The 72089-nt window shown below is 41.5% G+C and overlaps 3 protein-coding genes and 1 long non-coding RNA gene across 7 annotated transcripts in view; 3 read left to right on the top strand and 1 right to left on the bottom strand.

Annotated features, from left to right (window-relative positions):
• Window positions 1–3891: 3891 nt before the first annotated feature.
• On the top strand, window positions 3892–17706 carry LOC133570469 (uncharacterized). The gene is made up of 2 exons (XM_061923160.2): window positions 3892–4182; window positions 15164–17706. The coding sequence occupies exon 2, from the start codon at window positions 15214–15216 to the stop codon at window positions 16255–16257; it is 1044 nt and encodes a 347-aa protein (XP_061779144.2). The 5' UTR covers window positions 3892–4182; window positions 15164–15213; the 3' UTR covers window positions 16258–17706.
• Window positions 17707–36889: 19183 nt separating this feature from the next.
• Window positions 36890–58748, top strand: LOC133570227 (uncharacterized). Of its 2 annotated transcripts, none has more exons than XM_061923029.2 (3): window positions 36890–37319; window positions 43131–43340; window positions 57002–58748. In XM_061923029.2, exons 1-3 carry the CDS (start codon window positions 37196–37198, stop codon window positions 58204–58206), a joined length of 1539 nt encoding a protein of 512 aa, XP_061779013.2. In that variant the 5' UTR covers window positions 36890–37195; the 3' UTR covers window positions 58207–58748. The 2 variants fall into 2 exon arrangements, with proteins under 2 accessions (XP_061779013.2, XP_061779020.2); XM_061923036.2 differs by lacking the exon at window positions 36890–37319 and adding an exon at window positions 54396–54547 and having other exon boundaries at window positions 43211–43340.
• A 3087-nt stretch (window positions 58749–61835) lies between these two features.
• On the bottom strand, window positions 61836–71457 carry LOC133570534 (uncharacterized). Its single transcript, XR_009810220.2, has 2 exons — window positions 71291–71457; window positions 61836–62777 (listed from the first exon to the last, which is right to left on the bottom strand). It is a non-coding gene; the product is annotated as an uncharacterized lncRNA (long non-coding RNA).
• A 130-nt stretch (window positions 71458–71587) lies between these two features.
• The window catches only part of LOC133570251 (uncharacterized), a 9382-nt gene continuing 8880 nt past the window's right edge, over window positions 71588–72089 (top strand). The window contains exons 1-2 of one of the 3 annotated variants that reach the window (XM_061923069.2): window positions 71588–71732; window positions 71898–71969. The gene's annotated coding sequence lies outside the window, so the exon portion shown is untranslated. Of the gene's footprint in view, window positions 71733–71841; window positions 71970–72089 lie in introns of those variants that run through there. The other 2 variants (XM_072914185.1, XM_072914186.1) reach the window with 2 other exon arrangements.

The following is a 72089-nucleotide window of genomic DNA, read 5'->3' as shown; positions in this document are numbered from 1 at the left end:
CTGGCATCTTTTCCTGGTTTGTACAGGAACTATAACTATAACTAACTTCTTCTCAGCTCCTGGGAAAAGATCCTCTATCCCATACCTTATTAATTAGATACAAAAGCTTTTTGAGGCACCCATTGCTCAAATGTTTCATCATGCTATATGTTACTTCATCAATTCCTGGGGCAGTTTGTTTTGTCTTGTTCAATGAATATTTAAATGTCTCTTGTGTAAAAGAAGCATTCATGGGCCCATCAAAAGCAGATTTTATAACAAAATGCTCGGCTATTTTCCAATTTAGTTTTCCTTAGGCTTTGTCTTTCTGGCTCAGTCAAATTCTCAGAACTGTGAACCTTAGCAAAAGTCTCAGTCAATAATTCAGCCTTCTCTGTATCATTCACTGCGCAGTCACTCTTCCATCACTGAGAACAGGAAGGGCCAGATTTCTTCTATCCCCACCCATCTTCCTAACCACACCCCATACTTGTGTAATACTAATTTTGCTCCCAATAGAATCACAATATCCTTTCCAATATTCCCTTTTAGATAATCTTATCGTTCTCCTGACCACATCTTGAGCTTGCTTACTGAATCAAATGCTGAAAATAATGTGTCCTTTTAACCAATTTAAATGCATTGTTCCTACTTTTAATAGCTACCTTGTAGGCCTTATTCCACCATGGTACAATATTCTTGATTTTACTTCCCTTACTCATCGGGATAGTTTCTGCAACTCACTAGATCAGGGGTGTCAAACTCAAATACAGAGTGGGCCAAAATTTAAAACTGAACAAAGCCGCGGGCCAAGGTTGAACAAATTAACCTTTTAATAGGGACCCAAACAAGTTTTGCATTGAATATTGAACAAACAAGGCTTATATAACTTTATATTGACATGCAAAATCGAGTTTCAAATAATAATAATAATTAAAAAATATCAATGGCATACCAAATACAATTTAAATAAAAATGTAATGCCTCTTTTCTATTTGCAGCCTTCTGAGGTAAATATCAACATTAACTTTTTCCACAGGCTAATAAATTTGATAATAAAATAACAATGAATAAACCAACCATTCAGGACCACCCCAGATACCTGGCATCTTTTCTTGGATGCTAGTTCATTAATGTCGGGGCTCAGGCTTTGAACTGAGGCAACCTTCATTATCGAACAAAGGTGTTCATCAGTCATTATACAGTCTTGGGGGCGTGCCTTAAAGGCACTGCCTTTAACGTCCTCTACGAGCTGTCGTCACGTCCGCTTTTCATCCATTGTAACAATGTGCCGGCCCAGTCACAAGATATGTGCGGCTTCTGTACGCACACACACGTGAATGCAACGCACACATGATCAACAGCGATACACGTTACACTGAGGGTGGCCGTATAAACAACTTTAACACTGTTAGAAATATAAGCCACACTGTGAATCCACACCAAACAAGAATGACAAACACATTTTGGGAGAACATCCGCACCGTAACACAACATAAACACAACAGAACAAATACCCAGAACCCTTTGCAGTACTAACTCTTCCGGGACGCTACAAAATACACCCCCGCTACCACCAAACTCCGCCCTCCCACCCCCACACACACACACACACACACACACACCTTGTAGCGTCCCGGAAGAGTTAGTGCTGCAAAGGATTCTGGGTATTTGTTCTGTTGTGTTCATGTTGTGTTACGGTGCGGATGTTCTCCCGAAATGTGTTTCTCATTCTTGTTTGGTGTGGGTTCACCTATCCCTTCCTTACAGGCGTATATTTCTAACAGTGTTAAAGTTGTTTATACGGCCACCCTCAGTGCAACCTGTATTGCTGTTGATCAAGTATGCATTGCATTCACTTGTGTGTGCGTGCAGAAGCCGCACGTATTATGTGACTGGGCCAGCACTCGGACTGGATGAAAAGCGGACGTGACGATTTTCGGGAGGGGCACTGAAATTTGGGAGATTCCCGGGAGGGTTGGCAAGTATGAGAATTAGCGGTGAATGCGGTGTTACTGTGGCACCGCCACTGTATGTAATCGGCGGGCCAGCTCTAGTGTTAATTTGATATCGCCTCAAGGGCCAAGTGAAATTACATGGCGGGCCAAATTTGGCCCGCGGGCCAGAGTTTGACACCCATGCACTAGATAATCACTATTGTGACTTCATTGTCAACATCAATTCCTTCAAATTACTTTTTACTAACTTCTGCAAACTTTCCTCAGTTTGCTTTTCCAAATACCCATCTTCCTCTCCCACTTTCCTCAATTTCAGGCACAATGATATTTAACTTACACAAAACTGGATAATGGTCACTTCCAATGGTCTTCTCTTTTTCCACTGACCAATCGCAGCTTGCTGCAATACTACTGGACACCAAAGTAAGATCAAGCACTGACTCTTTACCTGAATTAACATTAATCCTTGTAGGACTACCATCATTTAAACAAACAAGACACTTTTCATTCATCAACTCCTCAATCATAATTCTATAGCATCTATTCGATCACTCCCCCATACCCCACTATGACTATTAAAGTCCCCACACCATAATACAGCTCCATCTCGCCCCACTGTTTCCTCTAGTTTGTTTATCGCCAACATTTTACAAGGATTATAGTAATTTATAATGACAAACGCTCTCTTACCTACCCATATTTTAGCTACAATATACTCCTGCTCCTTCCCCACACCTTTACACAGTACAAAGTATCTTGTTTTATAAACGTCACACATCCTCCACCAGTTCCCTGTACCCTATCACATCTAACACATACATATCCTTTAATAACAAAGTCAAGAGACGGCTTCAATCATGATTCCCGAATACATATAATGTCAGCTTTTTCCACTCTACTATCAATAAACTGTTTGAATTCTTGACCATTTGCAATCAGACTCCTAGCATTCCAATGAAGAACGACTATTATTAATATTTAGTAGCTCGCAACACATCATTGATCTCCTCCCATCTTAAGCCTATCATATACAAGTGGTGCTCTGCTGCCCCTACCACAACTTGGATTATTTCAGTTTCGGACTTCATCTCATGTGTTGCATTCATGACACCAGCAATAACACTTCTGGGGGGGATTTCCTTTGTCTCAAACTCAACCATTACAGTTTCTGTTTCCAATTTCTCAGCTCCTCTCATCACTCTACGTGCAGTTTTAACCGTTTTATTCTAATCTGTTCCAGAAGTTCCTTCATGTTGACCTTTACAGGGATCCCAGGTACTATGCCTCTGCATACATTTTGCCTTCTCTCACCAACTTTCACCACTTTGTCCACCTTAACTTTTTACACGTGTCAACACTTTAGCCTTTTCCACTTGCTGCACAGAATCACAACCCAAAGGCAAATTTCCATCAGTCAGAACTTTCACAAATTGAACCTCCCCAATGTTATCCCTTATAGTCCAAGCCAGTCTCAGGGGATCTACCTTTTTCACCCCTAATTCTCCATCATCCTCACCTCACTATGAATTGATTAACGTGGACAAGTTGAAAAACGTATTCGGGTGTTACCATTTAGTGGTCAATTGTACGGAATATGTCCTGTACTGTGCAATCTATTAATAAAAGTTCCAACCAATCAATCAATCAATCAGTTGTACCATTGCAACTGCTACCACCACTATTTTCCTTCTTGCGCTTACTCGTTTTCTTAATTATTTACCATTTCATTGTCTCCTCCGTTGCCATAAATAGTAGACACTGACCCCACCATTGAAAGTATTGTTCGGAAAATCCATCTTTATACTGTAGCAGGTTTGAGAAGCAGACTTTTTCCAAGTGGTTTGTGTCGTGATATGCAGCTCAACTGACTGTAATACATCATGTGACCAGCAGATGGTGATGGATAATGATTGTCAGCTCTGGTAATGTCCACAGCAATGGAAGGGAAGTGTTATTTGCGCATGCGCGGATGATTGTGTCGTCCAGTACCAATCGTATCGTAAAACGCAACATAGCAGTGTGGTCTCTAAGTCTGCATTAATTATTTTGTACTTATTCGTCAGTCGTATGAAAACCCAAACTTTATTAGTTCTTCGTGTCAGGATTAACTCGTCTCAGTGAACTTTGAAGCGTCTCTTCTCAGTCTGAGCTTGCTGGCTAGCTTAGCTTACTAGTTAGCTTAGCTTGTTAGCTGCTAACAAAGAGACGCGGAAGTGATCAAGACATCGCCAAGAAGAGATCAAGTGTGAGTATAAAGTGTTCGGATTGTGTGAACATGTGTAAAATAGCAATGCTGAGATTGTTGCTGAATCAGAGACAAACTGGTTGTTGAAGAAATATTTTAGTGTTAAAAAGAAAGATAGCAGAGTACGAGAAGGAACTTTCTCCAGCAAAACGTTATAATCGATTATTAACATGAAAGAACACTTGGAATAAGTTAAGTGAGTGGAGATGTTAAATAACGCACATTGCAACATGGCTCGGGTGAGTTTACATGGAAGCCATCTTTATTGTTGTACGCGTGCACTTGCGATACTGCGCAACATTTTTGCGCATGCTACGGAAACACTGCAGAGACAGAATAGACGGTCACCGCTCTATGCATGCAGTCAGAACATTACATTACAGAGGAGCATTGTAAAGAAGTGAAAGGTTCAATTTTAGGACTAGATGGAACAATCCCATGATACAAAATAACCTGAGTAGAGTGGTAACAGTAGGCTACCTCCTTCGGAGCTGCTTCAAAGTGGTTATGGTGTTGGACCTAGTTGGGTGGGATTGCACGATGGTGGACAGAGGAGGAGGGGGGATGGTTGACAGCTTCATCGGGGTCATCAGGTGGGCACCCTCCTTCACCAGGTGAGCCCCCCTCTGCTTTTAACCATTATGTGATGTAGGTTGCTAGGACATCAATCAATGTCAATGTTTATTTATATAGTCCCAAATCACAAGTGTCTCAAAGGGCTGCACAAGCCACAACGACATCCTCGGTACAGAGCCCACATAAGGGCAAGGAAAAACTCACCCCAGTGGGACGTCGATGTGAATGACTATGAGAAACCTTGGAGAGGACCGCATATGTGGGTAACCCTCCCCCCCCTCCCCTCTAGGGGAGACCGAATGCAATGGATGTCGAGTGGGTCTGACATACTATTGTGAGAGTCCAGTCCATAGTGGATCCAACATAATAGTAAGAGTCCAGTCCATAGTGGGGCCAGCAGGACACCATCCCGAGCGGAGACGAGTCAGCAGCGCAGAGATGTTCCCAACCGATGCACAGGCGAGCGGTCCACCCCGGGTCCCGACTCTGGACAGCCAGCACTTCATCCATGGCCACCGGACCTGTGTCCCCCCCCTCCACAAGGGAGAGGGGAACAGAGGAGAAAAGAAAAGAAACGGCAGATCAACTTGTCTAAAAGGGGGGTCTATTTAAAGGCTAGAGTATACAAATGAGTTTTAAGATGGGACTTAAATGCTTCTACTGAGGTAGCATCTCTAATTGTTACCGGGAGGGCATTCCAGAGTACTGGAGCCCGAATAGAAAACGCTCTATAGCCCGCAGACTTTTTTTGGGCTCTGGGAATCACTAATAAGCCGGAGTTCTTTGAACGCAGATTTCTTGCCGGGACATATGGTACAATACAATCGGCAAGATAGGCTGGAGCTAGACCGTGTAGTATTTTATACGTAAGTAGTAAAACCTTAAAGTCACATCTTAAGTGCACAGAAAGCCAGTGCAGGTGAGCCAGTATAGGCGTAATATGATCAAACTTTCTTGTTCTTGTCAAAAGTCTAGCAGCCGCATTTTGTACCAATTGTAATCTTTTAATGCTAGACAGAGGGAGACCCGAAAATAATATGTTACAGTAGTCGAGACGAGACATAACGAACGCATGAATAATGTTCTCAGCGTCGCTAGTGGATAAAATAGAACACATTTTAGCGATATTACGGAGATGAAAGAAGGCCGTTTTAGTAACACTCTTAATGTGTGACTCAAACGAGAGAGTTGGGTCGAAGATAATACACAGATTCTTTACCGAGTCGCCTTGCGTAATCATAAGTGGAGCGTAAGATGAAGCTGATGTGAACTGCCTCCATGCCCAGTAGCTCCCTCCATGAGACCTTTCTCCTCTCAACTCCTTCCCAGCTCATCCACTGTCCTTGCTTGACTTGTGAGACAGCCTTTGCACATCTAGTTGCCTGCTTGTGCCGACGTACCTCCTCTACAACCAGCCGACGTCGCTGAGCTGGAGCAGCCGTATGTCACAACGGTCTGCTCTCTCCAAGGCCAAGGCCTCCTCTCCCCCACTGCACAAGGCCAATGATGTCTCTGTGCCTAAGATCTTCCTTTGTTTGCAGAGTAGCTGCCGCTGCAGTCCCTTTCCTTCCGGTCAACAAGGTGAAAGCTGTTTGGGCAACACATGGGTCACGAGACTGTTAGCGCCATTTCCAGCCTTACCTTTGCACACTTAAACTCCCCTACTAGGCTTGAAACAGGAAGCTCCAGAACACCTCTTCCATACAGTAAAATAGTTGGGTATGGAAATATATTTTTGTATTTATTGGCAAACAACAAATAACTTTAATAAGAACAACTGCATTATTTCCCACATGGCTGCAGGGCTTTACGTCATCAAATTTGCAAAATTATTATGGGACGTTTTCTTAATATCAATATATCCTTTCCTTGTAACATGATGTCTTTTTGGCGTCTCTGGGATTGATTGAAAACCAGGAAAGCCAACATTTCATTCGGTCTGTGTGAAAGTGTTTTATAAAGTTTAACAAATACGAACATTTATTTATTCATTACTCTTAAAGTAGCAGTAGAGTGGGAAAAACAAGTTGCCTTTATATTGAAGCTATTATCATATATATCTGATTTATGACACCCAAAGACTTTCAAAGTTTGCAAATAAATACATATTATCAAAAATAGTATCAATCTCACGGCGATTCCTTAGACTTAGACTTAAACTTCCTTTTTATTGTCATTAAAATTTGAACTTTACAGTACAGATAAGAACAACATTTCGTTGCATTAGCTCATGGTAGTGCAGGATAAAAAAAAGCAATAAGGTGCATATATAAATAAATAAATAAATAGGTTATTGTACAGATAAATAAATTGCACTTTTTCATATGCATCCACGTTTATAGATGTATGTTATATTGTCTTTTTTATTCCAGCAAGTTAATCCATTTTGGGGGGAGTTGAGGGGATAATTATGATGTGTTCAAGAGTCTTACGGCCTGAGGGAAGAAGCTGTTACAGAACCTGAAGGTTCTGCTTCGGAGGCTGCGGAACCTCTTTCTAGAGTCCAGCAGTGAATACAATCCTTGGTGGGGGTGGGAGGAGTCTTTGCAGATTTTCTGAGCCCTGGTCAGGCAGCGGCTTTTTGCGATCTCCTGGATAGGAGGAAGAGGAGTCCTGATGATCTTTTCCGCCGTCCTCACCACTCTCTGGAGAGACTTCCAGTCTGAGGCATTGCAGGCTCCAGTCCAGACAGAGATGCTGTTGGTCAGTAGGCTCTCTATAGTGCCTCTGTAGAATGTGGTGAGGGAGCTGTGCTCTTTTTATCCGACGCAAAAAGTGCATGCGCTGCTCAGCTCTTTTTACAAGAGCTCTGGTGTGTAGGGACCAGGTTATATTGTCAGTTATCTGCACCCCCAGGAACTTGGTGCTGCTTACCATCTCCACCGCTGTGCCGTTGAACAAGAGTGGAGCGTGGCTGGACTGGTGCTTCCTGAAGTCAACAATGATCTCCTTGGTCTTGTCGACATTCAGGACCAGGTTGTTGGTTCTGCACCAGTCAACCAGATGTTTCACCTCTTCCCTGTAGTCCATGTCGTTGTTGTCACGGATGAGGCCCACTACTGTCGTGTCGTCCGCATACTTCACGATGTGGATAGTAGTGGACCTGGCGCAGCAGTCATGGGTCGTCAACGTGAACAGCAGCGGACTCAGGACGCAGCCCTGGGGGGAGCCGGTGCTCAGGGAGATGGCACTGGAGGTGTTGTTGCCCACTCTCACAGACTGGAGTCTGTCTGTGAGGAAGTCAAGCAACCAGTTGCATAGGGGGATACTGAATCCAAGGAGGGCCAGTTTGCTCACCAAATGCTGCGAGATGATGGTGTTGAATGCTGAGCTGAAGTTCAGAAACAACATCCGCACGTGTGTGTCCTTTCCTTCCAGATGTTCTAAGCTCAGGTGGAGTGCAGAGGAGATGGCGTCCTCTGTGGAGCGGTTAGGGCGATAAGCAAACTGGTATGGGTCGAATGTGGGGGGAAGTCTGGAGACAATATATTCCTTTACCAGCCTCTCGAAGCACTTCATTATGATGGGGGTGAGTGCAACGGGGCGATAATCATTGAGGGAGGAGATTGTGGGTTTTTTAGGCACTGGAATGATTCTGGCCGTCTTAAAACATGATGGTACCACAGCCTGGGTCAGCGAGATGTTGAAGAAGTCTGTGAGAACCCCAGCCAGCTGGTCTGCACATCCCTTAAGCACCTTGCCAGGAATGTCATCAGGTCCCGCTGCTTTCTGGGGGTTCACTCTCAGGGTTTTCCGGACATCCGCTGTGTCCAAGTTGAGCGGCTGCTCATCAGGGCGAGGGATGGATTTTCTCGCCGGAGTGGTGTTAAGTGCCTCAAACCTTGCAAAGTAGTTGTTTAGGTCATTTAGGAAGCTGATACTGTTGTCACAGGGACGGGTGGCAGCTTTATAGTCTGTGATGACCTGTATGCCCTGCCACATTCGTCTAGTGTTTGTGGGGTTCTCGAAGAAGTCCTGCACGTTCTGACTGTGAGCACGCCTTGCAACCTTAATGGCACGGTTCAGGTTAGCTTTGGCTGTTTTTAATGCTACCATGTCGCCAGACTTAAAAGCCTTGTTCCGAGCCTTCAGCATTGCACGTACCTCACTGTTCATCCAGGGTTTCTCGTTGGCCCGTGTGGGGATGTTCTTGATCACACTGACATCCTCCATGCACTTCTGAATGTATGCGGACACAGACTCGGCATACGCCTCCACACATGTGTTGTGATTATCGGTGGCGGCTGCCTTGAACATGTCCCAGTCTGTGGTTTCGAAGCAGTCTTGTAATTCGGGATGATGTTTGATAAGAAATTATCGAGTTTGAGCCTATTATCGAATCCTCTTATCGAACCGATTCTCTTATCGAGTCCAGATAGGTTGTATATGGAAAAAAACACACAATATTTGGTTTAACAAATCACTTCACATTCTCTACTGCTCGCTACTATAGTAATACCATATCTGAGTTATTGTGCAGAAATGTGGGGAAACAACTACAAATGTGCGCTACATTCGTTAACCGTGTTACAAAAAAAATTCATTAGACTGATACGTAATGTTGGATATAGAGAACATACAAACACTTTATTTATTGAGTCACAAATATTAAAGTTCGATGATTTGGTAAAATTGCAAACAGCTAAAATTAAATGATGGAATGGATTAAGTAAAGAAGTTAAACATTGTACTGATATGATCCACTTTAAGAGGTTGTTCAAATGAATAGTGCTTACAAAGTACAAAGAAGAAGAATTATGAGAAATACTTTCAACCTTATTGAAAATAAGATATTCTTCATCTCAGTATATTAATAATGACAGAATTAATTAATTACATATTACAAAACTGTTGTATATACTAATTCACAGATATTTTATTATAAAAAGGTCAGTAAACGATGTATATATTTGTAAACGCTATAAAGTGGGAAAGAAGTAGGATTAAATAAGCTTTACTTCTTCCTACTCCTGCAAAGTGAAATTTTATGAAACTGTGATGTATTATACTGTAAGTGTGTTCATGTTCCATCCATCCATCCATCTTATTTCGCTTATTCAAGGTCGGGTCGCGGGGGCAGCAGCCTAAGCAGGGAAGCCCAGACTTCCCTCTCCCCAGCCACTTCGTCCAGCTTCTCCCGGGGTTCCCGAGGCGTTCCCAGGCCAGCCGGGAGAGATAGTCTTCCCAACGTGTCCTGGGTCTTCCCCGTGGCCTCCTACCGGTCGGACGTGCCCGAAACATCTCCCTCGGGAGGCGTTCGGGTGGCATCCTGACCAGATGCCCGAACCACCTCATCTGGCTCCTCTCGATGTGAAGGAGCAGCGGTTAAAGAAATAAACAAAGCACTAGTTTATTAGACAGACTTGCAAACTCTGTCGTGGTGTAGGCTACAAGATAACGTTAACGTTATCAGACATACAAAAAGGCTCACGTTAACGTTACCGTTAGCCACTGACTATGCTTAAGTAACGTTAGTCGAGCTAACATTACTGCAGTCCTGGTTCACATAAGAGGTAACGTTACTACAAGTGAGCAGATACGGAAATTAACTGGCAACAGTTAACGTTAGTTACTCACCGTCGTCACCGCCACTGTAGCTGGGACTTGGGCAGCTGGCAGAAGAAGAGGGGCGTTCTTCATCGTCTCTGCCGCTGCTTCAACACGTGTCGAAGACACAACACGCTTGTTGTGCTTCCCCCCCTTACACGAGAGAGAAGCCTGGCAATAATTGCATATTGCCGCTTTCTCATTGTTTTTGGTGAAATGAAGCCATGCCTTAGAGCGCTTTTTCCGGTCCATTTTTTTCCTGCTTTCCCCATCTCCGCCTAATGACTGAGCTACGTGACGTAATTTCTTGTGATGTCCCACGGGGCATTTCTTGTCGGGACGGGATTCGTTCCCAGGGATTCGAACAAAGAACCAACTCTTTTTCTTTACTTTAGTGGTCTCGATAATGGGTACCGGTTCTCAAAAAGAGATTTGAGTCCAAGGACTCGGGTCTTTTCTTATCGAACAACCAGGAAAACCGGTCTCGAGCATCATCCCTACTTGTAATGCTTCCATTGCTCCCCTGGCCAGGTCCTCAACTGCTTCACTGAAGCTTGCTTCCTGATCAGCAGGGTCTTTTATGCAGGAATTAGCATCACAGATAGATGGTCTGAGGAGCCGAGGTGGGGGCGTGTTGCAGCTTTAAACGCATGTTTAATATTGCTGAACACCATGCCCAATGTGCTTCCACCCCTGGTTGCAAAATTCACATATTGATGGAAATGAGGGAACACAGTTTTCATGTTAGCTTGATTACAATCCCCTGGCACGATGAAAACTCCCTCTTCCTTCTTCCTTCCTTCAAACTTCGAACTTCCCGAGCCATTTTGAGAGATAATGAGGAAGCCAGCCCCGTGATTGCGTGACGTCACGCTAGAAACCGCAGATCCCTTCCCCATCAACAACAAAGCGAATCAAGCAAGCTCTGTGAGAGCATACAACGATTACATTTGGAAAATCTATGATCCAGAACCTTTCATTTTGATCCCGAATACAAAGAGAGTAATACGTTTTAGAAGCCGAGTGCTAAACGGATGCAGCTTAACTTTAACTTTATTGTGACACGATAGCATCATGTAGCATTGCTAGGTGCTAAACATACAAACTAACCACATTAAACCACAATAAAACAAACACTTACTGTAATAATTTCACTCTTGCTGGGATGGCGACCCACGGGAGGCTCACATTAATGTTTAGAAGAAGATTCAATGTCCATTTTGCCTAAATTCAATTTCTGCAACTCAAAATTCTTTTCAATATCTTGTGTGGCCCCCACGTGCTTGTATGCATGCTTGACAACGTGGCGGCATGCTCCTAATGAGACGACAGATGATGTCTTGTGGGATGTCCTCCCAGATCTGTCTAAGGGCATCAGTGAGCTCCTGTAAAGTCTGAGGAGCAACCTGGCGGCGTCTGATGGACCGAAACATTATGTCTCAGAGGTGTTCTATCGGGTTTAGATCAGGTGATTGTGAGGGCCATTCAATTGTGTCAATTCCTTCATCCTCCAGATACTGTCTGCATACTCTTGCCACATGAGGCCGGGCATTGTCGTGGACCAGGAGGAACCCAGGACCTACTGCACCAGCGTAGGGTCTGACCATGGGTGCAAGAATTTCATCCCGATACCTAATGGCAGTCAGACTGCCGTTCTCTAGCCTGTAGAGGTCTGTTTGTCCCTCCATGGAAATGCCTCCCCAGACCATCACTGACCTACCACCGAACGAGTCATGCTGAATGATGTTGCAGGCAGCATATCGCTCTCCTTGGCTTCTCCAGACCCTTTCACGTCTATCACAGGTGCTCAGGGTAAAACTGCTCTTATCTGTGAAAAGCAGAGGTCGCCAGTGGCGGACTTGCAAATTCTGGTGTTCTATGGCAAGCTCAAGCTCCACGGTTCTGAGCAGTGAGCACAGGGCACACTACAGGACGTCGTGCCCTGAGGCCACCCTCGTGAAGTCTGTTTGACTGTTTGGGCAGAGACATTCACACCAGTAGCCTACTGGAGGTCATTTTGTAGGGCTCGGGAAGTGCTCAACCTGTTCCTCCTTGCACAAAGCAGCAGATATCGGTCCTGCTGATGGGATGAGGACCGTCTACGGCCCTGTCCAGCTCTCCTAGAGTAACTGCCTGTCTCCTGGAATCTCCTCCATGCTCTGGAGATTGTACTGGAGACACATCAAATCTTCTTGCAACAGCACGCATGGATGTGCCATACTGGAGGAGTAGGACAATCTGCGCAACTTCAGGAGGGTTAAGAAATCACCTCATGCTCCCAGTCGTGATAATGACTCTAGCTAAAGCCAACACTTGTGGAAAAACAGTTAAAAAATATCAAGAGGGAGGAACTTGAAATGGCCTCCACCTGCAAAACCAGTCCTGTTTTGGGGGCCATCTCGTTGTTGCCCCTCTAGTGCACCTGTTGTTAATTCCATCAACACCAATGCAGCTGAAACTGATTAACAACCCCCTCTGCCACGTACCTGACCAACACCTTATCAGAAAAGTGCAATTGAATTCATGCCATACCCTGATAAAAAACTGTTCCTTTAATTTTTTTGAGCAGTGCATATATATATATATATATATATATTTATATATATATATATATATATATATGTATGTGTGGGAAAAAAAATCACAAGACTACTTCATCTCTACAGGCCTGTTTCATGAGGGGGTTCCCTCAATCATCAGGAGAATCTCCTAATGATTGAGGGAACCCCCTCATGAAACAGGCCTGTAGAGATGAAGTAGTCTTGTGATTTTTTTTCCCACACATACATATATTGCGCTCTACTACGGTATCGAGCACTATTTTTTGGATAACCTTATTAAGACATATAAATATATATATATATATATATATATATATATATATATATATATATATACACACAGGTAAAAGCCAGTAAATTAGAATATTTTGAAAACTTGATTTATTTCAGTAATTGCATTCAAAAGGTGTAACTTGTACATTATATTTATTCATTGCACACAGACTGATGCATTCAAATGTTTATTTCATTTACCGGTAATTTTGATGATTTGAAGTGGCAACAAATGAAAATCCAAAATTCCGTGTGTCACAAAATTAGAATATTACTTAAGGCTAATACAAAAAAGGGATTTTTAGATATGTTGGCCAACTGAAAAGTATGAAAATGAAAAATATGAGCATGTACAATACTCAATACTTGGTTGGAGCTCCTTTTGCCTCAATTACTGCGTTAATGCGGCGTGGCATGGAGTCGATGAGTTTCTGGCACTGCTCAGGTGTTATGAGAGCCCAGGTTGCTCTGATAGTGGCCTTCAACTCTTCTGTGTTTTTGGGTCTGTCATTCTGCATCTTCCTTTTCACAATACCCTACAGATTTTCTATGGGGCTAAGGTCAGGGGAGTTGGCGGGCCAATTTAGAACAGAAATACCATGGTCCGTAAACCAGGCACGGGTAGATTTTGCGCTGTGTGCAGGCGCCAAGTCCTGTTGGAACTTGAAATCTCCATCTCCATAGAGCAGGTCAGCAGCAGGAAGCATGAAGTGCTCTAAAACTTGCTGGTAGACGGCTGCGTTGACCCTGGATCTCAGGAAACAGAGTGGACCGACACCAGCAGATGACATGGCACCCCAAACCATCACTGATGGTTGAAACTTTACACTAGACTTCAGGCAACGTGGATCCTGTGCCTCTCCTGTCTTCCTCCAGACTCTGGGACCTCGATTTCCAAAGGAAATGCAAAATTTGCATGGTTGGGTGATGGTTTGGGGTGCCATGTCATCTGCTGGTGTCGGTCCACTCTGTTTCCTGAGATCCAGGGTCAACGCAGCCGTCTACCAGCAAGTTTTAGAGCACTTCATGCTTCCTGCTGCTGACCTGCTCTATGGAGATGGAGATTTCAAGTTCCAACAGGACTTGGCGCCTGCACACAGCGCAAAATCTACCCGTGCCTGGTTTACGGACCATGGTATTTCTGTTCTAAATTGGCCCGCCAACTCCCCTGACCTTAGCCCCATAGAAAATCTGTGGGGTATTGTGAAAAGGAAGATGCAGAATGCCAGACCCAAAAACGCAGAAGAGTTGAAGGCCACTATCAGAGCAACCTGGGCTCTCATAACACCTGAGCAGTGCCAGAAACTCATCGACTCCATGCCACGCCGCATTAACGCAGTAATTGAGGCAAAAGGAGCTCCAACCAAGTATTGAGTATTGTACATGCTCATATTTTTCATTTTCATACTTTTCAGTTGGCCAACATTTCTAAAAATCCCTTTTTTGTATTAGCCTTAAGTAATATTCTAATTTTGTGACACACGGAATTTTGGATTTTCATTTGTTGCCACTTCAAATCATCAAAATTAAATGAAATAAACATTTGAATGCATCAGTCTGTGTGCAATGAATAAATATAATGTACAAGTTACACCTTTTGAATGCAATTACTGAAATAAATCAAGTTTTCAAAATATTCTAATTTACTGGCTTTTACCTGTGTGTATATATATATATATATGCATGTATGTAAAACAATGATATATGTAAAGCAATGATATATATATATATATATATATATATATAAATATATATATATATATATATATATATATATATATATAAATACAGTATATATATATATATAGGCCTTATCGCCCATTCCTAGTGAAAATTCCCCTCGTCCAGAATGTTTTTTCTTTTCTTGTGAACAATGCTATAAAGAGTGTTGTTTGTCTGCCACTGAGATTTCAAGACAGTCAAGCAATAAGTTATTTTTCAGAAGTACATGTAAACATGCTGAGTACATTGTTTGACTGAGCAGAGATGGATGTTTCTAAAGTTTGTCTTGTTGTGTCCTGCAGACGTCTGTGAAGGACATCTTCTCCCTGAGCAACAGTAGTGGAGCTTCAGGATGGTGAAGGAAGAGCCACAGCCCATTCACATTAAACAGGAAGAAGAGGCGCCACAGACACTGCACATTAAAAATGAGGAGGACCCACTCACCCCCCATTTCAAAGAGGAAGAGGAGGCGCCAGAGACCCCCCACATTAAGGAGGAAGAAGAGGAACAAAGCATCTGTCAGGAGGGAGAGCATCTTGAATGTTTGGAGGAGTTCCCAGTGATTGGTGTGATTGTGAAGAGTGAAGATGATGAGATCAAAGGTGAAAGTGAGGAGAAGAGAGAGGCGGAGCCTCCAAGCAGCAGCTCAACTCAACACATGACAACAGAGGCTGATGGAGACCACTGTGGAGGATCACAAGCAGACAAGATCTTAGCTCCACTATCAGATAGTGACGACACAACGTCTCACTCTCCTGACACTGATGATGAAGACTCTAAAGATGATAAGACATGTCACACTGACAACACACACTTGACATGTTCTTACTGTGACAAAACTTTTAATCACCATTGTCATCTGAAAGTACACATGAGAACACACACTGGAGAAAAACCTTTTTCCTGCTCAGAATGTGGTAAAGGTTTTGTACAAAGTGGTGATTTGAAAGTACACATGAGAATACACACGGGAGAAAAACCCTTTTCCTGTTCAATCTGCGGTAAATATTTTGCCCGAAGGCAACATTTGCAAATACACATGGTAATACACACTGGAGAAAAATCATTTTCATGTTCATTGTGTGGTAAATGTTTTATACAAAGTAGTGAGTTGAAAGTACACATGAGAACACACACTGGTGAAAAACCATTCATGTGCTCAATTTGTAGTAAAAGATTCACACAGAAGGCAAATTTGATCATGCACACAAGAATACACACTGGTGAAAAACCTTATACATGTTCAATATGTGATAAAGGTTTTGCACAAAATCAATCTTTGAAAGCACACACGAGAACCCACACTGAAGACAAAACATTCATGTGCTCAATTTGTAGTAAAAGATTCACCCAGAAGGCATATTTATTAAGACACACAAGAATACACACTGGTTAAAAACCTTTTATGTGTTCAGTATGGGGTAAAGGTTTTACACAAAGTCACTGTTTTAACGCACACATGAGAATATACACAGGTGAGAATGTGTAGAGTTGCAGTGTGTGTGGTGAAAGATTCTCTTCCAATTACCAGTGTAAGAAACACTGGTGAGAACAGCAGCGGCAAATGAAGCTGCAGGATTTGAAATAAGCTGTCAAGTCTTAAACTTTCTAACAAAATTAGCACATATAACATATGTGACATCATTGTTGTGTGTGTAACACAATCTTTCTAAGACGATTCATTCATAAACTAGATACTTTAGATTGGTGCGTTTATTTCAGTCAAGTACAATAATATACAACATTGTGTACTTTTATTTAAATATGAACATAATTTGACTGAAAAGCTGAGAATAAACATTACGAAACATGTTGTGTAGATATTCATAATTAACTTTTATATGTACCGTATTTTTCGGAATATTAAGTCACAGTTTTTTTCATAGTTTGGGGGGGTGCGACTTTAACTCAGGAGCGACTTATGTGTGAAATTATTAACACATTACCGTAAAATATATTATTTAGCTCATTCACGTAAGAGACTAGACGTATAAGATTTCATGGGATTTAGCGATTAGGAGTGACAGATTGTTTGGTAAACGTATAGCATGTTCTATATGTTATAGTTATTTGAATGACTCTTACCATAATATGGTACATTTACATACCAGACACGTTCTCAGTTGGTTATTTATTCCTCATATAAGGTACACGTATTCAGCCTGTTGTTCACTATTCTTTATTTATTTTTAAATTGCCTTTCAAATGTCTATTCTTGGTGTTGGGTTTTATCAAATAAATGTCCCCCAAAAATGCGACTTATACTCCAGTGTGACTTATATATGTTTTTTTCCTTCTTTATTATGCATTTTAGGCTGGTGCGACTTATACTCCGGAGCGACTTATAGTCTGAAAAATACGGTATTCATAATACTTTTGTATGTTGTTTTTTTTAATATAATGAAGCTTTACATATTCGTATTTCTAATTGTAAATGATTCCATAGATGAACTCATTTATATGATATACATATTTTTTTTACATTTGTTCATACTTTTGCTTTTGAGTACACATAAATCGATCTTAGTTCATATTTACTGGTTCACATCTGAAACATCTTCTGGACCACTTCTGGAAGCATATTATTATTTACTTTATACATCATTTGAGCAGTTGTGTTTTATACAAGATCATTTACTTTTAAAATGTGTGACATTATGAATCATTTTTTGGGTCTTAATAATCCATTCTATTAATGATCTTTATATCCCAACAGGGACAAGCGGTAGAAAATGGATGGATGGACTTTCTCTTGTAATATGAATATTGTTTTGTGATTATTTTATATGTATTTCCCCAGACGTTTATGCAATGAACAATGTATGCTTCCAACAAAATTTGGGAACACTAAATCTAGTTAATATTTGTGAGTTTGTATTTTATTGTATTTAGTATTGCATTATATGTAGTTTTCCAGCTTAATTTTTCATCTATTACTCCAAAAATGTATTTCAATATCCATCATTATGTGTTGTACATTTCTACAAAATCCAAAAATGATATATTTAGTTTTATTTAAGTTTATTGACAGTTTGTTGATGTCCAGCCATCTTTTTATGGTCAAGTTATTTCTGGATAAAATAAGATGGGAGTTAAATCAAGCAGTAATGAAGATGAAGAATGGAAGGTTATTATATACATAATTATATATAATTACACTCACCAGTGACAATTAAGGACACTTGCATCCAGTTCATTGAGCAAAAAAAGAGTAAAGTGAAATATGGTAAACAATAGAATGATATTAATATCAGCAGTCAATATTCAAACATTGTGAAGCTGAACTATCTTGATGGAAGAAAGATGAAAGTACATGTACCAGGAGCAGCAGCAGCATTAAGAGGAAACATTTCAAATGTACTTCTAGTGAAAAAAGAGTAACGGTGTGGAAATAAAAGACTTCAGACTAACAGAGGAGTGAAAAATAACATTTATTAAATTATTTTATGTGTTTGATGAAACAATGGCTGCTGAGCTGTGAATGTGATGTATGAATTAATAAGTGAGGGAATATATCCCACAACCACTACGCTGCTTTCTCTCTAATGACTTTCATGATAAATCTGGCAACTTTTAAACTCCTTTTTACCCCAAAAGTGACTAGCGACATATGTAGCCACTTTTTGGGGATGTTTTGGAGACACGAAAGAACACATCAAGTTGCAGTTTATGTTGTTAATGAGCAGTGGGGTCTGCCATGAGCCCCTCCTCACAGGCGGTCAGGTTGACAGTAGCCTCACGCAGCAGTCCCAGCTGCAGTCATAGCAGAGAGGAGAGCCTCATTAGTTGAACATGGTTCATGTTAATAAGCCAGTCAATAGATTATGTTCGCTCGTCAAAGTCACAACCCTCCAATCTTTTGAGCAATGAGATATTCTAACATTTAACAATGCAGAACAACATTTTTAAATTTAAAGGAAAACATCAGTCAATCAAAGTTGACTTATAAAGCCCTTAATCACAAATGTCTCAAAGGGCTGCACAAACCACAACGAAAATCCTCAGCTCAGATCCCACATCAGGTCAAGAAAAAACTCAACCCAATGGGAACAAGGAGAAATCTTGGAAGGGACCCCCATGGATACAGTTAATAATGTGAGAGTCTAGTTCATAGTGAGGCCAGCAGGGGATAATCTTGTATGTAGACAAGTCAGCAGTGCAGAGACGTCACCAACTAATGTACAGAGCAGTGGTCCATCCCTGGTCCCGACTTGGCGCCTCCTCGGTGGGGATGATCTGTGGCCACCTGATAATCGCTCCATGCAGGAGAGGGGGCAGAGCAAAAAAGAGAGACGGCAGATCAACTCGTCTAAAAAGGGGCTTATTTAAAGGCAAGAGTGTATAAATGACTTTTAAGATCAGGGGTCTCAAACTCAATTTACCTGGGGGCCACTGGATGCAGAAACTGGGTGAGGCTGGGCCGCAAGAAAAGATTTCTTAAAAAAAATCTAACATGCAATTTTTCATGAATTCACCTTCTTTGAATGGCTTTCCCGCCCCTAGCAACCATCTCACTCACCATGTAGCGAGCTTTGACTGCTGCATCGCTCTTTTCGCTTGCTTTCTTTACGAAATCTTGTTGCCTCAGTAGACTGGTTTTAAAATTTGCAACCCGGTTCACTCTCTCATCTCCCTGGTATTTTGCATACTCCTCAGCATGTCTAGTTGTATAATGACGTTTCAAATTGTATTCCTTGTGCACCGCAACTTTCTCTGTATCAACTACAGAAAAGAGCTATAAGGATTATTAATAAAGTAGATTACTTAGAAGCAGAGGTGTGGACTCGAGTCACATGACTTGGACTCGAGTCAGACTCGAGTCATGAATTTGATGACTTTAGACTCGACTTGACAAAATGTAAAGAGACTTGCAACTCGACTTAGACTTTAACATCAATGACTTGTGACTTCACTTGGACTTGAGCCTTTTGACTTGACATGACTTGACATGACTTGCTACTTTCCCCAAAATCCAAAGCTTAAAAAGTTATTTGGGAGCGCTCCGTAATTTTCATTTTCTTCGTCTGTCTATCAGCGTGTTGTTCCTGTCAGCGTGTGTGCTGTCAGTACAACAGCCAATCAAATTAGATCTACGTTGTTTTCATCACGCAGCATTCATCCAATCAAATTGCAGGACAACCAATGAACAAGAGTTGTCCAACAACGTGCCAGTGATAAACAATTATGTTAAAGTTGGTTTCGTTCGGGTATAAAAACTACGACTTGGTCAACAAAAAACGAATTGCCGTATGCAAATCACGCAGTTCGAATATTACAGACGGAGACGCAACAACTTCCAACTTCGTTCGACATTTGAAGTTGCACAAAGAAGGGTAAGTTTTGAATGTAAGATAACGTTTATTGGCTAAGTAACGTGACTTTTATTTGCTGCGTAGTTAAATCAGTGAGGCTGCAAACTCACTGCTAACGTTATAACCATAGACATCTTATAAGTAGACGCAGCATAGAGCGCTACTGCCTACTGGCGCAGACGAGGCGCGGGGCCGCCATCTTGGAGTGGTGATCCGCTCCACTCAGTGCACTTCATTTGGCAGGAGCAATGAACTGTCAGCGCATTTAATTCATCTTACCTCACTGAATACCACTGATTTTCACACGCCTTTTTGTCATACGTGTAGCTATGATAACAGACACATGTTTTATTATTCATAGTTTGCTTAACAGTAATATAATATTCTTATACGCTATAAGTGACCAGACGTCCGAGATCAAAACTGGGAATATAATCCCAGAGAAGGGGGAAAAAAACGGTAAACTATTTTTAAGTTGAAGAAACAATATGATTAGGTTATATATACATGCGTGTATCCTACAATGTATGAATACATTAGATATCTATATATCTTAGGGACCTATAGACTGTATCTCTGTTGTTTCAGCAGCAGAGAGTTTATTCTGTCTTGACACTTTGTATTGATATTTTCTATTACATTCTTCCCTTAAATGATAATGTTTGCAGTGATTGTTTTATATGTATTATTTTATGTAAGTCGCTTTGGATAAAAGCGTCTGCCAAATACTTAAACATATATAAACACCTGAAAGTCTTCAAATCAGCTAAAACCACCAATCTGTTTCACTGGATTCAGAATAAAACCAAATTCTGTTTAACCCAACAATGTTAGTATTTGAATATTGTTACTTGAAGACTTATTCCTGGTTACAATTATACTGTTAAGAAAGTATTGTCTTGTACTTTGCCTAAAATGAGAATGCATCATAATCAGTGGCGGCTGGTGAATTTTGTTCTTGGTGGGGCTGAAAGTTTGTAAAGCAAACCCCTGTAGGGGGGTCATCCTCCTCCAGAAGATTTCTTTGTGATTTTCACATACAAATATTGAAGATCTTTGATCCTTCTCAACTCTGTGGTAATATTATTTTCATAAAATACAACCAATAGTACGTTAATGTTAAATCTTACTTGTGAAAAGTAATCCCCCGATTCCTATTTTCAACAGTCCGCTCATTTGAGCAGGAAAACGCTGAACACCATCTTTGTTTTCTACCTGTCAACTGTCAATTTAGGCTGCTCGCCGGCTCCTCATCACCACTTCAAGATGGCGGCCAAATTGCTCACGTCACAGCAACCAATGCTGCGTCTACTTATAAGATGTCTATGGTTATAACGTCATTGCAAACACGGCAATATGTTGCGTCCACTGCAGTTTGCTACCTTATTCATACTTTTTGTCAAGTGATTTTTTTTTAAGCAGGGTTGCATGAGGTACCTACACATAACGTTACGTTAGTCAATGTATCACACACAGTAACGTAACGTTAGTCAATGTATCACACACAGTAACGTAACGTTAGTCAATGTATCACACACAGTAACATTACGTTGGTCAATGTATCACACACAGTAACATTACGTTAGTCAATGTATCACACACAGTAACATTACGTTAGTCAATGTATCACACACAGTAAGGTAACGTTAGACGGCGGTCAGCAGCACGGCGTATTTTAGCCACCTCCAAAAAGACAAACATAGTCAAATAAAGGTCAGTTAAAATGTATACTATATTAAGAATATGTGTACATATTGCATAGGGTCCTGACATCTAAAAAGTACAACTCTGTTCATTGTTATGTTCATATATTTATGTTTTTCATGTGTACGCACACATCAACACACATACAGTATGAGATGAGATCAATGAGATAAGGTAAGAACAGGATAGAAACTGCTGTGGAACTAGTTACAATGCAATATGCCATGGAAATACAATGTTAACACTTTTGTGCAAATAAGTACAGTTGCACTTGTTTTTTTCAAATGTGTTTATTCTGTAAAGGAATGAGTTACATGTTTAAAATGACTGGTTAATAGTGCTATTTTGAAGTGCAATGTCAGCACTATCTTTTTCCCTGCAATTTCAAATGCACTTGTTTTAATAAATAAATACAGCGTTTTAAAAGCATACACAATCTGTGTAAATATATTAGTCTGTGGGTAAAAGGACTTGAAATGACTCGAAACTCAAAGTGCAGGACTTGGGACTTGACTTGAGACTTTCCAGTCTTGACTTTGGACTTGACTCGGACTTGCCCTGTCTTGACTCGGGACTTGACTCGAGACTTGAGGGTAAAGACTTGAGACTTACTTGTGACTTGCAAAGCAATGACTTGGTCCCACCTCTGCTTAGAAGACACTAACATATTATTTATTAATTTGGGTTTATTGAAATTACAGGAGTAAAGTTACAGACATTTTGTGTCATGTTTAAGGCCTAAAGTAAAACATTATTAGCAAATTTACAAAAAATGTTTGTCATCACTTCTGAGAATGAAGAGCATAGAAGAAAAGGTCATTTCCAACATCAGTATTCAAGGACAACTTTAAAACAAATGTGCATATCAGTGGTGGGGGTTAAACTATGGAATTCTCTTTACAATGAGATAAAAGATTGTAAAAATATATTCCAATTGAAAAAATATATAAAGACAGAACAATAAGATCGCATGGACAGCCATAAGTGTTTACATTTTGCTTTATTATTTTTACTTATTTTTTGCCTGGTTTTGTATTTGTTTTGTATCATCCCGTGAGGTGTATATTACTTATTTTGTTTTTTTTGTTCGGTTTGTACATCATGAAGTTTTGCACTTCTTGTGTTTTTTTGTGTTTTTTTTTGTTTGTTTCGTTATATTTGGATGCAATTGTTGGTTTGTATGATATCATTAGGTAAGATTACGTATTATGTTGAAGGGGGCAGAAAAAGACATTTCTTCATCCTGCTCCTTCTCAGGCATTGGTGTGGAAATGTATAATTGAATAATTGAGGTATAATTGTCTATCGACCAAAGATGCACATCAATGAAGGAGATAAATAAAAATGAAATGAAATGAAATGAAATAAGACATGGCGGGGTGCCCCTGTGCTCAACAAATAAATATTGCATCAAAAATTGTCTCTGTCTGGAGCCAACGTGAGGGGTGGGTGGGTGGGAGGGGGGGGGGGGGTTGTGCTCCCTGTGAAGTTTACAGTTACGGTAGCACAATTAGCCCCGAACGGGCTAACATCACCACTAACGTGTTACACGTCTGATTCGCCCAGCGACTCTCTGTCAGAGTATCAGCGCTGGGGTCCAGTGCACCACACTTTTGTATTGGCCGGCACGCTTTTAGTGTGGAGATAAAGATGATGCGAAAAGATGATGTGGTGACAATTCCTAGAGGACACTAAAGGCAGTGCCATCTTGGCACGCCCTCGATGTTGTCGAGAGCCTTTACCACACCGTGATTGGTAGATTCCTTAAGCTCCGCACACAACGCTGTCAAGCACCATTCATTTAAAACTCGCGGGCCGCACTAGCATTAAACTTTCATATTAAGGTGGGGGCCGCAAAAGGCTGCGTGTTTGAGACCCCTGTTTAAGATGGACTTAAATGCTTCTATTGGTGACTGGTGATTTGGTGCTGTCCCCTTAAAAGAGCTCAGAGCTCTGTTTTCCATGTCCTACATGCAAAGGTTTGCTACAGAGATGCGCGGATAGGCAATTATTTCATCCGCAACCGCATCAGAAAGTCGTCAACCATCCGCAATCCACCCGATCTAACATTTGATCAGAACTGCATCCGCCCGCCATCCGCCCGCACCCGCCCGTTGTTATATATCTAATATAGACGATGCAAGGCATTAGTGAGGTTATGAAGCTTTTGCCTGTTAAAGAAAGGAGACTGATCCAACGCAGCACAGACATTCGCGTGCCACGCTGTCACGACCCAGACGCACACCAGTGCGCAATCGTATGGGAGCCGCGCTGAGCGCACCTCCAAGCGCGTCTCGCTGCCGGCGACGGCAGGGTATGGGCCCGACGCTCCAGCGCCATCCATTTTCAGGGCTAGTTGATTCGGCAGGTGGGTTGTTACACACTCCTTAGCGGGTTCCAACTTCCATGGCCACCGTCCTAGCTGCTGTCTATATCAACCAGGGTGAGCCCCACCCCTTTCGTGAGCGCACTACGCGCGGAGTGACCCCTGTTACGCGCCCCCGGCAACAGGGGTGGCGGGCAGGTAAGCTGCGCGGGCGGAGCGCGCGGAGTGACCCCTGTTACGAGCCCCCGGCCACGGGGGTGGCGGGCAGGTAAGCTGCTTACCTGCTGCGCGTGACTCTGGCCGCGGCGAAGGCGGACGAGGCGGGGTGTCGGTGCGGTGGGCGCGGTGGTGACCCTGGACGTGCGTCGGGCCCTTCTCGCGGATCGCCTCAGCTACGGCTCCCGGTGGGGCCCTCTCGGGGGAAGGGGCCTCGGTCCCAGACCCCGGCGAGGCGTCGGGGGCCTTCTCCGCTCCGTAAAAGTGTCCATCTCTTTTTCTTTTTTTTCTTCTGTTGTGGCATATGCAGCAGGTGCCTGCTCGTTTTTCGTATGTGGGTAACAACATTTAACTATGTATGTATATTTCCGAATTGGTTTAACTGCCACCCGCCTGAATCTATTTAAAATCTAATTTTTTTAAATTTCTTTTTTTTTTATTTTTATTTTTTATTTTTATTTTTTATTTTTTATTTTTTTTTATGTCCTGTCCAGCTTCTCAGGCAAATCATATAGTTGATGTAGATGCCCATGTCGGCTGTTCAGATTTACTTTACAAAAGAGAAGTGTAGGATACTTCTCTTGTTGCCTTATTTGTATTTGACTTTATTAAATGTATTTATATTATCATTTAGTGCAGCCGGGCCGGAGCAGGAGGGGATAGAAAGAGAAAAAAAAAGAAGACAGAGGGGGAAATTGTGGGGACAAGAGGGGGATTAGACAGAGAGACAAAAACAACAACAGCAAACAACAACAACAACAACAATAGAGCAACATCAGCAAATATGACATGTACAAATATGATGGTAAAAGTAATAGCAAATAAGCAGTTAGCGAAAAATAAAAAATAATACAGAAATGACAATGAGCATTATTACACTACAAATGGATCAATACAAATACCAATAGAAATAGCGCTATTGATAATGAACAATACCAATAATTTACCTTTATTATCAACAATACAGTTGTTTAAATGCAACAATACATATACGTAATGATAACTTGAGATACGAAAGAATGCAGAAAAATGGAGGGGGAGAAAGAGAAGCAACCTACATTAACCTTGTAGATTGTTATAGTCACAATAGGTTAAGCTTTGTCAGTGTGCCATGTGTTACACCCAGTTTACCCTAGGGCAACAACGTTAATATATGTTTGATGAAACGTGATTATGTGCATGAGTGTAAGTATGCATATGTACTTGTATATGTACAGAATGTGTATATGTGTTTGTACAATGAATGTATATGTACAGAATGTGTATATGTGTTTGTACAGTGAATGTATATGTACAGTATGTGTATGTGTATGTTTGTATATTGAATGTGCGTGTGGATGTACGAACATTAGGTAGGTAAATATGTACTGTATTTGTGTATGTATGTGGGAGCGTAGGTACCTATGTACGTATGTGAGCATATGTGAATTTGCATGTACAATACATTCGACTCCCAGAGTGCGTGGGAGCCAGAGCACGGCCCCATCACCCCCGAGAGCCCAACCCACAAACAGGAGGCGTGGTGCCCAGGGAACCAGGGACCACCGCCCCCACGCAGCCAAGCCGGCCAGCGACAGGAACCCCAGAGCCCGACCCACCGTACCGCCCACAAGGGCCAGCAGCAGGCCGCAGACAGACGCACCCGGCGGAGGACAGGGCACGAGAAAAGCAGGGGACAGCCAGACCCCAAGCCAGCGAGAGACCACACCCCACACGGGCAGAAAGGCGAGACGCCCCGCCCGAAGGACCCAGAGACTCCCCGCAACCGGACGGGAAGACCGCCCCCGCCCCACCGGCAACCGGGCCCCCACGAGCCCACCCCCCACCCCCGGAGAGCGCGGCGAGGCCAGCCCCCGGCCACCCCACCCAAACCGGCCGCCGCAGGACCACCCAATTTTTTTAAATTTCAATCGCCTGACCCGACCCGACCCGACCCGCTGATAAAATCTAATTTTTTTAAATTTCATCCGCCCGATCCGCGGATAATCCGCGGACTCCGCGGTTGTGCCCGCAAACCGCGCATCTCTAGTTTGCTACTATTGGGGATACAGGTGATCCCATGGCACAACCATGTTTTTGTCGGTAAAGCGGTCCCATGAATTGAAAGTATGTAGTGTTAAGGAAAAGTTCCAGCAAAAGGCATATCTGTTCTGGGTTTAGTGTGGATCTATCCTGTAAGGTGCCATCACCTAGTAGACATTGCCTCACCGTCTCTAGTGCATCCTGGGTTGGAATACAGGTGAACCGGGAGGTGACGTCAAATGAAACTATAGTTTCATATTTGTCCATTTTTAGATCTCTGATCTTCGCTACAAAGTCAATTGAGTTTTGGAAATGATGTGGACTTTTGCCAACCAGAGGTGCTAAGATGTTGACCACATACTTAGCAATATTGTATATATGTACATACAATATATGTACATATATGTATGTATATGAAATATATGTACCGGTACATATGTGTATGTACATAAAATGTGTTACTCCCCTCGAGTTTCTTCAAAACACATCTTTTACATATACCATACCATACCATACCAACTTTATTTATAAAGCCCTTTAAAGACAAGCACAGTTGAAAAACAAAGGGCTGTACACCACAAAGAAATAGAGGCAAAGGACAGACTAAAAAAATGACATTTAAAACAGAAATAAAAATACACAATTAAAAAGCAAATATAAATTACCCCAAGAACAGTTTGTTAGATAAAAACAGTTTAAAAGTTAAAAACAGTTCAAAAAGTTAAAAGCTAAAAACAGTTCAAAGTCTCATGCTGGGTTAAAAGCCAGTGAATAAAAATGGGTTTTAAGAAGGGTCTTAAAAATAGCCAAAGAAGGGGCCTGTCTCACATGGAGAGGGAGATCGTTCCAGAGTTTGGGACCCGCAACAGAGAAGGCTCTGTCCCCTCTGAGCTTGGGCTTTGTTTTGGGTACCTCCAGGATCAGCTGATCAGCTGACCTGAGGGACAGGGTGGGGGCATAGAGATGGAGCAGCTCAGAGAGGTACGGTGGGGCAAGACCACGTAAGGATTTAAAAACGAGTAAGATAATTTTAAAATGGACTCTAAAAGACACAGGCAGCCAGTGGAGGGAGGCTAAAACAGGAGTAATGTGCTCTCTTTTTCTTGTGTTAGTTAAAAGTCGGGCAGCTGCATTTTGGACCAGCTGCAGACGTGAGAGGGAGGACTGACTAATTCCAAAATATAAAGAGTTACAGTAATGCAGCCGAGATGTGATAAAGGCATGGATTACTGTCTCTAACTGTTGCCTAGAAAGAAGGTTTTTAACCTTGGCCAGCTGACGTAAATAAAAAAAAGCTGGCTTTCACCACTGTGCCAATCTGACGGTCCAATTTAAAATCACAGTCAATACGAAAGCCCAGGTTGGTGACCATGGGCTTAACGTGCAAAGCCAAAGGGCCAAAGTCAACAGGGGGGAGCTCACAGGTACCACTAGGTCCAAACATTATTACTTCTGTCTTCTTTTCATTGAAATTTAAGAAGTTTAGGGCCATCCAGGCCTTGATATCATCAAGACAGGCAAGTAATGGCTGTATTGAAGAGGCATGATTTCTCTTTAATGGAAAATACATTTGTGTGTCATCAGCATAACAATGAAAATAAATATCATGCTTTCTTAGGATTGAGCCCAGGGGAAGTAAATAAATAGAAAAGAGAAGTGGTCCCAAAACTGAGCCTTGTGGGACCCCACATGTCAAGGGAGCAACGGAGGATTCAGATCCAGCAACATTTACAGAGAAGGTCCTGTTAGTCAAATATGACTTCAGCCAACTCAAAGCAGTACCACAGATGCCCACTTGATGCTGCAGGCGGCTAATTAAAATATTATGGTCCACCGTATCAAATGCTGCTGTTAGATCCAGTAAAACTAAAATCACATGATCACCTAAATCTGTTGCTCGAAGGATGTCATTAAAAACCCTTAATAAAGCTGACTCGGTACTATGGAGGGGTTTAAACCCAGACTGAAAGACTTCTAAAACATCACAGTCCTCTAAAAAAGTGTTTAACTGGGTAAAAACAATCTTCTCCAAAATCTTTGAGAGGAAAGGCAGCTTAGGAATGGGTCTAAAATGGGCTAAAACTGAACTGTCCAGACCAGGTTTCTTTAAAAGCGGTTGAACCACGGTGTGTTTAAAACTGGTAGGAACTACTCCAGAAAACAGACTGCTATTTAAAATGTTAAGAACAGGCTGCCCTATGCAAGAAAACACTTCTTTAAAAAAGGTAGGAGGGACAGCATCATGGGGAGAACCTGAGGGCTTCATATGATGAGTTAACTCTTGTAACTGCCGCAGAGTCACTTGCTCAAACTGATTAAAAACAGCAGAGTAGTTAAAGGTGACAGAATATCTCAAAGATGCCTTCAGAACAGAAGAAATTACACAACAAATTAAGATACATTTCCTGAAACAACACACAGTTCAAATTTAAATAATTATCTCATCATATATGCTATCCAGTGTAATGATGAATGCCCCGATGCATATATTGGGGAAACTAAACAAACACTAAGCCAATGCATGGCACAGCATAAACGGGCAAACTCTTCAGGCCAATACTCAGCTGTCTACTTGCACCTCAGGGAGAAACAGCAGTCCTTTGAGAACAAAAATGTACAGATACTATGGACAGGGAGAACGGATGGTATGAAAGAGGAGTGAGGGAAGCCATTTATGTCAAGGTTGAAAAACCATCCCTGGACTGAAGAGGTGGTGTGAAACACTGCCTGTCTCCCACATACAACACTGTCCTTTCAACAATTCCTAAAATACTGTGCAATTTAGCCTCCAACAAATAACAGGAGTTAGAAACATTCTGCACACAAAAGGGGACCAGAATTTGTTTACAGCTGAGCGGAATGCTTACGCGGGGGATTCCGACTATTTTGGACTGGTAGTAGTCGATCCACAGCGATCGTTCTGCCACACAATACCTCAATGCTAACGAGGGGAAATTACACTTCAACGACTGTCGGTGGCTTTGACAGTTAGGATTGCTCGTTTTCATCAAATCAGTTTTTCTCACTACGATAGGGTGAAACCATCCTTGCCCAGGCACACCCACCTGTTTTTTTAGAGTATAAATATTTGTGGTTTTGACACCAACCGTTGGACTTGATCTGACTAACCTAAGTCTATGAGCACGAAGTGATGAAGACTACTTTGCAGAGAGGCGAAACATCTTCCAAGACAAACCAAACAGTCCAGTTGCGAACGATTGAATGCCCTGAGATAACATAAAAGAAATGCAACGCAAAGTGCTTTACAGACTTAAAAGCAATACACACAAACACACACACACACGCACACAGGCACACCCAGAAATACCAAACACACGCACACACACATGCGCATTTATGAACAAATTAATGTATGTGTATGAGCCAGGTGAGTAAACACAATCACAGGAGCCATCTGCACCAAGAGGTCTTTAGACCATGGCCAACAGGACGCTGAAACAAAGCGACCCCACAGCACAGCCGATAATCCCTGATGCAGATGGCTCCCTCTGAGGAACGCTGTAAAGTAAAAAATAATAAAACCCGTAAAATAATAAGAACCATGAGTAGGAATGAAGGATGAAATGCAAGTAAAACGTATGAATTTTAAATAATAAATATACAGTAAACTAAATAAAATCTTGTATAACTAATAATATCAAAAGTAAAGTACATATGACTTCAATAAATAGTAATAGATATTAAACAAAAGTCAAATCAAAAAGATGGGTCGTAAGCCTTCTCTAAAAAACATGAACATTCTGTGCAGCCCTGAGGTCTCTTCCTGCAAGCTGTTCCATAGACGGAGGCCATAATGGTGGAAAGATGCCATCCTGTGACTTTGTGTCCTGACTTTTTGAATAACTAGGAGATGACTGCTGACAGATCTCAGGGCCCGGGAAGGGTCCTATGGTAAAAGCAAATCTGATACCATAAAAAGATTTCTAATCAAAATTAGATGAACACTGTTGATGAACAATATTTGATATCTTACACTTTGTGTCTGTTTTTAGTTTTCATCTCTTATTGCCTTGTCCTGTAAGGTTGTCTTAGAGCCTGTCGAAGATTAATTTCTGTTTTGTAACAAACAATAAAGGTTTGTAAATCTATATTTTTGGAGTTATAGATGATAAACTACCCTGGGAATGACATATAAATCAAATAAAGAAAATATCAAATACGACTACAATAAAAAAAAAATGCAAATATTAACTACATTAATTGTACCCAACGTTTGTTGAAGCATACGTAGTTTATTGCATAAAGGTCTGGGGACATATATATAAAACCATCGCAAAACAATATTCATATTACAAACCCCGTTTCTATATGAGTTGGGAAATCGTGTTAGATGCAAATATAAATGGAATACAATGATTTGCAAATCATTTTCAACCCATATTCAGTTGAATATGCTACAAAGACAACATATTTGATGTTCAAACTGATAAACATTTTTTTTTTTTTTGCAAATAATCATTAACTTTAGAATTTGATGCCAGCAAGACGTGACAAATAAGTTGGGAAAGGTGGCAATAAATACTGATAAAGTTGAGGAATGCTCATCAAACACTTATTTGGAACATCCCACAGGTGAACAGGCAAATTGGGAACAGGTGGGTGCCAATGATTGGGTATAAAAGTAGATTCCATGAAATGCTCAGTCATTCACAAACAAGGATGGGGAGAGGGTCACCACTTTGTCAACAAATGCGTGAGCAAATTGTTGAACCGTTTAAGAAAAACCTTTCTCAACCAGCTATTGCAAGGAATTTAGGGATTACACCATCCGTAATATCATCAAAGGGTTCAGAGAATCTGGAGAAATCACTGCACGTAAGCAGCTAAGCCCGTGACCTTCAATCCCTCAGGCTGTACTGCACCAACAAGCGACATCAGTGTGTAAAGGATATCACCACATGGGCTCAGGAATACTTCAGAAGCCCACTGTCAGTAACTACAGTTGGTCGCTACATCTGTAAGTGTAAGTTAAAACTCTCCTATGCAAGGCAAAAACCGTTTATCAACAACACCCAGAAACGCCGTCGGCTTCGCTGGGCCTGAGCTCATCTAAGATGGACTGATACAAAGTGGAAACGTGTTCTGTGGTCTGACGAGTCCACATTTCACATTTTTTTGGAAACTGTGGACGTCGTGTCCTCCAGACCAAAGAGGAAAAGAACCATCCGGATTGTTATAGGCGCAAAGTTGAAAAGCCAGCATCTGTGATGGTATGGGGGTGTATTAGTGCCCAAGGCATGGGTAACTTACACATCTGTGAAGGCGCCATTAATGCTGAAAGGTACATACAGGTTTTGGAGCAACATATGTCGCCATCCAAGCAACGTTACCATGAACACCCCTGCTTATTTCAGCAAGACAATGCCAAGCCACGTGTTACATCAATGTGGCTTCATAGTAAAAGAGTGTGGGTACTAGACTGGCCTGCCTGTAGTCCAGACCTGTCTCCCATTGAAAATGTGTGGCGCATTATGAAGCCTAAAATACCACAACGGAGACCCCCGGACTGTTGAACAACTTAAGCTGTACATCAAGCAAGAATGGGAAATAATTTCACCTGAGAAGCTTAAAAAATGTGTCTCCTCAGTTCCCAAACGTTTACTGAGTGTTGTTGGAAGGAAAGGCTATGTAACACAGTGGTGAACATGCCCATTCCCAACTACTTTGGCACGTGTTGCAGCCATGAAATTCTAAGTTAATTATTATTTGCAAAAAAAAAAAAAGTTTATGAGTTTGAACATAAAATATCTTGTGTTTGTAGTGCATTCAATTGAATATGGGTTGAAAAGGATTTGCAAATCATTGTATTCCATTTATTTTTACATCTAGCACAATTTCCCAACTCATATGGAAACGGGGTTTGTACAAAAAAAGAGTAATAAACAATATTAATAAAATGGATTATTGAGACCCCAAAAATCATTCATTAAGTCATACGTTTTAAAAGTAAATGATCATGTATAAAATGCAACTGCTCAAATGATGTATAAAGTAAATAATAATATGCTTCCAGAAGTGGTCCAGAAGATATTTCAGATGTGAACCAGTAAATATGAACTAAGAGGGATTTATGTGTACTCAAAAGTATATACATATACATTCACTGTACAAACATACATATACACATACTGTACATATACATTCACTGTACAAACATACATATACACATACTCATACTGTACATATACATTCAATGTACAAAAATACATATATACATACTGTACATATACATTCACTGTACAAACATACACATACACATACTTTACATATACGAGTACATATATATACATACACTCATGCATATAATCACGTTTCATCAAATAATAAATTAACGTTGAGGTGGCGACTTGTCCAGGGTGTACCCTGCCTTCTGCCCGATTGTAGCTGAGATAGGCTCCAGCGCCCCCCGCGACCCCGAAGGGAATAAGCGGTAGAAAATGGATGGATGGACGTTGTTACCCTCGGGTAAACTGGGTAACACAAGGCACACTGACAAAGCTTAACCTATAGTTACTATAACAATCTACAAGGTTAATATAGCTGGCTTCTCTTTCTTCCCCTCCATTTTTCTGCTTTCTTTTGTATCTGTAGTTATCATTACATATATGTATTGTTGCATTTGAACAACAGTTTTATTGATAATAGAGGTAAATTATTGGTATTATGCATTATCAATAACACTATCTCTAGTGGTATTTGTATTACTCCGTTTGTAGTGTAATAATGCTCATTGTCATTTCTGTATTATTATTTATTTAACTAACTGCTTTTTTTTTTCAAATAGGTACTATGTGTAAAACCTTTACCACATACGAACAGATAAAAGGTTTTTCACCAGTGTGTACTTTCAAACAGTGCCTTTGTGCACAATCTTTACCACATTCTGAACGGATAACAGGTTTTTCTCCAGTGTGTATTCTAGTGTGTATAATCATATTTGCATTCTGGGGGAATCTTTTACTACAAATCGAGCACATGAATGTTTTTTCTTTAGTGTGTATTATCATGTGTATTTTCAAATTACCTCTTTGTTTAAAACATTTACTGCATTCTGAACATGAAAAAGGGGTTTCTCTCGTGTATGTTGTCATGTGTACCTCCAGATGACAATGGTAAATCAAGGTTTTGTCACAGTGAGAACATGTCAAGTGTGTGTTGTCAGTGTGACATGTCTTATCATCCTCAGAGTCGTCATCATCAGTGTCAGGAGAGTGAGACGTTGTGTCCTCACTTTCTGATCTGCGCATCGGCGGGTCCCCTCCAAGGTTTCTCATTGTCATCCCATTGGGCTATATAAATAAACATTGATTGATTGATTGATTGATAGTGGACCTAAGATCTTGTCTGCTTGTGATCCTCCACAGTGGTCTCCATCAGCTTCTGTTGTCATGTGTTGAGTTGAGCTGCTGCTTGGAGGCTCCGCTTCTCTCTTCTCCTCACTTTCACCTTTGAACTCATCATCTTCACTCTTCACAATCACACCACTCAATGGCATCTTGGTGACATCAACCTCCTCCAGTCCTTCAAGATGCTCTCCCTCCTGACTGATGCTGTGTTCCTCCACTTCCTCTTTCAAATGGGGGGTCAGTGGGTCCTCCTCTTCCTTCTTAATGTGCAGGGTCTGTTGCGCCTCGTCTTCCTCCTATATGTAGGAGGTCTGTGGCTCCTCCTTCACCATCCTGAAGCTCCAGTCCCGTGGCTCAGGGAGAAGATGTTCTTCACAGATGTCTGCAGGACACGAAAAGACAAACATGTTTTAGAAACATACAGTCACACAATGCATTCAGTACATTTACATGTAGTTAAGAAAAACAAGTTATTGTATGATTTGTCTTGAAATCTCAGTGACGCACAGACAATTGTAAGCTCTTGACTATACATAATAACCATATGAACCAAGTGGAGGAGTTCAAGTACCTCAGAGTCTTGTTCACGAGTGAGGGAAGAGTGGATCGTGAGATCGACAGCCGGATCGGTGCGGCGTCTTCGGTAATGCGGACGCTGTATCAATCCGTTGTGGTGAAGAAGGAGCTGAGCCGGAAGGCAAAGCTCTCAATTTACCGGTCGATCTATGTTCCCATCCTCACCTATGGTCATGAGCTTTGGGTTATGACGGAAAGGACAAGATCCCGGGTACAAGCGGCCGAAATGAGTTTCCTCAGCCGGGTGGTGGGGCTCTCTCTTAGAGATAGGGTGAGAAGCTCTGCCATCCAGGGGGAGCTCAAAGTAAAGCCGCTGCTCCTCCACATCGAGAGGAGCCAGATGAGGTGGTTCGGGCATCTGGTCAGGATGCCACCCGAACGCCTCCCTAGGGAGGTGTTTAGGGCACGGCCGACCGGTAGGAGGCCACGGGGAAGACCCGGGACACGTTGGGAAGACTATGTCTCCCGGCTGGCCTAGGAACGCCTCGGGATCCCCCGAGAAGAGCTGGACAAAGTGGCTGGGGAGAGGGAAGTCTGGGCTTCCCTGCTTAGGCTGCTGCCCCCGCGACCCGACCTCAGGTAAGCGGAAGAAGATGGATGGATAATAACCATATGTGGTCAGACACAGGCATTTACTTTTTTTCAAGTGCCATTAAAAAGCATTACATTAGATTTGCTGATACCTGTAAAAACCCTGATTATATTATACCGGTGAAAATTTGGATATGGTTTAAAAGTCCATTTGTGTCACAGATTAGTTTCCCATTTGAAGTTTCAAATGGGAAACTAATCTGTGATATTAACTCATTACATGCAAAGTGAGATATGTCAAGTTATAATTTCGATCATCAGTTTTAAAAACCTTACATTTTCTGAGATGTTCAATTCAAAAGTTGTCATTAACTTGTAAGCCATAATCATCAAAATGATAACAAATAAAGGCTTGTCATATAGGATAATGATCTCTCCTTGAACACAGACAATACCAAGGAGATGATTATTGACCCACGGAGAAGGAGTACACACTACACACTTCTGTACATAGGGGGCACAAAGGTGGACAGGGTGAAAACCTTTAAATTCCTCGGGACCCACATCAGCGAGGACCTCACCTGGGATCACAACACCCAACAAACAATAAAGAAAGCCCAGCAGCGACTGTACTTCCTAAGAAGGCTGAGAAAATTTGGCATGCCACCCAAAATTCTCAGCAACTTCTATAGAAGTACGGTTGAGAGTGTCCTTACCAGCTCAATCACGGTCTGGTATGGAAACTGCACTGCTAAGGACAGGAAGGCACTCCAGCGAGTGATTAAAACTGCTCAGTACATATCAGGAGCAGCCTTCCCCTCACTACAGGACATGTACTCTACCAGGGCCACCAGGAGAGCACACAACATCATAAAGGACAGTACACACCCCCAGCACAGTCTCTTCAGCCTCCTACCATGGGGCGGTATAGCTCGGTTGGTAGAGTGGCCGTGCCAGCAACTCGAGGGTTGCAGGTTCGATCCCCGCTTCCGCTATCCTAGTCACTGCCGTTGTGTCCTTGGGCAAGACACTTTACCCACCTGCTCCCAGTGCCACCCACACTGGTTTAAATGTAACTTAGATATTGGGTTTCACTATGTAAAGCGCTTTGAGTCACTAGAGAAAAAGCGCTATATAAATATAATTCACACTTCACTTCACCATCAGGCAGACGATACAGGAGCCTGAAATCCAGGACTACGAGACTGACAAACAGTTTCTACCCACAGGCCATCAGGCTTGTGAATGCCAACTTGTGAATGCTAGCCCCCCCCCCGTTTTACTTTTGTCTTTTTGAACAAAAAACAGCTACCATGACCACCCCCGAACTGTGAACCATCACTGCAGACACTTTTCACCTTTGATCACTAGAGACACTTTAACTGCTGCTGTGACCCAATGTCACCTCCATATTTATACTGTTGACTGTCAATCAGAATGTGCAATAATGTTATGTTACTTACTGTGCCTTGTATATACATTTTTATTTTTATTTTTATTTTAGCTAAGTACCGTGTGACTTGTTGAAGGGTGGACTAGCAAAGTAAGATTTTCATTGTACGGCATAACTGTGCATATGACAATAAACAATCTTGAATCTTGAATCATATCTCACTTTGCATGGAATAAGTTAATATCACCTCTTACTAAATGTTACATTCTTGTGTCATTTGCACATGGATCATTTCTGCAGTTGAATATTAATTTCTCTGCAGAAATTACTTTTTGTAAAATGAATGACTTTAGATTTCCCAACAGATAATCTTAAACCACAAGCTCTTCCCCATTCTTGTACTTAACTTTTTAAATCTTCTTTTCTTTATGATTTGTATTTCTACCTCTCGTCCACATCACTCCATCTTTAGCAAACAGTGCCACCTACAGAATGGGGAAATGAGGCGGATGTCCTCATATCTCTGGGGTGTTGCAGTTTCTCTCGCGAGATCTGACAACACTGCGTGGGATGGACTGGGAACCAAACAGGACGAGGAAAAGGCAAGATGGCGTTTTGCGGAGAAAGACGTTGTTGTGTTTATAACAGTTCTGTGTTCTTAATCGGTGCGTACATGTAGACATATATGTTGTTGAACCGAGTAAACATTTTTCATCTTTGTTTGGGTGCGGATACATCAGTCTAAGAGCACTTTGCTGTTTTTCGGGCTAGCTCAGCTTGCTAGTTAGCTTAGCTTGTTAGCTGCTAACAAAGAGAGGCGGAAGTGATCAAAACACATCGCTAAGCAGAGATCAAGTGTGAGTGTAAAGTGTTGTGATTGTGTGAAAATGTGCGAAAGAACGATAGCAGAGTACAAAGAGGAACTTTCTCGAACAAAAGAGGAGAAGGAGCGACAACGTCAACTACTGGACGCTGTTTTCAAGAAACCCCAAGTTGTGTTACACAGAACAGGTTTGTTTACTTCTTACTCTCACATGCTTACTAACTTTACATTGCATTATTAACACTATCGTTAAAAAGATGCTATATTGTTGTTAATGAAAACGAGACAGTTTTAGACAAACAATATTTATGAGAGTTTGTAACAATGTGTATCAACATGTTTAGACAAAAGTCACCAAATATATTTCACATTGTAATCAACATACTTCATCGTTTCATGGCTGATTTCACTTCCTAATTCTGACCTGCATGTTAAAAATAAACCAAACAAACCTTTAACAAAGCCAAACTTATGCGTTCTTCAACTCTGCTCCCTTGGACCGGAGCGCTATGTTCGAGAGCGACTTTTGTCCTTGTCCTTTCCGATGATATATTGAGTTTGAGTTTATTTCATACTTGCCAACCTTGAGACCTCCGATTTCGGGAGGTGGGGGGCGGGGGGCGTGGTTAATATATATATATATATATATATATATATATATATATATATATATAAGAAATACTTGACTTTCAGTGAATTCTAGCTATATATATATATATATATTATTTGTATTATATATATATATATATATATAAATAAATAAATAAAATAAATACTTGAATTTCAGTGTTCATTTATTTACACATATACACACACATAACACTCATCTACTCATTGTTGAGTTAAGGGTTGAATTGGCCATCCTTGTTCTATTCGCTGTCACTATTTCAGAACACACACATTATACAAATATACATTATAAAATCAATAAGAAAACGGGAGCTCTAATTTGGGAGTCTGAATTAGGATGAGAAGTTCCTATATAAACATTGGGCACTCACGTCGCCTTTTTGTATTGATTACTGCAGCTGTGCACTGGATTCATTCACAAATACAAACTACAACTCACAAACACTTAAAAGTTAGGCTCCACCATCATAATGTGTACTTAAACTTATAAAGATCACATGGATATTATTCAGTGAGTTGATTCACCAAAACTAACCAGTTATACAGGAGGAAAAAGCACACAGGACGTTTCAATTGTTCACAGACTGGTCGCTGTCATCAGAATGACAATACACTTCCGGTCTGCAGGTGATTGCATTCAATTGGGAAGAAACGCCCTACTGCCTCCTACTGACCAATGTCAATACTGATAAATGTGTAATGACAGCTCCAAAAACGAATTCAAACCACAAAATAAAATAAATAAATCAACACAAAAATGTGACACATTATGGGTGGGTCACATATGCATGTACAGTAGATGGCAGTATTGTCCTGTTTAAAAGTGTCACAACATTGCTGTTTACGCAATGTTGTGAACAGGCTGTCAACAAGTCACTCAGGTCCGCATGGAGCTGGAGGGGGCGTGGCCTCCAGCTCCGCCTGAATTTCGGGAGATTTTCGGGAGAAAATTTGTCCCGGGAGGTTTTCGGGAGAGGCGCTGAATTTCGGGAGTCTCCCGGAAAATCCGGGAGGGTTGGCAAGTATGGTTTACGGCAATGTTGTGAACAGGCTGTCAACACGTCACTCAGGTCCGCATGGAGCTGGAGGGGGCGTGGCCTCCAGCTCCGCCTGAATTTCGGGAGATTTTCGGGAGAAAATTTGTCCCGGGAGGTTTTCGGGAGAGGCGCTGAATTTCGGGAGTCTCCCGGGAAATCTGGGAGGGTTGGCAAGTATGGTTTATTTCGAACATGCAAGCATACACATGATACATCACAATTTCCAGTTTCTCTTTTCAACATGTTCGAAAAGGAGTAGGAAGAAGCAGAGCTTATTTAATCCTACCCCTTTTCTTTACATAACAGTTGCTAAAACTTTTTGTTCACTTCCTGTTCACAATTTATTCACAATATACTCTATAAGTAATCACAATACAAATAAATAAATAAATAATAATAATAATTTAATAATAATAATTGGTGAAGTAAGTCATATTTCAAATGATGAGATAAGTAAGATTATTTTGAGAATGAATGAATGGATGGATGAAATAAATTGAGAATGTTTGTCATGGTTCTTGTTCTTTGTACTTTATGAACACTTTAAGTTTGAAGAGTTTCTTGAAGTGGATCATATTAGTACATTGTTTGATTGCTTTGCTTAATCCATTCCATAATTTAATTCCACATACTGATATACTGAAGGTCTTAAGTGTTGTACGTGCATACAAATGTTTTAAATGACATTTTTCTAATATATGTTGCACTAATATATTGCACTTTTCCGCACTTCCTGATTACCGCTCGAGGAACTCTGAAGTAGGGCTGGGCGATATGGCTTTTTATTAAAATCTCGATATTTTTAGGCCATGTCACGATACACGATATGTATCTCAATATTTTGCCTTAGCCTTGAATGAACACTTGATGCATATAATCACACCAGTATGATGATTTAATGTGTCTACATTAAAACATTCTTGTTCATACTTCATTAATATATGCTCATTTTAAACGTTCATGCAGAGAGGGAAATCACAACTAAGTCAATTTACCAAAACTGTATTTATTAAACAGTTATTAAGCAGTGGCACAAACATACATGTAATTTCCAAAACAGAAAGTGCAAGATTGTCAGAGAAATTTTAGAACAAGCTATTAGTGCACTTTTGTGCATGATGTCACTAAGATGACATATCAAAACAACACTAAATCAAAGTGCACTTTTTGTTCAGAACGCCACTACTTAGACTACTTAGATCCACAAGGGAACTTGTTCAACACAGTAGCTCAGTTACAATGATGGAAAGTGTAAGGATGGAAAGGACAATGCAGGTATAAATAGACTAATATAGCGATAAAAAAATCTAACATATATACGAATATATACATAATGTGTACAGAATAATATATATACAGATATATTATATTATGTCTATAACATATATACAATATATACCAATGACCATGTACAATATTACAGTATATACAGTATATGTGACAGCAGCAGCATTAAATAGAGCAGGGGTGCTCACACTTTTTCTGCAGGCGAGCTACTTTTCAATTGATCAAGTCGTGGGGATCTACCTCATTCATTTATATAATTTATATTTACTTATTTATGAAATATATTTTTTTGTTAACAAGTTAAAGGTGTTTAATGATAATGCAAGCATGTTTAACACATATAGTTAATATTGTTAATACATTAAAGGTGTTTAATGATAATACAAGTATGTTTAATACATATAGTTAATATTGTTAACAAGTTAAAGGTGTTTAAAGATAATGCAAGCATGTTTAACACATATAGTTAATATTGTTAACAAGTTAAAGGTGGTTAAAAATAATACAAGCATGTTTAACACAAATAGTTAATATTGTTAACAACTTAAATGTGGTTAAAGATAATACAAGCATGTTTAACACATATAGTTAATATTGTTAACAACTTAAAGGTGGTTAAAGATAATACAAGCATGTTTAACACATATAGATTCCTTTCTTTCATAAAGACAAGAATATAAGTTGGTGTATTACCTGATTGTGATGACTTGCATTGATTGGAATCAGACAGTGGTGATGATAACGTCCGCATTTTCGAATGGAGGAGAAAAAAAGTCCTCCTTTCTGTCCAATACCACATGAAAGTGGTTGGTTTTTGGCATCTTATTTGTCCAGCTTCCGTACTCCTTTGTATACACTTTACAAGAAATACATTGTCGGCAAACTCCGTAGCTTGCTAGCTTGTGCACGCCAGCTTTCTGAGACTCTTATTTTGGTAGCGCAGGCAGGATGAAGCAGAGCTTTTATTGTGCAACTGTGCAGTCGGTCTTTGGAGTTTTGACAACAGGTACGGCGCCAGAGTCTGTTGAAATAAAGTGTTTCTCGCCTTCCAGTCGGTAATTTTAATGAGCTGGCAGCAGCCAGCGTCATCTCAGAAGACCCTCGGGTGCCGTGAATGTTAATCAAGTGACGAAAGTGACGTCATAGTGAAGATTTATGATCGCTCATTTTTAGGACTATTTTTTTAATGCCTGGCTGGTGATCGACTGACACACCCTCCGAGATCGACAGGTAGATCGCGATCGACGTAATGAGCACCCCTGAAATAGAGAGTAGATCCAGCAGGAAATAGAAAATAGACAATATACACATTATAAACAAAGAGAAGTAGCTAACATGTCATGTGTCAGGTAATAGGCAGATGTCATCTATTGCTGTATGGCGAGTGATTATACAGCTGGATGGAGTGTGGAATGAAGGAGTTCTTGAATCGCACAGTGCGGGAAGGAAGTTGAAGGAGCCTGTTGGAGTATGAGCTCCGCTGTCCCTTAATTGTCAGGTGGAGTGGGTGGGCAGGATTGTCCATGATGGCGAGCAGTTTGTCCAGTGTCCTCCTGTTCCTCACTGACACAAACGCCTCTAAGTCAGTGCCAATAGTTTGGCCGGCTCCGGATCAGTTTATCAATCCGGTTTGAGTCCCTTTTGCCGGTGCTGCTCCCCCAACCAACCACTGCAAAGAACAGGGTACTGGCCACAACAGACTGATACAATATCCCCAACAGCTTGCTGCACACATTAAAGGACCTAAGCTTCCTCAGGAAAAAGAGTCTGCTCATGCCCTTCTTGTAAACAGCTTTGCAGTTGTCATTCCAGTCCAGTCTGCTGTTCAAGTGGACTCCCAGGTACTTGTACTGCTCCACTACTGCCACCTCCCGGCCCAGGATCTTGATGGGTTCCACCGGGGTCACTCTCTTCCTGAAGTCAATAGTTTAATAGTTTAGTGTAAGTACAATAGTACAAAACAAATAAAGTGCACTTTTGTGCATGATGTCACACAAGATATTTCAATAACTGTCAAAAAAAAATGAGCTGCATAATAGGAAATCAAATAGTGTATGTCCTTCGCTATGTAGTAGGTTACTGTGGACGTTATCTCCTTCTGTTGTTGATTATTTTTTTCATACGGTGTTGATCTGGAAATAGTTGCCTCAGCATTTTGTTGGTGTGGCACTGGCTGGAGATGTTGTCATGCAGAGTTTCAAGCACTCTTCATTCTCGAGCGGGTGACTTTTCAAATGATGCTACAAATTAGCAGTGCTGCTACTATTTGTAGCAACGCTTTTGCCGCATAATTGTTCAACATATTCCCGCTTGAAGCCAAACCACCGCCAGACGATGGACCCCGTGCTGTTTTTCATGGGAATTAATTATTCTTCCTTCATTTGTTACCAGATTCGCACCTTCTCTCTCTCGTATTACCACTCGCACCGCGAGCACCACAGCTAATGTTACCATGCCGTTACCTCTCTGCTCCGCGAGGGCGTGTAACGTTGCACGTGTGACAGTATGTGACGTATGTAAGAAGGTGCGCTTGTTTTAAGTCTCTGTGAGAAGCAGAGACAAGAACGAGTGAGAAACGCCTGCAGTGTAATGCCCGCAGCTAAAAGCAACTGTGTGAGAACGTACTGTATACTCGAATCTATATCGCACAGAGACAAACCCGCGATATATCGAGTATATTCGATATATCGCCCAGTCCTACTCTGAAGAAACCTTTATCCTTTTCGCAATTGGAAAGGATTCCTACAGCCGAAAACAACGTGGGCATATAACATGTTTCTTCGAGAAAAGGCTAAGTGGCTCTTGGTACCCATTGAAAACAGACACTGGCTTGACCACCACGCATATTTAGTGAGCCCGACGTGAGCCGGACGTCATTTTAGTGGCAAGGGCAAAAGTACAGTATTTCCCGTGTTTTATATGTTGTTTAGCGACACACTTTTAACACGACACACATGAAAACACAAATAATTCCATTGTGTTAACAGTTTCAGTCAAAAACTCTTTCTATTATCGATTGATTTTATTTACTTATTTACCCAACAGACGTCCAGCAGCCCCGCCGCTTTAAAGAGGAAGAAGAGGAGCCACAGCCCCCACATAATAAAGAGGAAGTGTGGATCACTCAGGAAGGAGAGTGTCTTGTAGGGCAGGAGGAGGCTGATCTCACCAAGTTTCCACTGACTGTTGTCTCTGTAAAGACTGAAGACCATGAAGACAAACCACCTGAGTCCTCACACCTTCATCACAATCCAAGTAAGCACAACATCCAGATATCAAAAAGTGGAAAATCCTGGACAGGTCTGTGTCAAATGATGCTAAAACACCTGCACAACTGTACATGGTTCAACTTCACCTACCAAAGGAGAGTTGTGTGGGTTAAGTGCCACCAATGGCAGAAGAAGATCCATATGAGATGTAGGGATGGGCAAAATGGCCTAAAATATATATTGTGATATTTATTACAGCGTCCTGCTATAACGTTATATATCACAATATATTATTTGGTATGTGAGTGATAGTAGAACTAAATTAAAACAAGTTACAAAGGCTCTACTTGTTCACATACTGTTGTGGTTACCTTCTGTTGTAACATGTTTCTATCTACACTTCCGTTAAAATGTAATAATCACTTATTCTTCTGGTGTTTGATACTTTAATAATAATAATAATAATGGATTAGATTTATATAGCGCTTTTCTAGGCACTCAAAGCGCTTCACAGAGAAGTGAACTTTACATTAGTTTTGGGTGATACTACACATTTAGGTATTGATCATTAATCAGTAGTTATGTGGCTGTATCGGTCATACCAGTGCTGACACTGATACTTCCCAATTTCAAGCTCATTGAATGATTACATTTTTTTTTCACAATTATAATCAGACAAAAACACAGGATAGCGATGTATAAATATAAGAAAAATATATATCAATGAAATATTTAAATAATTTGCTCGGAATTAAATCCTGAGGTGTTTGCCTTTAAAGTCTTCCTTCATCCAGGGACTTGTTTCCTGATTTTGTAAACAAGAACAAACACGACTAGATATTTTTTTATTATAAGAAATATTGATCCAACCATTTGTATAATTGACCTCCTACTGATATCGTACTTGTTATCGTTACTTTCAATATTTGTATCGATCCGCCCATCTTTTGTTTACATTCAAGACAAGGCTTTTTATTTGTACTATTTGTACACAAGGCAATTCAAAGTGCTTACAGAAAATTACTGGAAGACAACATTAAAAATAAAATAATCATCATTCATACATACAATAAAATGATCATGAAATAACTTGTAATTGAAACTCAAGTAAAAGAGTGAAGATAAAATACTTTTAGTTGTCATGTGCACAATTAAATAAAAATGTTTTAGCCTGGATTTGAACATTGCCAGCGTTTCACATCTTTAAAGGGGAACATTATCACCAGACCTATGTAAGCGTCAATATATACCTTGATGTTGCAGAAAAAATACCTTTTTTTTTTTTAACCGATTTCCGAACTCTAAATGGGTGAATTTTGGCGAATTAAACGCCTTTCTATTATTCGCTCTCGGAGCGATGACGTCACAACGTGACGTCACATCGGGAAGCAATCCGCCATTTTCTCAAACACATTACAAACACCAAATCAAATCAGCTCTGTTATTTTCCGTTTTTTCGACTGTTTTCCGTACCTTGGAGACATCATGCCTCGTTGGTGTGTTGTCGGAGGGTGTAACAACACGAACAGGGACGGATTCAAGTTGCACCAGTGGCCCAAAAATGCGAAAGTGGCAAGAAATTGGACGAAATTTGTTCAAAATACGAGGGTGTGGGGAAAGCCGACGAAAATGGTCAGTCGTTTGTTCCGCACACTTTACAGACGAAAGCTATGCTACGACAGAGATGGCAAGAATGTGTGGATATCCTGCGACACTCAAAGCAGATGCATTTCCAATGATAAAGTCAAAGAAATCTGCCGCCAGACCCCCATTGAATCTGCCGGAGTGTGTGAGCTATTCAGGGACACAGGACCTCGGTAGCACGGCAAGCAATGGCGGCAGTTTGTTCCCGCAGACGAGCGAGCTAAACCCTCTGGATGTCTTGGCTCACACTGCTTCTACCGTCCCTTATGCCACCGAAGATGATCAAGAGAAGAATATCGACCCTAGCTTCCCTGGCCTGCTGATATCAACTCCAAAACTGGACAGATCAGCTTTCAGGAAAAGAGAGCGGATGAGGGTATGTCTACAGAATATATTAATTGATGAAAACTTTATTCATTACTCGCGGTTTTACGTAAAATATTATACATAAACTGTGTTTACCAATAATTTAGCTTAAAAACATTACAACACTTAAAAACAAACACATACCAATCGTTGGTTAGAAGGCGATCGCCAAATTCGTCCTCGTTTTCTCCCGTGTCGCTGGCTGTCGTGTCGTTTTCGTCGGTTTCGCTTGCATACGGTTCAAACCGATGTGGCTCAATAGCTTCAGTTTCTTCTTCAATTTCGCTTAAGCCGCTGAAATCCGAGTCTGAATCCAAGCTAATGTCGCTACCTTGCTGTTCTATCCGCCATGTTTGTTTGTATTGGCATCACTATGTGATGTCACAGGAAAATGGACGGGTGTATATAACGATGGTTAAAATCAGGCACTTTGAAGCTTTTTTTAGGGATATTGCGTGATGGGTAAAATTTTGAAAAAAACTTCGAAAAATAAAATCAGCCACTGGGAACTGATTTTTAATGGTTTTAACCTTTCTGAAATTGTGATAATGTTCCCCTTTAAGAATATTCCAATTTTAGGAGCATAAAACTGAAATGCAGTCTCGCCATGTTTGGCCCTGACTCTGGGTACCGGCTGGAGACCACTCCCTGAGGTTCTTCAGAACTGGAGATGGTTCACATGGTTCTAACATGTCAGAGATGTACTTTGGCACAAGACCATGAAAAGACTAGTACACAAGCAGAGCGTTTTTTTAAGTCTAGATGGCCGCCGTGAGCAACGTGAGCTGAGACCGTCTCTACATAAGTCCCAGTATGAAATGTTATAAATGGCATAAACCCACCAGTGATACAAGATTTGAAGTCGTTTTCGCTGTATATATCCACCTCTCTGCAATTGGCATACTTGCCAACCCTCCCGAATTTTCCGGGAGACTCCCGAATTTCAGTGCCTCTCCCGAAAATCTCCTGGGACAACCATTCTCCCGAATTTCTCCCGATTTCCAGCCGGACAACAAGGCAGGCCCCCTCCAGGTCAATGCGGACCTGAGTGAGGACAGCCAATGAGTAGAGGAGTGTTATGTGTGTGTATATGTGTAAATAAATGAACACTGAAAATCAAGTATTTATTTTATATATATATATATATATATATGTATGTATATGTATATATATATATATGTATATATATATATATATATATATATATATATATATATATATATATATATATATATATAGCTAGAATTCACTAAAAGTCAAGTATGTATTTTATTTATATATATGTCCCTGGTTCAATCCCCACCTAGTACCAACCTCGTCATGTCCGTTGTGTCCTGAGCAAGACACTTCACCCTTGCTCCTGATGGGTGCTGGTTAGCGCCTTGCATGGCAGCTCCCTCCATCAGTGTGTGAATGTGTGTGTGAATGGGTAAATGTGGAAGTAGTGTCAAAGCGCTTTGAGTACCTTGAAGGTAGAAAAGCGCTATACAAGTACAACCCATTTATTATTTATTTATATATAAGAAATACTTGAATTTCAGTGAATTCTAGCTATAAATATACTCCTCCCCCTTAACCCCGGCTCCACCCACCTCAACCAAATGTTGATGAACCTTCCTATTTTGAAGAAATAAGTGACATGTTGCAAGAACAACAAGGGGAAATTATTACTGTGGGGGACTTTTAATGTTGCCTTGGATAAAGTTCTGGACCGAAAAGGGAATTCTTCAATGGATTACCATCCTCAATCTTTACAAATGATTCAAAATGTTATGGATGCATTTGATTTAATTGATATCTGGAGATTCAAAAATCCTAGGTTAGTACGGTATACATGGAGAAGACAAAACCAGGCAAGTCATATTGACTATTTTTTTATTTAATTTTCATTGCTAAACAACGTGACTGCAATATCAGTCGATGATAAATTACGTTCTGATCATAATTGTATAGGATTAACTATTGCAATTGAAGATAATACATGTGGGCCCGGATATTGGAAGTTTAATCAAATGCTTCTACAGGATGATGAATTTATTGAAAAAACAAAGCAATTTATTACTGACTTTTTTTTAAATAATGTAGGATCAACAAATCCCCAAATAGTCTGGGAAGCCTTCAAATGTTGTTTTAGGGGATATGCCATTGCATACTCTTCATGGAAAAAAACAACAACCTAAAATGGCAGAACAGGAGTTAAAGAAAGAAATTGAGGATTTACAAAGAAACATTGAGAGTAATGATAATCTAACTAGTGAGCAAATGAATTCCTTTACAGCCAAACAAGAGGAGTTAGCAGACTTTGTTGAAAAACAGTTTATGAAAAGTTATGACTGCAACAGAGCAATCTGGATGAAAAAAGGTGAGAAGTGTTCAAAATTATTTTTAAATATTCAAACAAAAACATCTTTCTAAAAAGAACATTTCCAAGCTTATTAAAACAAATGGAAAGGTATTGGATACACACACCACATTGTTGAAATAAATAGAAAATTACTTTAAAAATATTTTTTTAAATCCGGTTATTCCTCCTGAAACTACAACATTTTTTTCAGAAAAGTATGGAAGACAATTGAATTCAGAAGAAAGCCATTCATGTGAAGGCCTCATTAGAGAGGAAGAACTTGTGGAAGCTGTTAAGTCTTTTCATCCAGGGAAAACCCCAGGATTAGAGGGAATACCTATTGAGGTTTATCAAGTATTTTATGAAGAAGTTAAGAAACCATTGCTTTCTAGTTTTAATTACTCATATAAAACAGTTTTTTTGTCTAACACTCAAACAGAAGGTCTTATTTCTTTATTATTGAAACAGGAAATAAATGGTCAGTATAAAGACCGAGTTTATCCAAAAAATTGGAGACCAATAACACTTCAGTGTTACGATGCTAGATCCTAAAAAAATGTTTGGCTACACGATTTAAGTTTGTTTTGTCAAATATTATTCACCAAGATCAATCAGGTTTCCTACAAGGAAGAAACATAGGAAACAATATTAGACAGTTATTAGAAATTATAGAAAATTATGATATGGAAAATCAAAGAGGATACATTTTTGTAGCCGACCTGGAGAAGGCATTTGACAAAATTAGCTTAGATTTTATTTGTAAAAGCTTAGTTTTTTTCACACTGGATCAAGACGCTATACAAAAAACTAACTGTAGAATTATCAATAATGGATACATCTCTGGGACAATACCTCTATTAAGAGGTCTAAAACAAGGGTGCCCTTTGTCTCCATACTTATTTATTATTGCTATGGAAATATTGGCGATTAAAGTTAGATTGAATAAAAATATTGAAGGGCTCAATAATAATAATATTGAAAGTAAAATAACAATGTATGCAGACGATACAAGCTTCTTTATCAGCCTCAATCCTCATTGTTTACGGAACCTTCTTAATCTTTTGGACATATTTTCACAGCAATCTGGGTTTAAGCTTAATTATAATAAATGTAAAATGCTAAGGATCGGAAATCTAAAGAGAACGTCCTTTCGAAGGGAATGCAAAGTGCCTGTTTTGTGGACAGATGGACCAGTTAACATACTTGGTGTTGTTGTCCCTGAAAATCTGGAAGATCTAGGCTCAGTAAATTACGATAATCGACTAAGAAAGCTTGATATCCATCCATCCATCCATCTTCTTCTGCTTATCCGAGGTCGGGTCGCGGGGGCAGCAGCTTAAGCAGGGAAGCCCAGACTTCCCTCTCCCCAGCCACTTCGTCCAGCTCCTCCCGGGAGATCCCGAGGCGTTCCCAGGCCAGCCGGGAGAGATAGTCTTCCCAGCGTGTCCTGGGTCTTCCCCGTGGCCTCCTACCGGTCGGACGTTCCCGAAACACCTTTCTAGGGAGGCGTTCGGGTGGCATCCTGACCAGATGCCCGAACCACCTCATCTGGCTCCTCTCGATGTGGAGGAGCAGCGGCTTTACTTTGAGCTCCCCCCGAATGACAGAGCTTCTCACCCTATCTCTAAGGGAGAGCCCCGCCACTCGGCAGAGGAAACTCATTTCGGCCTCTTGTACCCGTGATCTTGTCCTTTCGGTCATGACCCAAAGCTCATGACCATAGGTGAGGATGGGAACGTAGATCGACCGGTAAATCGAGAGCTTTGCCTTCCGGCTCAGCTCCTTCTTCACCACAACGGATCGATACAGCGTCCGCATTACTGAAGATGCCGCACCGATCCGCCTGTCGATCTCACGATCCACTCTTCCCCCACTCGTGAACAAGACTCCGAGGTACTTGAACTCCTCCACTTGGGGCAAGATCTCCTCCCCAACCCGGAGATGGCACTCCACCTTTTTCCGGGAGAGAACCATGGACTCGGACTTGGAGGTGCTGATTCCCATCCCAGTCGCTTCACACTCGGCTGCGAACCGATCCAGCGAGAGCTGAAGATCTTGGCCAGAGGAAGCCATCAGGACCACATCATCTGCAAATAGCAGAGACCTAATCCTGCAGCCACCAAACCAGATCCCCTCAACGCCCTGACTGCGTCTAGAAATTCTGTCCATAAAGGTTATGAACAGAATCGGTGACAAAGGGCAGCCTTGGCGGAGTCCAACCCTCACTGGAAACGTGTCCGACTTACTGCCGGCAATGCGGACCAAGCTCTGGCACTGATTATACAGGGAGCGAACTGCCACAATAAGACAGTCCGTTACCCCATACTCTCTGAGCACTCCCCACAGGACTTCCCGGGGTACACGGTCGAATGCCTTCTCCAAGTCCACAAAGCACATGTAGACTGGTTGGGCAAACTCCCATGCACCCTCAAGGACCCTGCCGAGAGTATAGAGCTGGTCCACAGTTCCACGACCAGGACGAAAACCACACTGTTCCTCCTGAATCCGAGGTTCGACTATCCGGCGTAGCCTCCTCTCCAGTACACCTGAATAGACCTTACCGGGAAGGCTGAGGAGTGTGATCCCACGATAGTTGGAACACACCCTCCGGTTCCCCTTCTTAAAGAGAGGAACCACCACCCCGGTCTGCCAATCCAGAGGTACCGCCCCCGATGTCCACGCGATGTTGCAGAGTCTTGTCAACCAAGACAGCCCCACAACATCCAGAGCCTTAAGGAACTCCGGGCGGATCTCATCCACCCCCGGGGCCTTGCCACCGAGGAGCTTTTTAACAACCTCGGCAACCTCAGTCCCAGAAATAGGAGAGCCCACCACAGATTCCCCAGGCCCTGCTTCCTCATAGGAAGACGTGCTGGTAGGATTGAGGAGGTCTTCGAAGTATTCCCTCCACCGATCCACAACATCCGCAGTCGAGGTTAGCAGAGCACCATCCCCACCATACACGGTGTTGACACTGCACTGCTTCCCCTTCCTGAGGCGGCGGATGGTGGTCCAGAATTGCTTCGAAGCCGTCCGGAAGTCTTTTTCCATGGCCTCCCCGAACTCCTCCCATGTCCGAGTTTTTGCCTCCGCGACCGCTGAAGCCGCGACCGCTGAAGCCGCACACCGCTTGAAAGCTTGATAAAATTATGCAATTATGGAAAGGGAAGTCCTTAACCTTGTATGGTAACATATCTATTGTCAATTCGTTAATTATTCCTCAATTTATTTATTTGTCTTTGTCATTACCAGCTCCATCACAAAACTTTTTAAAGATTTATGAGCAGAGGGTCTTTGATTTTGTCTGGGACGGCAAACCAGAAAAGATGAAAATAAAGGTTTTGTGCAATGAATATGAATATGGGGGCCTGGAACTTCTAAACCTTGAAGCTATGTGTCTGTCTTTAAAAGCATCAATTGTTCCAAAGATGTGTCTAAACACTGAGTGGTATACAAGTGGACAAAAAACATGTACTGTATCAAAAGAAATGGTACCCTTTTTTACAAGTGATCCCCTCCCATTTTCCTTATGTAGAGAGTCTGCTGGGAAACATGGCGGGGTTCATAAAGGAAACATGCCACTCATTGAGAGTGTTTTCAATTTTATGTGCCAGAAAAAAGAGATGACATTTTGCAGCAGATAATGTGGATGAACTCTAATATTGTAATAGATGGAAAGCCTTTCTTTTGGAAAAATATGTTATCAATGAGAATGGTAAAATTATGAAGTATGATGAATTTAGAACTATGTATAGTGATGCTTGTTCAAGCTTTTCATTTAATCAACGAACTGGAGTAATTGGGAAAAGATGGAAACAAATAATTAACTACGGAACTACTAAATTATTACCGTATTTTCCGCACTATAAGGCGCACCGGATTATTAGCCGCACCTTCTATGAATTACATATTTCATAATTTTGTCCACCAATAAGCCGCCCCGGACTAAAAGCCGCGCCTACGCTGCGCTAAAGTGAATGTCAAAAAAACGCTGCGCTAAAGTGAATGTCAAAAAAACAGTCAGATAGTTCAGTCAAACTTTAATAATATATTGAAAACCAGCGTTCTAACAACTCTGTCCCAAAATGTACGCAAATGTGCAATCACAAACATAGTAAAATTCAAAATGGTGTAGAACAATAGCAACATAATGTTGCTTTAACGTTAATGTCACAACACACAAAATAAACATAGCGCTCACCTTCTGAAGTTATTCTTCATTCGTAAATCCTTCGAATTCTTCGTCTTCGGTGTCCGAATTGAAAAGTTGGGCGAATACGGGATCCAAAATGGCCGGTTCCGTCTCGTAGAAGTCATCGGGAGTCAGTGTCGCTGTTGTTCTGTGAATCCTGCCTTCCGGAAAGCTCGGACCACAGTTGTGACCGAAATATCTGCCCAAGCATTTACGATCCACTGGCAGATGTTGGCGTATGTCGTCCGAGGCTGTCTGCCCGTCTTAGTGAAGGTGTGTTCGCCTTCGGAGCTGTGTGAAAAAAGCCACCCGGCCTCTTCGCGTAAACTTCCCTTAACCACTCGCTCATCTTTTCTTCATCCATCCATCCATCCCTTCGAGTTAGCTTTTATGATGACGCCGGCTGGAAAGGTCTCTTTTGGCAAGGTCTTCCTTTTGAATATCACCATGAGTGGAAGTTAGCATGGCAAGCTAGAACCACAGTGAAGGATGACTTCATTCCCTGTGGTGCGAATATTCACCGTACGTGCTCCCGTTCCACAGTGCGGTTCACAGGAATATCAGTTGCTGTGAAATACGGTAGTAATCCGTGTGCGGATGGAGAGATTGCGTCTTTTTATGAACCGGATCGCTTATTAGGAGCCATTTTGTGGTCTTTACAGATGTAAACAGGAAATGAAACGTACGGTGATATCCGCGCGTTTTTTCTTCTTCTTCCGGGGGCGGGTGAAGCGCTTCCTTTTCTATGGGGGCGGGTGAAGCGCTTCCTGTTCTATGGGGGCGGGTGCTTTCCTTGGCGGTTGCTTGCGTAGAAGAAGAAGCGCTTCCTGTTCTACCGGGAAAAAAGATGGCGGCTGTTTACCGAAGTTGCGAGACCGAAACTTTATGAAAATGAATCGTAATAAAGCGCACCGGGTTATTAGGCGCACTGTCAGCTTTTGAGAAAAATTGTGGTTTTTAGGTGCGCCTTATAGTGCGGAAAATACGGTAGTTTGTAAACCTCTAATAAGATATTCTAGTTGGCAAAAAGCAACTAAAATAAAGAGAAAAATACATGATTTTTATTTAATAAAGAAATCTTTGAAGGCTTCCCCATATAAAACATATGGAAAATGGGAGGACTTTTTTGACTGTCCGTTGCCGTGGAATGCCATATTCAATTTAATTTACAAAATTACTGTTGATGTGCAAAATTGTTATTTTCAAATTAAAATTATTTATAATTTCTTACCCACTGGGAAAAATGTTAAAACTATGGAATGTGACAGAGTCGGATGATTGGCGATTTTGTTGTCAGGAGTCTGAATCCACCCTGCATTTGTTTTGGTATTGTCATATTGTGTCTTCATTTTGGGTGGAAGTTGAAAACATGTGTTTAAGGATTGGGTTGTTTATGAAGCTTGATGTGGTTTCTGTTATTTTAGGAGAGTTCATTAACAGTCATGATTTAGTAAATTTAATTATAGTACTCGGTAAAAGATTTCTTTTTAAGGCCAAAAACAGAGATCCACTTAGTATTACTTTCTTTAAAACATTTATTCAGTATTTTTTTTTACTTTAGAAAGTTATATGGTTGAAACGGATAATGATGCCAAAAAACATTAAAAAAAAGATGGAAAGTCCTCAAATGCTTATTTTGAAAATTGTATTTTGTTTATAGATTATATGCAATCTGTTGTGTTCCCTAATTTTGAATGTGCATAAATTAAGGTGTGTGTTGCTGAGCCTGACCTGGACATAATCTGGACTGTATATAAATGCTTATTTTGAAAATGTAATTTTGTTTACAGATTATGTGCAATCTGTTGTTGAGTTCCTTAATTTTGAGTGTACATAAATGAAGGTGTTTGTTGCTGAGCCCGACCTGGACATAATCTGGACTGGACCTGGTTTTAAGAACCCTTTTAAACAATCTAATTTCATTGACAACCTGGTCTGGTGAAGATAAGGTCCTTAAAAAAAATAATAAAACAAAATAAGATAAATAAATTAAAAACATTTTCTTGAATAAAAAAAGAAAGTAAAACAATATAAACACAGTTACATAGAAACTAGTAATTAATGAAAATTAGTAAAATAAACTGTTAAAGGTTAGTACTATTAGTGGATCAGCAGCACGCACAATCATGTGTGCTTACGAACTATATGTATCCCTTGCAGATTGTATTGATGTATATTGTAGGAACCAGAATATTAATAACAGAAAGAAAAAACCCTTTTGTGTGAATGAGTGTAAATGGGGGAGGGAGTTTTTTTTGGGTTGGTGCATTAATTGTAAGTGTATCTTGTGTTTTTTATGTTGATTTAATAAAAAAAAAAAAGTATATTCTCTGAGCAACAGGAAGCCAATGCAGTGACCTAAGCACTGGACTAATATGGTCGCATTTCCTGGTTCTAGTCAGGACTCGAGCCGCAGCATTTTGGATGTACTGCAGATGTTTTACAGCTCATTAAGAGTGAGAAAGCCATTACAGTAGTCTAACCTGCTGCAGACAAAGGTATGGATTAGTCTTTCTAAGTCTGATGTAGACTCTGATTTTGGTAATGTTTTTCAGGTGGTTGAAGGCTGCTGATGTCGACTCAATGTGGCGGTTAAAGTTCAAGAGCTCTAGTTTGCTGTTAGCATATCCTCCTACGTCAGGGGTCTGCAACCCATGGCTCTTCTGCCTCCGTGATGTGGCCCCATCAGATTTTTTTCAACTCCAGAGTGAGAAAAGTTTGCATTTTTAAAAAGAGTTCTATAATTTAAGACTATCTGTGAGGCCGTGAACGCACACAGGCTGAGATCTGAGGCGCAAGAAGGCAAGTAAAAAAAGACTGGAAGCCTGTGTGTTCGGTTCAGCTTCTCGAGTTGGGTAAGCTAACCATGAATATTTGCCCAAAAAAAGAAAAGGAGAAGAGTTTAATTTTACATGGACAGATTGCTTCTCCTGTAAAATAAAAAAAAAGGTGAAAACTTTTAAAAGATTATAAGCTGTGTTACAATTTGCGGCTCTATACTATTTTTCTTTATGGAAGTGGCGGCAAAATGTCTCTTTTGAGAGAAAAGTTTGCAGACTCGGTCCTACAGTGTGTTAGGAATTAACTATACACTGCAAAAAAATCACAAAATGCTATGTCACATGAATCATTCTTGATAGTAATAAAAAAAATTATAATGTAAAAAAAACATGGCGTTTATGGCTTTTTAATATCAATTTAAAACCCGAAGCAGTTTAGCCAATGAAGATTGAGTCGAATAAACAAGCTTTGTTCTTCTCCAACAACACCATGTGGATCAGTGCCAGTTTGAAAACAAAAATAAACTGGAGTGATACCTCTCACCTCTAATACACAATCTTTGTGCCTGACTGACAACTCTGCGTGTCGTCACTTTACAGCCTGCGTTCAATTCAGTGAGATGGCAAAACATGTCAGCTAGTGTTGATGTTATTGGAACACTGACGGAGTTAGCAGTTAATTAAAGGACGAGTGACCATCCCAGTAAACAAACTGAAGACGTTATAAACAAGTTGTGGCAACATTCCCTTTTACTGTTAATATCTGGTTACTTTCTGTTGTAACATGTTTCTATCTACACCTCTGTTCAAATGTAATAATCACGTATTCTTCTGTTGTTTGATACTTTATGTTAGTTTTGGTGATCCTACGCATTTGGGTATGGATTCATTACCAAGTACAAACCCGGTTTCCATATGAGTTGGGAAATTGTGTTAGATGCAAATACAAACGGAATACAATGATTTGCAAATCATTTTCAACCCATATTCAGTTGAATATGCTACAAAGACAACATATTTGATGTTCAAACTGATGAACATTTTTTTTTTTGCAAATAATCCTTAACTTTAGAATTTGATGCCAGCAACACGTGACAAAGAAGTTGGGAAAGGTGGCAATAAATACTGATAAAGTTGAGGAATGCTCATCAAACACTTATTTAGAACATCCCACAGGTGAACAGGCAAATTGGGAACATGTGGGTGCCATGATTGGGTATAAAAGTAGATTCCATGAAATGTGTGAGCAAATTGTTGAACAGTTTAAGAAAAACCTTTCTCAACCAGCTATTGCAAGGAATTTAGGGATTTCACCATCTACGGTCCGTAATATCATCAAAGGGTTCAGAGAATCTGGAGAAATCACTGCACGTAAGCAGCTAAGCCCGTGACCTTCGATCCCTCAGGCTGTACTGCATCAACAAGCGACATCAGTGTGTAAAGAACATCAACACATGGGCTCAGGAACACTTCAGAAACCCACTTTCAGTAACTACAGTTGGTCACTAAATCTGTAAGTGCAAGTTAAAACTCTCCTATGCAAGGCAAAAACCGTTTATCAACAACACCCAGAAACGCCGTCAGCTTCGTTGGGCCTGAGCTCATCTAAGATGGACTGATACAAAGTGGAAAAGTGTTCTGTGGTCTGATGAGTCCACATTTCAAATTGTTTTTGGAAACTGTGGACAACGTCGTGTCCTCTGGACCAAAGAGGTAAAGAACCATCCGGCGCCAAGTTGAAAAGCCAGCATCTGTGATGGTAGGGGGGTGTATTAGTGACCAAGACATGGGTAACTTACACATCTGTGAAGGCGCCATTAATGCTGAAAGGTACATACAGGTTTTAGAGCAACATATGTTGCCATCCAAGCAACGTTACCATGGATGCCCCTGCTTATTTCAGCAAGACAATGCCAAGCCACGTGTTACATCAACGTGGCTTCATAGTAAAAGAGTGCGGGTACTAGACTGGCCTGCCTGTAGTCCAGACCTGTCTCCCATTGAAAATGTGTGGCGTATTATGAAGTCTAAAATACCACAACGGAGACCTCCGGACTGTTGAACAATTTAAGCTGTACATCAAGCAAGAATGGGAAACTCATATGGAAACGGGGTTTGTATATTCTATATTAAATAATAAATCGCAAAAAAAATTGTAGGCCACATCGCCCATCCCTAGTAAAAAGTTTCTGGCCCCGGCTTGTTTTTCTTTTTCGGTGAATAATGTTGTAAAAAGCAGTGTGTTTGTGCGTCACTGAGATTTCAAGAAGGTTCATACAATAACTTGTTTTTCTTAAGTACATGTTAACGTACTGAATGCATTGTATGACTGAGCAGAGCTGGATGTTTCTAAAACATGTTTGTCTTCTCGTTTCCTGCAGACAACTGGGAAGAACATCAACAGGAGTGGAGCTTCGGGATGGTGAAGGAGGAGCCAGAGCCCTCCCACATTAAGGCGGAAGACGAGGGGCCACAGACCCTGCAAATTAAAAAGGAAGAGGAGGAACTACTGACCCCCTGTTTTAAGGTGGAAGAGGAGTTCACATTGAACCTCCATTTTAAAGAGGAAGAGGATGACCCACTGACACCCCACTTTAAAGAGGAAGAGGAGGAACACAGCATCAGTCAGGAGGGAGAGCATCTTGAATGTTTGGAGGAGTTCCCAGTGATTGGTGTGATTGTGAAGAGTGAAGATGATGAGGTCAAAGGTGAAAGTGAGGAGAAGAGCGAGGCAGAGCCTCCAAGCAGCAGCTCAACTCAACACATGACAACAGAAGCTGATGGAGACCACTGTGGAGGATCACAAGCAGACAAGATCTTAGCTCCACTATCAGATAGTGACGACACAACGTCTCACTCTCCTGACACTGATGATGAAGACTCTAAAGATGATAAGACATGTCACACTGACAACACACGCTTCACATGTTCTCACTGTGACAAAACTTTTAGTTACCGTGGTAATCTGAAAGTACACCTGAGAATACACACTGGAGAAAACCCATTTTCTTGTTCAATCTGCGGTAAAAGATTTGGACAAAAAAAAATGTTGAATTTACACATGAAAACACACACTGCAGAAAAACCTTTTTCATGTTCAGTATGTGGTAAAGGTTTTGTACAAAGAAGTGATCTGAAAGTACACATGAGAATTCACACCGGAGAAAAACCGTTTTCCTGCTCAGAATGTAATGCATGTTTTAAACAAAGTGGTAATTTGATAGTACACATGAGAAAACACACGGGAGAAAAACCTTTTTCATGTTCAGAATGTGGTAAGGGTTTTATAGAAGGTGGTACGTTGAAAACACACATGCTAAAACACACGGGAGAAAAACCTTTTTCATGTTCAGAGTGTGGTAAAGGTTTTACAAAAAGTAGTGAGTTGGGAGTACATGTGAGAACACACACTGGAGACAAACCATTCATGTGCTCAATTTGTAGTAAAAGATTCACCCAGAAGACAAATTTGGTAAGACACACACGAATACACACTGGAGAAAAACCATTCATGTGCTCAATTTGTAGTAAAAGATTCACACAGAAGGCAAATTTGATCGTGCACACAAAAAATACACACTGGTGAAAAACTTTTTACTGTTCAGTATGTGGTAAAGGTTTTACACAAAGGCACTGTTTTAATGTACCGGTACACATGAGAAATCTGCAAAGACTCCTCCCACCCCCACCAAGGACTGTTTTCACTGCTGGACTCTAGAAAGAGGTTCCGCAGCCTCCGAAGCAGAACCTCCAGGTTCTGTAACAGCTTCTTCCCTCAGGCCGTAAGACTCTTAAACGCATCATAATTAAATTATCCCCTCAACTCCCCACAAAATGGATTAACTCGCTGGAATAAAAAAGACAATATAACATATATCCATAAACGTGGACGCATGTGAAAAAGTGCAATATATGTATCTGTACACTAATCTATTTATTTATTTATATATATTATATATATTTATTTTATATATATTATATATATTATTTATATTTATTTATTTATTTATATATGCACCTTATTGCTTTTTTATCCTGCACTACCATGAGCTTATTAATGAAATTTCGTTCTTATCTGTGCTGTAAAGTTCAAATTTGAATGACAATAAAAAGGAAGTCTAAGTCTAACATGATTCTTAGATGTTTTAGTACCAACCTCGTCATGTCCGTTGTGTCCTGAGAAAGACACTTCACCCTTGCTCCTGATGGGTGCTGGTTAGCGCCTTGCATGGCAGCTCCCTCCATCAGTGTGTGAATGTGTGTGTGAATGGGTAAATGTGGAAGTAGTGTCAAAGCGCTTTGAGTACCTTGACGGTAGAAAAGCGCTATACAAGTACAACCCATTTATCATTTATTTATTTAAGTAGGCTACGTCCATGAATACACGTCCTTGTGCATATAAAACGACAAAAACTGGTTTCTTTGAAAAGTTGTAGACCGAAGCAACAGATAATCTTGTTTACCTTTTTTTTTTTTTATTCTGAGGAAAAAAACGCCGCCTCTTGCAGTCATGTATTGTACTAATTGAAACATCAATGTCGATTAATTGTCCATACAGTGTAACGTGTGACAATGTTGTGTGTGTAACACAATCTTGTTAATATGCTTCTGACATTTACATTTTAGATATTTTAGATTTGTGTTTTTTTCTATCAAATACAGTACATGCATTATTAATATACAACATTGTTCATTTTTAAATAAAAGTACACAGTTTGACTGAAAAGGTGAGAATAAACAGTACAAAACATGTGTTACAATAAAGTTTTTATGTGTACATATATATTCTTAATTCACTTTTATACTTATTCATAATACTGTTTTTATAAGTTTTGGAAATAATCAAGTGTTATATATTTTCATTTCTAATTATAAACTCCTTTATATGATATAAATATTGTCATGATGTTTTGTTTAGTTAAAGGCTCCCTTAGTTCTGTTTCAGCACCCCTGGGTTTGTGTTTTCAAGGTTGCCATGAGTGCTAATTATTTTCACCTGCCTCTGATTAGTGTTTGGGACGCTCACCTGCTCCTGAGCACTAATCAGAGAGCTATTTATTCTTGCTTTTGCCACACTCAGTCTGGCTGTCTTGTTTGCGCTATGCAACAAGTTACGTTGGTATACTTTTTGATTCTGGTTCTATGCTTAGCTTTCCCGTGCAAGCGGCAAGCTTTTCTTGTGTTTGTTTGCATTTTGTTGCATTTTTGTATTATGGACTGATTTATAGAAAATAAATACAATTCCTACCTGAACACTGCCTCCGGAGTTCCGTCTGCATCTTGGGGAAACGATCCATGCATTAACATGCGACTCACCGTAACAGTATGTGTATATATATATATATACAGTTGTGCTCATAAGTTTACATACCCTGGGAGAATTTATGATTTCTTGGCCATTCTTCAGAGAATATTAATGATAACACAAAAATCTTTCTTCCACTCATGCTTAATGGTTGTATGAAGCTATTTATTGGCAAACAACTGTGTTTACTCTTTTTAAATCAAAATGACAAAAAAAAGTACCCAAATGACCCTGATCAAAAGTTTACATACCCCAGTGACTTTGACCTGATAACATGCACAAAAGTTGACACAAACAGGTTTGAATGGCTAATCAAGGTTCCAATCCTCACCTGTGACATGTTTGTTTGTAATTAATGTGTGTGTGTATAAAAGGTCAGTGAGTTTCTGGGCTTCTGACAGACCATTGCATCTTTCATCCAGTGCTGCACAGATGTTTCTGGATTCTGAGTCATGGGGAAGGCAAAAGAATTGTCAAAGGATGTGCAAGAAAAGGTAATTGAACTGCATAAAACAGGAAAGGGGTATAAAAAGATATCCAAGGAATTGAGAATGCCAATCAGCAGTGTTCAAATGCTGATTAAGAAGTGGAAAATGAGGGATTCAGGTCGACCAGCAAAGATTTCAGCCACAACTGCCAGGAAAATTGTTCGAGATGCAAAGAAAAAGCCACAAATAACTTCAGCTGAAATACAGGACTCTCTGAAAAATTGTGGTGTGGCTCTTTCAAGATGCACAATAAGGAGGCACCTGAAGAAAAATGGGCTGCATGGTCGAGTCGCCAGAAGAAAGAAATTTCTGCGCAAATGTCACAAAGTATCCTGCTTTCATAACGCCAAACAGCACAGAGACAAGCCTCAAAACTTCTGGAACAAATTAATTTGGAGTGATGGCTTTCTTCTGGCGACTCGACCATGCAGCCCATTTTTCTTCAAGTGCCTTTAAGGGATTCTAAAAAAGGAAAACAAAAATTGTCACGTGTATTTTTATTTTAATTCACAAATGTAGATTATTAGAAACAAAAATATCCGTCATAACCTTCCACAAATAAATGTACCTTCTTCTCTCATCTATATATTGCATAAAGGTCTGGGGACAAACATATAAAACAATATTCACAATACAAAGGAGAGTAGTAAAGATAATTAATAGAATAGATTATCAAGACCCAACCAATGATTTATAAAATCACACATTTTATAAATAAATGATTTTGTATAAGCACAATCGCTCAAATTATGTATACAGTAAATAATATGCTTCTAAAAGTGATTTTAGATGTGAACTAGTAATATAAACCGAGAGGGATTGATGTGTACTTTAAAAGCAAAAGTATGAACAATCAATCAAAGTTGACTTATATAGCCCTTAATCACAAATGTCTCAAAGGGCTGCACAAGCCACAACAACATCCTCGGCTCAGATCCCACATCAGGGCAAGGACAAAACTCAACCCAATGGGAACAAGGTGAAACCCTGGAAGGGACCGCAGATGTGAGGACCCCCCCTGGGTGACCGGTGCAATGGATGCCGAGTGGAAACAGTCAAGTCAATAATGTGAGAGTCCTGTCTAGTGGGGCCGAATATAAAACAAATATGTATATCAAATAAAGGAATTAATCTATGGACTAATTTACAATTAAAGATGAAAATATGTAACACTTCATTATTTAAAAAAAACAACTATAAAACACTATTATGAATAAGTATAAAAGTGAATTGAGTATGAAATGTTTATTGTATGTAACATGTGTTGTACTGTTTTCTCTAACCTTTTTACACAAATTGGTCAGTTAATTTAAATAAAAGTACACAATGTTGTATATTAATGTATGTACTTGACTGAAATAAGCACTAAAGTATATCATCTATAAATGCTAGAGGCCTATTAAGATACAATGATGTCACACATGAGTTTTGACAGTTTATTTCAAATCCTGCATCTTCATTTGCTGCTGCTGTTCTCACCAGCACACTTGTGTTTCTTACACTGGTACTTAGAAGAAAATCTTTCACCACACACACTGCAACTCTACACTTTCTCTCCAGTGTGTGTCCTCATGTGTTTTTTCAAATGCTGTCTTTGTATAAAACTTTTACCACATTCTGAACAGATAAAAGGCTTTTCACCAGTGTGTATTCTTGTGTGCATTACTAAATTTCCTTTTACAGAGAACATTTTGCTACAAACTGAGCACATGAATGGTTTGTCTGCAGTGTGTGTTCTCATGTGTACTTTCAAATTTGTCTTTTGAGTATAATCTTTACCACATATTGAACAGGTAAAGGGTTTTTCTCCAGTGTGTGTTCTCATGTGTAATTTTAACACATTTTTTCGTGCAAATCTTTTACCACATTCTGAGCAGGTAAAAGGTTTTTCTCCAGTGTGTATTCTCATGTGTACTTTTAGATTACCAGAGTATTTAAACATTTTGTCACAGTGAGAACATGTCAAGTGTGTGTTGTCAGTGTGACATGTCTTATCATCTTTAGAGTCTTCATCATCAGTGTCAGGAGAGTGAGACGTTATGTCGTCACTATCTGATAGTGGAGCTAAGATCTTGTCTGCTTGTGATCCTCCACAGTGGTCTCCATCAGCTTCTGTTGTCATGTGTTGAGTTGAGCTGCTGCTTGGAGGCTCCGCCTCTCTCTTCTCCTCACTTTCACCTTTGACCTCATCATCTTCACTCTTCACAATCACAGGGAACTTCTCCAACCATTCAAGATGCTCTCCCTCCTGACTGATGCTGTGTTCCTCCTCTTCTTCTTTAATGTGGGAGAGCTGTGGCTCCTCCTTTCCCATCCTGAAGCTCCACTCCTGTTGCTCAGGGAGAAGATGTTCTTCACAGTTGTCTGCAGGACACGAGAAGACAAACATGTTTTAGAAACATCCAGCTTTGCTCAGTCACACAATGCATTCGGTACGTTTACATGTACTTATGAAAACCAAGTTATTGCATGAACTTTCTCGAAATCTCTGTGGCGGACAAACAAGCTGCTTTTACAACATTATTCACAAGAAAATAAAAAAAAGCTAAGGTGGGGGAACTTTTTACTAAATATGGGCCACATGGCCTAAAATGTTTTGCGATAATATTTAATATAGAATTTCTAATAAAAAAAATGTAAAACATGTTACAAAGCCTCCTAATTTAAGTGCTGTAGTATGCAGTAAAATATTTCCTAATTATTTTCTCAAAACTATTATTAATCTACTTGGTACTTTATAGTTTTATCTACACTTCAGTTAAAATGTACTAAACACTTATCCTTCTGTTTGCTACTTCGCATTAGTTTTGGGTGATACTAAGAATCTGGGTTTGGATCTAACACCAAGCAGTTACAGGGGCAGTATCGCTCATACTAACGCTGATACTGATATTTCATCTTTTCAAAATCATCGAATGATTCAATTTTGATCACAATTATAATCAGACAAACTAAAAATATAAACACTTTTTCTACTATGGGCTCTGATTTAAATCCTTTTGGTTTTTCACTTTTAAAGTCCTCCTGTGTCCATGGACTTATTTCCTGAGTTTGTAAACAAAAAGGACAAAATCAAAAGGTATCGTTACTGTCCATATTTATATCAATCTGCCCACCTTTGTTTACATTCAAGAACTCTAGCTTCCAGTTAGCGGTTAGCATATCTTCCTTGAAAGAAACGTAGTTCATTTGTCACCATGGAGGCGAGGATTGCTGACTTAGAAGTGGCTTTGCACTGTGGAGGGACGTTAGATCGCGAGCAAGAATGCTACAATGCGTGAAGGTTGAGGACGTGTTTGTTTGCTTGTCGCTCTCAAATGTGCAGACACAGCTAGAATGTGTCATCAACGTTTAGTAGCACGATATTATTAAAGGCCTACTGAAATGCGATTATCTTATTTAAACGGGGATAGCAGGTCCATTCTATTTGTCATACTTGATCATTTTGCGATATTGTCATATTTTTGCTGAAAGGATTTAGTAGAGAACATCGACGATAAAGTTCGCAACTTTTGGTCGCTGATAAAAAAGCCTTGCCTGTACCAGAAGTAGCAGACGAGTAGCGTGACGTCACAGGTTGTGGAGCTCCTCACATCTGCACATTGTTTACAATCATGGCCACCAGCAGCGAGAGCGATTCGGACCGAGAAAGCGACAATTCCCCCATTAATTTGAGCAAGGATGAAAGATTCGTGGATGAGGAAAGTGAGAGTGAAGGACTAGAGGGCAGTGGGAGCGATTCAGATAGGGAAGATGCTGTGAGAGGCGGGTGGGACCTGATATTCAGCTGGGAATGACTAAAACAGTAAATAAACACAAGACATATATATACTCTATTAGCCACAACACAACCAGGCTTATATTTAATATGCCACAAATTAATCCCGCATAACAAACACCTCCCCCCTCCCGTCCATATAACCCGCCAATACAACTCAAACACCTGCACAACACACTCAATCCCACAACCCAAAGTACCGTTCACCTCCCCAAAGTTCATACAGCACATATATTTCCTCAAAGTTACGTACGTGACATACACATAGCGGCACGCACGTACGGGCAAGCGATCAAATGTTTGGAAGCCGCAGCTGCATGCGTACTCACGGTACCGCGTCTGCGCATCCAACTCAAAGTCCTCCTGGTAAGAGTCTCTGTTGTCCCAGTTCTCCACAGGCCAATGGTAAAGCTTGACTGTCATCTTTCGGGAATGTAAACAATGAAACACCGGCTGTGTTTGTGTTGCTGCAGCCGCCCGCAATACACCGCTTCCCACCTACAGCTTTCTTCTTTGCTGTCTCTATTGTTCATTGAACAAATTGCAAAAGATTCACCAACACAGATGTCCAGAATACTGTGGAATTTTGCGATGAAAACAGACGACTTAATAGCTGGCCACCATGCTGTCCCAAAATGTCCTCTACAATCTGTGACGTCACGCGCTGACGTCATCATACCGAGACGTTTTCAGCAGGATATTTCGCGCGAAATTTAAAATTGCACTTTAGTAAGCTAAAGGCATGTGTTGCAATGTTAAGATTTCATCATTGATATATAAACTATCAGACTGCGTGGTCGGTAGTAGTGGGTTTCAGTAGGCCTTTAATAGCTGATTTGTCAGCTGATTTGATATAATTTATATTGTAAATGATCTACATCGCACAGCAATGTGACTTTTTCCAGACTAAAATTACGAGACGTTCATTCCTTTCTATATTTAATGATGTTAAGCGTGACTGTACTGTACAGCAAAAAACAGTTAAAGGCCTACTGAAACCCACTACTACCGACAGACCACGCAGTCTGATAGTTTATATATCAATGATGAAATCTTAACATTGCAACACATGCCAATACGGCCGGGTTAGCTTACTAAAGTGCAATTTTAAATTTTGCGCGAAATATCCTGCTGAAAACGTCTCGGTATGATGACGTCTGCGCGTGACGTCACGGATTGTAGAGGACATTTTGGGACAGCATGGTGGTCAGCTATTAAGTCGTCTGTTTTCATCGCAAAATTCCACAGTATTCTGGACATCTGTGTTGGTGAATCTTTTGCAATTTGTTCAATGAACAATGGAGACAGCAAAGAAGAAAGCTGTAGGTGGGAAGCGGTGTATTGCGGCCGACTGCAGCAACACAAACACAGCCGGTGTTTCATTGTTTACATTCCCGAAAGATGACAGTCAATCTTTACCATTGGCCTGTGGAGAACTGGGACAACAGAGACTCTTACCAGGAGGACTTTGAGTTGGATGCGCAGACGCGGTACCGTGAGTACGCATGCAGCTGCGGCTTCCAAACATTTGATCGCTTGACCGTACGTGCGTGCCGCTATGTGCATGTCACGTACGTAACTTTGGGGACTTTGGGGAAATATATGTGCTGTATGAACTTTGGGGAGGTGAACGGTACTTTGGGCTGTGGGATTGAGTGTGTTGTGCAGGTGTTTGAGTTGTATTGGTGGGTTATATGGACGGGAGGGGGGAGGTGTTTGTTATGGGGGATTAATTTGTGGCATATTAAATATAAGCCTGGTTGTGTTGTGGCTAATGGAGTATATATACGTCTTGTGTTTATTTACTGTTTTAGTCATTCCCAGCTGAATATCAGGTCTCACCCGCCTCTCACAGCATCTTCCCTGTCTGAATCGCTCCCACTGCCCTCTAGTCCTTCACTCTCACTTTCCTCATCCACAAATCTTTCATCCTCGCTCAAATTAATGGGGAAATCGTCGCTTTCTCGGTTCGAATCGCTTTCGCTGCTGGTGGCCATGATTATAAACAATGTGCGGATGTGAGGAGCTGCTACTTCCGGTAGAGGCAAGGCTTTTTTTATCAGCGACCAAAAGTTGCGAACTTTATCGTCGATGTTCTCTACTAAATCCTTTCAGCAAAAATATGGCAATCGTGAAATGGTCAAGCATGACACATAGAAAGGACCTGCTGTCCCCGTTTAAAGGGAAACATTATCACCAGACCTATGTAAGCGTCAATATATACCTTGATGTTGCAGAAAAAAGACCATATATTTTTTTAACCGATTTCCGAACTCTAAATGGGTGTATTTTGGTGAATTAAACGCCTTTCTAATATTCGCTCTCGGAGCGATGACGTCACGTTGTGACGTCACATCAGGAAGCAATCAGCCATTTTCTCAAACACCGGGTCAAAACAGCTCTGTTATTTTCCGTTTTTTCGACTGTTTTCCGTACCTTGGAGACATCATGCCTCGTCGGTGTGTTGTCGGAGGGTGTAACAACACGAACAGGGACGGATTCAAGTTGCACCAGTGGTCCAAATATGCGAAAGTGGCAAGAAATTGGACGTTTGTTCCGCACACTTTACCGACGAAAGCTATGCTACGACAGATGGCAAGAATGTGTGGATATCCTGTGACACTCAAAGCAGATGCATTTCCAACGATAAAGTCAAAGAAATCTGCCGCCAGACTACCATTGAATCTGCCGGAGTGTGTGAGCAATTCAGTGACAAAGGACCTCGGTAGCACGGCAAGCAATGGCGGCAGTTTGTTCCCGCAGACGAGCGAGCTAAACCCCCTGAATGTCTTGGCTCACACCGTCCCTTATGCCACCGAAGATGATCAAGAGAAGAATATCGACCCTAGCTTCCCTGGCCTGCTGACATCAACTCCAAAACTGGACGGATCAGCTTTCAGGAAAAGAGCGCGGATGAGGGTATGTTTACAGAATATATTAATTGATGAAAATTGGGCCTCCTCTCTGAGCTGCCACCTTAACGTGGTAGAGGAGTTTGCGTGTCCCAATGATCCTAGGAGCTATGTTGTCCGGGGGCTTTATGCCCCCTGGTAGGGTCTCCCAAGACAAACTGGTCCTAGGTGAGGGATCAGACAAAGAGCGACTCGAAGACCTCCATGAATAATAAAAAACAAGGACCCAGATTTCCCTCGCCCGGACGCGGGTCACCGGGGCCCCCCTCTGGAGCCAGGCCCGGAGGTGGGGCACGATGGAGAGCGCCTGGTGGCCGGGCCTGTCCCCATGGGGCCCGGCCGGGCACAGCCCGAAGAGGCAACGTGGGTCCCCCCTCCAATGGGCTCACCACCCATAGCAGGGGTCATAGAGGTCGGGTGCGATGTGAGCTGGGCGGCAGTCGAAGGCAGGGCACTTGGCGGTCCGATCCTCGGCTACAGAAGCTAGCTCTTGGGACGTGGAACGTCACCTCGCTGGGGGGGAAGGAGCCTGAGCTAGTGCGCGAAGTGGAGAAGTTCCGGCTAGATATAGTCGGACTCACTTCGACGCACAGCAAGGGCTCTGGAACCAGTTCTCTCGAGAGGGGCTGGACTCTCTTCCACTCTGGCGTTGCCGGCAGTGAGAGGCGACGGGCTGAGGTGGCAATTCTTGTTTCTCCCCGGCTCAGAGCCTGTACGTTGGAGTTCAACCCGGTGGACGAGAGGGTAGTTTCCCTCCGCCTTCGGGTGGGGGAACGGGTCCTGACTGTGGTTTGCGCTTACGCGCCAAACCGCAGCTCAGAGTACCCACCCTTTTTGGATTCACTCGAGGGAGTACTTGAGAGTGCTCCCCCGGGTGATTCCCTCGTGCTACTGGGGGACTTCAATGCTCATGTTGGCAACGACAGTGAAACCTGGAGAGGCGTGATTGGGAAGAATGGCCGCCCGGATCTGAACCCGAGCGGTGTTTTGTTATTGGACTTTTGTGCCCGTCACGGATTGTCCATAACGAACACCATGTTCAAACATAAGGGTGTCCATATGTGCACTTGGCACCAGGACACCCTAGGCCGCAGTTCCATGATCGACTTTGTAGTTGTATCATCGGATTTGCGGCCTCATGTTTTGGACACTCGGGTGAAGAGAGGGGCGGAGCTTTCTACCGATCACCACCTGGTGGTGAGTTGGCTGCGATGGTGGGGGAGGATGCCGGACAGACCTGGCAGGCCCAAACGCATTGTGAGGGTTTGCTGGGAACGTCTGGCAGAGTCTCCTGTCAGAGAGAGTTTCAATTCCCACCTCCGGAAGAACTTTGAACATGTCACGAGGGAGGTGCTGGACATTGAGTCCGAATGGACCATGTTCCGCGCATCTATTGTCGAGGCGGCTGATTGGAGCTGTGGCCGCAAGGTAGTTGGTGCTTGTCGTGGCGGTAATCCTAGAACCCGTTGGTGGACACCGGCGGTGAGGGATGCCGTCAAGCTGAAGAAGGAGTCCTATCGGGTTCTTTTGGCTCGTAGGACTCCTGAGGCAGCGGACAGGTACCGGCAGGCCAAGCGGTGTGCGGCTTCAGCGGTCGCAGAGGCAAAAACTCGGACATGGGAGGAGTTCGGGGAGGCCATGGAAAAAGACTTCCGGACGGCTTCGAAGCAATTCTGGACCACCATCCGCCGCCTCAGGAAGGGGAAGCAGTGCACTATCAACACCGTGTATGGCGGGGATGGTGTTCTGCTGACCTCAACTGCGGATGTTGTGGATCGGTGGAGGGAATACTTCGAAGACCTCCTCAATCCCACCAACACGTCTTCTTATGAGGAAGCAGTGCCTGGGGAGTCTGTGGTGGGCTCTCCTATTTCTGGGGCTGAGGTTGCTGAGGTAGTTAAAAAGCTCCTCGGTGGCAAGGCCCCAGGGGTAGATGAGATCCGCCCGGAGTTCCTTAAGGCTCTGGATGCTGTGGGGCTGTCTTGGTTGACAAGACTCTGCAGCATCGCGTGGACATCGGGGGCGGTACCTCTGGATTGGCAGACCGGGGTGGTGGTTCCTCTCTTTAAGAAGGGGAACCGGAGGGTGTGCTCTAACTATCGTGGGATCACACTCCTCAGCCTTCCCGGTAAGGTCTATTCAGGTGTACTGGAGAGGACGCTACGCCGGATAGTCGAACCTCGGATTCAGGAGGAACAGTGTGGTTTTCGTCCTGGTCGTGGAACTGTGGACCAGCTCTATACTCTCGGCAGGGTCCTTGAGGGTGCATGGGAGTTTGCCCAACCAGTCTACATGTGTTTTGTGGACTTGGAGAAGGCATTCGACCGTGTCCCTCGGGAAGTCCTGTGGGGAGTGCTCGGAGAGTATGGGGTATCGGACTGTCTGATTGTGGCAGTCCGCTCCCTGTATGCTCAGTGCCAGAGCTTGCATTGCCGGCAGTAAGTCGGACACGTTTCCTGTGAGGGTTGGACTCCGCCAAGGCTGCCCTTTGTCACCGATTCTGTTCATAACTTTTATGGACAGAATTTCTAGGCGCAGTCAAGGCGTTGAGGGGATCTGGTTTGGTGGCTGCAGGATTAGGTCTCTGCTTTTTGCAGATGATGTGGTCCTGATGGCTTCATCTGGCCAGGATCTTCAGCTCTCACTGGATCGGTTCGCAGCCGAGTGTGAAGCGACTGGGATGAGAATCAGCACCTCCAAGTCCGAGTCCATGGTTCTCGCCCGGAAAAGGGTGGAGTGCCATCTCCGGGTTGGGGAGGAGATCTTGCCCCAAGTGGAGGAGTTCAAGTACCTCGGAGTCTTGTTCACGAGTGAGGGAAGAGTGGATCGTGAGATCGACAGGCGGATCAGTGCGGCGTCTTCAGTAATGCGGACGCTGTATCGATCCGTTGTGGTGAAGAAGGAGCTGAGCCGGAAGGCAAAGCTCTCAATTTACCGGTCGATCTACGTTCCCATCCTCACCTATGGTCATGAGCTTTGGGTTATGACCGAAAGGACAAGATCACGGGTACAAGCGGCCGAAATGAGTTTCCTCCGCCGGGTGGCGGGGCTCTCCCTTAGAGATAGGGTGAGAAGCTCTGCCATCCGGGGGGAGCTCAAAGTAAAGCCGCTGCTCCTCCACATCGAGAGGAGCCAGATGAGGTGGTTCGGGCATCTGGTCAGGATGCCACCCGAACGCCTCCCTAGGGAGGTGTTTAGGGCACGTCCGACCGGTAGGAGGCCGCGGGGAAGACCCAGGACACGTTGTGAAGACTATGTCTCCCGGCTGGCCTGGGAACGCCTCGGGGTCCCACAGGAAGAGCTGGACGAAGTGGCTGGGGAGAGGGAAGTCTGGGCTTCCCTGCTTAGGCTGCTGCCCCCGCGACCCGACCTCGGATAAGCGGAAGAAGATGGATGGATGAAAATTGGGCTGTCTGCACTCTCAAAGTGCATGTTGTTGCCAAATGTATTTCATATGCTGTAAACCTAGTTCATAGTTGTTAGTTTCCTTTAATGCCAAACAAACACATACCACTCGTTGGTTAGAAGGCGATCGCCGAATTCGTCCTCGCTTTCTCCCGTGTCGCTGGCTGTCATGTCGTTTTCGTCGGTTTCGCTTGCATACGGTTCAAACCGATATGGCTCAATAGCTTCAGTTTCTTCTTCAATTTCGTTTTCGCTACCTGCCTCCACACTACAACCATCCGTTTCAATACATTCGTAATCTGTTGAATCGCTTAAGCCGCTGAAATCCGAGTCTGAATCCAAGCTAATGTCGCTATAGCTTGCAGTTCTTTTCCGCCATGTTTGTTTGTGTTGGCTTCACTATGTGACGTCACAGGAAAATGGACGGGTGGTTAAAATCAGGCACTTTGAAGCTTTTTTTAGGGATATTGCGTGATGGGTAAAAATTTGAAAAAAACTTCGAAAAATATAATAAGCCACTGGGAACTGTTTTTTTAATGGTTTTAACAATTCTGAAATTGTGATAATGTTCCCCTTTAAATAAGAAAATCGCATTTCAGTAGGCCTTTAAAGTATTAAATAAGTCAATATAAATCTCATAGAGAACATATAAAATACACTCCTCAAAAAACGCTTGCATTTGCTACATAGGCCTGTTAGCGGGCTAACGCTAGTACGTTAGCTTCGAACAACATATCAGGTAAATAACATAAACAATATAAAAAGTATATAATTTATATTACCTCATTAGCCGCACGTACAAGAGAGGAGTGAAATATGTTCTTCCAATTGTTACACCAGCAACTCTTCAATGTGACTTTTTGTTCTGTGGCTTGACGAAGGAAGTGTGCACCATTCACTATTGTCCCAGTGAAACACGTGTTTGGCCAACATTTGTTCCACGGTTGAGAACACCTCCAAGACGACACAGGAGGAAGAACAACAAGATGGCGTTTGACGGAGAAGACTTTGTTTTGGTTATTATAGTTTATTGATCTTAATTACAACGTACATGTAGACATGTAGGTCGTTTAATAGAGTAAACATCGTTAATAATTGTTTGTATCCGGATACATTAGTCTGAGTGCACTTTGACGTGCTAGCCTAGCCTGCTGGTTAGCTTAGCTTGTTAGCTGCTAACAAAGAGACGCGGAAGTTATCGACACAGCAAAGCAGAGATCCAATGTAAGTGTAAAGTGTTATTATTGAGTGAAAATGTCTAAATTACAAATGCTGTGAGTGTTGGTGAATCAGCGACTAACTGCTGCCGTTGAATTAATAGTTGTGATGTTAGAAAAAAACAAAACAAAACGATAGCAGAATACGAGGAGGAACTTTGTCCAACAACAGAGGAGAAGGAGCGACAACATCAACTACTGGACGCTGTTTTCAAGAAACATCAAGTTGTGTTACACAGAACAGGTTTGTTTACTTCTTACCCTCACATGTTTACTAACATTATATTTATTTATTGCCACCATTCTTAAATATGTTGTATGTAAGAATGTGGGTGTTCTTGTGAAGATGATGCACGTATGTCTC

Source organism: Nerophis lumbriciformis, linkage group LG01 (assembly GCF_033978685.3).
Source record: "Nerophis lumbriciformis linkage group LG01, RoL_Nlum_v2.1, whole genome shotgun sequence".
Taxonomy (NCBI): Eukaryota; Metazoa; Chordata; class Actinopteri; order Syngnathiformes; family Syngnathidae; genus Nerophis; species Nerophis lumbriciformis.
The sequence above is the reverse complement of the archived record's forward strand: the minus strand, read 5'-3'. Positions and strand labels throughout refer to the sequence as shown.

Bases quoted from the DNA above. Each gene is read 5' to 3' on its own strand.
- LOC133570469 (XM_061923160.2), top strand. From the start codon at position 15,214: ATGGTGAAGGAAGAGCCACAGCCCATTCACATTAAACAGGAAGAAGAG.
- LOC133570227 (XM_061923029.2), top strand. From the start codon at position 37,196: ATGTGCGAAAGAACGATAGCAGAGTACAAAGAGGAACTTTCTCGAACA. The intron at 37,320-43,130 runs GTTTGTTTACTT...TTTACCCAACAG, and splicing joins AGTTGTGTTACACAGAACAG to ACGTCCAGCAGCCCCGCCGC. The intron at 43,341-57,001 runs GTAAGCACAACA...CGTTTCCTGCAG, and splicing joins ACACCTTCATCACAATCCAA to ACAACTGGGAAGAACATCAA.